The sequence below is a fragment of the Panthera onca genome, chromosome E2 (genome assembly GCF_046562875.1).
Source record: "Panthera onca isolate mPanOnc1 chromosome E2, mPanOnc1 haplotype 2, whole genome shotgun sequence".
NCBI classification, from domain to species: Eukaryota; Metazoa; Chordata; class Mammalia; order Carnivora; family Felidae; genus Panthera; species Panthera onca.
This window is the reverse complement of record NC_138353.1, coordinates 7,081,900-7,151,050: the sequence shown is the minus strand read 5'-3', so window position 1 is coordinate 7,151,050 and position 69,151 is coordinate 7,081,900. Positions and strand designations below refer to the sequence as shown.

The 69,151-nt window shown below is 50.7% G+C and overlaps 3 protein-coding genes and 3 long non-coding RNA genes across 12 annotated transcripts; 3 read left to right on the top strand and 3 right to left on the bottom strand.

Moving 5' to 3' along the window:
- Positions 1 to 8,991: 8,991 nt before the first annotated feature.
- Positions 8,992 to 23,442, top strand: SPACA6 (sperm acrosome associated 6). Of its 7 annotated transcripts, none has more exons than XM_060652600.3 (10): positions 10,932 to 12,249; positions 12,725 to 12,802; positions 19,140 to 19,208; positions 19,885 to 19,908; positions 20,255 to 20,364; positions 20,457 to 20,561; positions 20,999 to 21,155; positions 21,234 to 21,444; positions 21,773 to 21,811; positions 23,294 to 23,442. In XM_060652600.3, exons 1-9 carry the CDS (start codon positions 12,036 to 12,038, stop codon positions 21,804 to 21,806), a joined length of 1,002 nt encoding a protein of 333 aa, XP_060508583.1. In that variant the 5' UTR covers positions 10,932 to 12,035; the 3' UTR covers positions 21,807 to 21,811; positions 23,294 to 23,442. The 7 variants fall into 7 exon arrangements, with proteins under 7 accessions (XP_060508588.1, XP_060508583.1, XP_060508586.1 ...); XM_060652599.3 differs by lacking the exon at positions 23,294 to 23,442 and adding an exon at positions 22,240 to 22,590 and having other exon boundaries at positions 10,933 to 12,249; XM_060652605.3 differs by lacking the exons at positions 10,932 to 12,249; positions 23,294 to 23,442 and adding an exon at positions 8,992 to 10,464 and having other exon boundaries at positions 12,699 to 12,802; positions 21,773 to 22,590.
- LOC132691252 (uncharacterized) lies at positions 16,721 to 21,166 on the bottom strand. Its single transcript, XR_009615654.3, has 3 exons — positions 21,053 to 21,166; positions 20,185 to 20,346; positions 16,721 to 17,836 (listed from the first exon to the last, which is right to left on the bottom strand). It is a non-coding gene; the product is annotated as an uncharacterized LOC132691252 (long non-coding RNA).
- A 4,263-nt stretch (positions 23,443 to 27,705) lies between the features above and the next one.
- HAS1 (hyaluronan synthase 1) lies at positions 27,706 to 37,407 on the bottom strand. The gene is made up of 5 exons (XM_060652472.3): positions 37,008 to 37,407; positions 32,844 to 33,551; positions 30,904 to 31,129; positions 30,175 to 30,307; positions 27,706 to 28,480 (listed from the first exon to the last, which is right to left on the bottom strand). Exons 1-5 carry the CDS (start codon positions 37,014 to 37,016, stop codon positions 27,805 to 27,807), a joined length of 1,752 nt encoding a protein of 583 aa, XP_060508455.2. The 5' UTR covers positions 37,017 to 37,407; the 3' UTR covers positions 27,706 to 27,804.
- Positions 33,384 to 50,716, top strand: LOC132691275 (uncharacterized). Its single transcript, XR_009615682.3, has 4 exons — positions 33,384 to 33,489; positions 40,162 to 40,405; positions 43,992 to 44,235; positions 50,625 to 50,716. It is a non-coding gene; the product is annotated as an uncharacterized LOC132691275 (long non-coding RNA).
- A 5,068-nt stretch (positions 50,717 to 55,784) lies between these two features.
- On the bottom strand, positions 55,785 to 57,329 carry LOC132691272 (uncharacterized). The gene is made up of 2 exons (XR_009615679.3): positions 56,648 to 57,329; positions 55,785 to 56,252 (listed from the first exon to the last, which is right to left on the bottom strand). It is a non-coding gene; the product is annotated as an uncharacterized LOC132691272 (long non-coding RNA).
- Positions 57,330 to 57,440: 111 nt separating this feature from the next.
- On the top strand, positions 57,441 to 65,286 carry FPR2 (formyl peptide receptor 2). The gene is made up of 2 exons (XM_060652583.2): positions 57,441 to 57,524; positions 63,126 to 65,286. The coding sequence occupies exon 2, from the start codon at positions 63,137 to 63,139 to the stop codon at positions 64,190 to 64,192; it is 1,056 nt and encodes a 351-aa protein (XP_060508566.2). The 5' UTR covers positions 57,441 to 57,524; positions 63,126 to 63,136; the 3' UTR covers positions 64,193 to 65,286.
- The last annotated feature ends 3,865 nt before the right edge of the window (positions 65,287 to 69,151 follow it).

Sequence of the window (69,151 nt, the reverse complement as noted above, 5' to 3'; positions counted from 1 at the left end):
TAAGTCTGTGCACAGCTTAATAAGATCCAGACAATTTTTCAAACTATGTTTTCTAGAAAGAACTTGTGGGACTAATAGCTTGGGAAAATTTTGAAAATCATTCATTTTCCACTTCTGAAAACAGTTGACAGTATTTTGCAGTCAACTTGGCAGCTTTGATGTAAGCTTTTGGCCTTAATAGGCTCAAAACTTATATATGCACTTGTATCTATATAAATTATCCTTCCAAAATATTCTTTTACTTTATTAAAAAAAAATTTTAATGTTTGTTTTTGAGGCAGAGAGAGAGAGAGAGAGAGACAGAGAGAGAGACAGAGAGAGAGACAGAGAGCAAACAGGGGAGAGGCAGAAAGAGAGGGAGACACAGAATCTGAAACAGGCTCCAGGCTCTGAACTGTCAGCACAGAGCCTGACGTGGGGCTTGAACTCGGGAACAGCGAGATCATGACCTGAACCAAAGTTGGATGCTTAACCGACTGAGCCACCCATCAAAAGTATTCTTATAAAATATGTTGTTTTGAGGTTTGATTGGTGAGAATACCATGTATTCAGTGGATCTAATTTTCTAACACTTTCCTATTTTCCTCATGCTCTTTGCATTCCCTATTATGTCTGGATCAAAGGTGATTTATCATACAAGTTGTTGTACATAATTTTAGAGAGTTTTATTTCCACTTCAAGAAATTTAAGTCAGCAAAGCTGTCAAACTTTTAAAATTCATCCTCACAAATGTGAAGGAATACTTTTTACCATTTATTTATTTATTTTTAACTTTTTATTTCATTATAATTTTTTAATGTTTATTTATTTTGAGAGAGAGAGAGAGAGGGAGAATCCCAAGCAAGCTCTGTGCTGCCAGTGCAGAGTCCAACGTGGGGCTCGATCCCACAAACTGTGAGATCATGACCTGAGCTGCAATCAAGAGTTGGATGCTTACCTGTCTGAGCCACTCAGAAGCCCCTATTTTTTATTTTTTTAAGTAGGCTTCATGCCCAGTGTGGAGCCCAACACAGGGCCTGAACTCAAAACCCTGAGATCAAGACCTGAGCTGAGATCAAGAGTTGGACACTTGGGGCGCCTGGGTGGCGCAGTCGGTTAAGCGTCCGACTTCAGCCAGGTCACGATCTCGCGGTCCGTGAGTTCGAGCCCCGCGTCAGGCTCTGGGCTGATGGCTCGGAGCCTGGAGCCTGTTTCCGATTCTGTGTCTCCCTCTCTCTCTCTGCCCCTCCCCCGTTCATGCTCTGTCTCTCTCTGTCCCAAAAATAAATAAAAAACGTTGAAAAAAAAAATTTAAAAAAAAAAAAAAAAAAAAAAAAAAGAGTTGGACACTTAATCGACTGAGCCACCCGGGCACCCCTGAAGTAATACTTTTTAAAAATACAATTAAATAACTAAAAAATCAAATATAGTTATTAAAGATTATTTTTAATAGTATGAGTGGTAGAATACAAAACAATTCTACAAAGAAGGCTGCCTGCCATAGAAATGATCTCTGAATTTCCATTCGATCTGATCTTTGCTGTTTTGCCTCACGTTATTATTCACATTTTTACAGGAATTTGTCCATTGCAAGAGGAGAAAACTGTTTTCCTAATGGTATCTGAATGAAGCGCCTTTAATATTCACACCAACACTCACTCTCCTTCCTGATTTACATAATTACACGGAAGCTCTCAAAATTTGTTTGGGGCATGTAAAAGGCATGCTATAATGGACAGACTTCCCCTCCAGGACGCTGCTGAGGGTGTTGAGGTCTTGCAGCTGAGTGCCCGTCCCAGAGACTGCCCTCAGAGGAAAAGGGCTGCCTTGCCCACTCCCTTGCCCTTGGTCACAGCCCCTCCCTAGGGGCAGCCCACATCCAATGCCAGGTCAATGTGTAATACAAAGACTTGGTCCTCTTGCCTCTTGAGACACATGCCTGGGGGCATTCAGCTCGAGCTGCCTGTGGGACTGGATGAGGTATCATAGTTCAGCTTCTTCCTCTCCCTGCCCCCCTTTACGCTGCTGAACCTGACAGCGCTCCCCAGTTAATATCCTAAACCCTAATTTCTTTTTCAGAGTCCCTTTCCTGAAAACCCAACCTACAGCCTGCAATCATCATTAATTATTTCAGCGTCTTACTCCTGTAATTATGCAATTACTCACGCGCGCACATATACACACACTTCAACTGACAGATAAAATTTTGACTTTGAATGCACACACAAGGTTTTCACTCCACCTTACACCAGGATGCTTAAATTTAAAAGTGGCTATTATGATCTTAGGAGCGCCTGGGTGGCTCAGTTGGTTGAGCATCTGACCCTTGATTTCGGCTCAGGTCATGATTTCACGGTTTGTGAGTTCGAGCCCCATGTCGGGCTCTGTGCTGACAGCTCAGAGCCTGGAGCCTACTTCAGATTCTGTGTCTCCCTCACGCTCTGTCCCTTCCCTGCTCGCATTGTGTCTCTCTCTCAAAAATAAATAAACATTAAAAAAAAAAATACCAGTCATTGGATTTAAGGATCACTCTACTCTAGCATGATCTCATCTTAATTTGATTACATCTTAAAGACCCCCAAATCAGGTCACATTCACAGGTACTGGGAGTTAAGAATTCAACACAGGGGTGGACGGCACATAATTCAACCCATGACAGATACCATATGTAATTCAGGGTGAAGAGGTGCCTGGGGCGTGGACAAGAAGGAAGGAGTCGAGAAAAGACAAGCAAGGGGTGCCTGGGTGGCTCGGGTGGTTAAGCGTCTGACTTGGGCTCAGGTCATGATCTCCCGGTTCATGAATTCAAGCCCCAAATCCGGCTCTGCGCTGAGCCACAGAGCCTGCTTCGGATCCTTGGCCTCTCCCTCTCTCTGCCCCCACCCTACTTGTGCTCATTCGCTCTCTTTCTCAAAAATAAATAAACATTAAAAAAAAATAAAGACCTTAAAAAAAAAAAAAGCTAGCAAAGGAAAAAGAAAGAGGAGGGAGAGGAGGAAGAATGTAGTAAAAAATATTTCCATATGTATAAATTGTCCTGTTTCTAGAAAATGCTGTGCATGTTTATGTAGAAATTAGACTAAAGAGCTAGCTTTCTATTTTTTGTGGGAATAATAACAACAGATAATCCTATCTGTGGCTTACTAGGTGCCAGACACTGTTTTAAGCATTTTATACATATTAACTCCTGTAATCCTCATATCTCAACCCTGTGATGTAGGTACTATTAATTATCATACCCATTTCACTGATGCCAAAATTGAGGCATAAAAAGACACAGCTAAGAAAATGGTTGAGCCAGGATTCAGCCTGGCTTCAGAATCTGTGCTCTTAAACACTTTGCTATATACAATATAATTCTGTTCTTGGAAAACAAAAACACTACATGTGTGTACAAATGCTTGTATACTTGGAGTGCCTGGGTGGCTCAGTTGCAGTTCGTGGGTTCAAGCCCTGGGTCAGGCTCTGTGCTAGCAGCACAGAGCCTGGAGCCTGCCTCAGATTCTGTCTCCTTCTCTCTGTGCCCCTCCCCGAGGCGCGCTCTGTCTCTCTCTCTCCCAAAAACAAATAACGTTAAAGAAAAAAATTTTTAATGCTTGTATATTTCATAAGACCAAATAGATAAAAAATAAATAACAAAACGAGGCGTCAAAATAAAAAAGTAAAGAGGCGCTTGGCTGCCTCAGTCAGTGGAGCATGTAACTCTTTATCTCAGGGTAATGAGTCTTAAAATCCTCTAAAAAAATTTTTTTTAAGATTAAAAAGTAAAAGCTTGGATTCTAATCAGTTCTGTTTCAGGGTCGGGGAGGGGGGGGGGGGGGGGGACACAAATGAATGTTCTGATTGGCCTGTGTTGGGTCAAATGCCCAGACCACATGTTTTGCGGAATGGAAGTTGCATTAGTCCCAGAACATTCTCAGTAGAGTCACGTGGGTGGATTTCATACACCAAAGAGGCTCTATTACCAGAGGAAGCGGAAGTAGATGGCCACTGAGGGGCTTGGAAAACCACGCATCCACGCCAGTCTCCTTGAACCTCAGAACCACCCTCCCTACCTTTTGAAGAGATGCAAAAAAAAAAACAGGGTAGCTGGAGGTCCTTCACTATTTGGATGAACAGAAGGCATGGCCCTAAGGGGAAGAAACAAGCTGCGGAGAAACTCTCCCTTCAAAATCCCTCCCATGTTTCCTACCCTCCGCCCAGGAAAGGGTTAATGAAGGGACAAAGCTTTGTGTTCTCTGCACCCACCACACAGACAGACAGACACACACACACACACACACACACACACACACACACACACACAGAAAAGGTGCCCCTGTCCCCAAGTCCTACGAGGGGCAAGTACCCATCTGGGATAATTTAATGGTGCAACGGGAGCTTGTGTTGCATTTGGATCATCTGGTATTTTGGTTGCTCTGCCAGCCTGAGGATTATCGCACCTGTGGGGATTAAGTAGTGCTGTAGGATTATCTTGAGTTTGGAGTTTAACCCCCACGTGGAAGGATTTTCTGGCGGTACTGTAGGATTATCTCGGGTTTGGGTTTGATCCCTCATATGGAAGGATTCTCTGCTACTTTGATGTTCTTCATGACCTGGTGCCTTCTTTTCTACAGTGTTAATCAGTGAATTATTGACTCAGACCTACATCAAGACAGGTATCTTCATGGCTAATAGTTCCTGTTCTGGGATCGTGGAGATGTATTTGTGATGGGTGGGATGGTTCTATTTTCCATTGGCACACTGTTCCAAGGGATAATAATTATGGCAGAACTTGTATCTCAGGAGTTGGTGGGAATGGTGGGCCCTGTATCTTAGGGGTATAGGAATTATAGATGTTGGGTCTCAGGGACTGAAAAGAACAACAGTATTTGTATGCCAGTGTCTGATGAAAATGGTGGCCTTGGTGTCTCCAGGGTTGATGGGAAAGGTAGATCCAGAGTCTCAGGGGCTGATGGGAAGGTGGGTCCTGAGTCCCAGGGGCTGATGGGAAGGGTGGGTCCAGAGTCCCAGGGGCTGATGGGAAGGGTGGGTCATGACTTTCAGGGATTCGTTGGAATGGTGGGTCCTGAGTCTCAGCGATTAGTGGGAACGGGTCAGCTGAGTGTTAGGTGCCAAGGGAGTCACAAACTCTGTATCAGAGAATGATGGAAACAGTTGGTCCTGTGACTCACTAACCAATGAGAATGTAGGCCTTATGTTTTAGGAACTAACGGGAATTATGTATGTTCTTTTACCCCAGAGGCTTAAGCAAGTCCCAAGCCAACCCAACCCATAAAGCTGTTTGTTATTCATCTATCCCTCCATTTCGTTAGCAAACCCTTTCCTGGGCCCCTGCTATGAGCCACACCCTATGCTGGGTGATAGTGAGGACACAGAGATGACTCAGGCCTAGATGGTGCCCTCAGTGAATTCCCAGAGCCAGACCCAGACACCGAGAATCACAACATGACAGGATCAGAGCCAGGAAAAGGAGACAGCAGGGTGGTGCAGTTACTGTCCTGTCCTGACTATAGGGCATCTGGGGTAAATGTAGAGTGACAGTAATTCTGGATACCAAATCAAGGTGTAAGGCATGACAGGATGTCCTTTTCCTCCCATGTGAATTCGTGTGCATGACAGGAGCCAAATACTAATCCCAAGTAAGCTGCATATTTTTGCAGAGGCAGCTCACCTCCAAAGGAGAGGCATGGACCGTGGAGCCACAGAGACCAGGGTTCAAGTCCTGCCATTGCCATTCACTTTGGAGGTTGGCTAACTCCCTGTTCAGAACTTCAGTTCCCTATCCTTACACAGAGATAAAACAATTCCAATAGCAAGACTGCTCTGAGGGGCACCTGGGTGGCTCAGCTGGTTGAGCGTCCAACTCCTGGTTTCAGCTTAGGTCACGATGAGATCAATCCCCACATAGGGCTCTGTGCTGACAGCCTGGAGCCTGCTTGGGATTTTCTCTCTCCTGCTCTCTGCCCCTCCTCTCCCCGCCCCCCACGCTCTCTCTCTAAATCAAACATATTTTAAAATATTAAATAAAATATTAATTTTAAATTTAAAATATTAATAAATTTAATTTTAATTTAAATTTTTTATAATTTTTAAAATTTTATATTTATAAATTTATAAATTTTTTAAATTTATAAATTTAAAAATTTAAATAAAAATTTAAATTTAAAATATTAATATTAAATAAAATAATTTAAAAAATATTTAAAAAATAGAAAGTTTGCTGTGATGACTGGATGATCTGATTTATAACAAATACCCAGCCCAGGTCCCACCCCAAACTAGACACTCAGCAAAGGGTATGTGTTGTCATTACCATTATTCCTATCGTTAGTAATTAAAAACAAAATTTAAAAGACTCTGAGGTCAGTATCCAATATCTGAGTTCAGAGGCTTAAGAGCATTGGAAGAAATCAGTAAAAAATAAAAATAAAAAACAAATGGGGCTCCTGGGTGGCTCAGTCCGTTAGGCATCCAACTCTTGACTTCGGTTTGGGTCATGGTATCAGGGTTCCTGAGCTTCGCACGGAATCCGGCAATGTGCCAATGGTGTGGAGCCTGCTTGGGATTCTCTCTCTCTGCTCCTCCCCAGTTCCTGTGCGCGCGCGCTCTCTCTCTCTCTCTCTCTCTCTCTCTCTCAAAATAAATAAATATTTTTTTAAAGAAGTAATTTGCATATGCATAAGCATTAGTTTCTGTATGCAAGAAAACAAATCTCCCAATTGACTAAGTATGGATAATGTATGCAATGGAATACTATATAGCCCCTAAAATGGAGGAGTTGGGTCTATAAGCATGGATAGGGGAGGATCTTCAAGACGCAGTGTTAAAAAAGCAAAGTGTAGGACAATGTGATCCCAGCTGGGGACAAAAAAAGAGAAAGGGGTGGCATAATATATGTGCATAGATACATAGAATTCGGCTGAAAAGATACACAAGAAATTGGTAAGCCTAAGCTATCTCCAGCAAGTACTGGGTGTCTGGGGGGCAGGGTGGAAGGCAAACGCATTTTTCACTGTTGGAGCCCTAGAATCATATACCCACCGCTGCCTGAATGTGTTCCCTAAATGTCCCCTGACACAAACGCCCACAAAGTTCCAAGCTGCGCATAGCACCTATCCTCCCCAGTTCCCTCTTCCTCCTGGTTCCCATTTGGGAACAACTTCTGTCCCCTCAGTTCCTGGGCCAGACTCCTGGTGGCTGTATCTTCTTCACGGCTTCCCCTCCCCATCACGCCCACAGTCGGTCAGTGCCCAGTCCCTCCTGCAGGCACACATTCTCTGCCCCACCCTCTCCTTTCTGTCCACAGGGTCCCAGCCCCAGCCCGGGCATCCGCCCCCTCCACCCATCCCCCACAGGGCCCCAGAGGGGTCTCTCTGACGTCCAGATCTACCACCCTCCACGGCTCCCGGTCACCCCCAGGAGAAAGTTCCCAGCCTGGCCTTCAAAACGCTCTCGAGCCTGGCCCCGCCCACCGCCTCAGCCGCATCTCCGGAGCTCCTCGGCTCCTGTCCTCTAAGGCTCCAGGCGGACTTGACTGCTTTGCGGTCCTCCCGGAATCGCCCCCGGTTCCCTGCCTTAGAGCCTCTGCCAGGAACGTCCTTGCTGCGGCCAGCCCCCCTCTCGGCCATCCAGATCTAACTTCTCCCGGTTCTCGGAGGTCCCTTCGGCTGTCTCCAGCCCAAAGGGCTCCTTCCTCCCCTGGGCTCGCACAGCCGCTGGCCTCTGGCTCTGTCATACCCCGATCGCCCTGCATTGGAACTGTCTGCGTCTGGGGCTGTCTCCTCCATCAGACTGTGAGCTCCGTCTGCAAGGGCAGCTATGGGTCTGATTCACCTTTGGGGCCCCAGCGCGGGGGGCGGGGGGTGGCGAAGCGGAGGGAGGGGAAGGAGGCTGGGAGGGCAGGAAGGGGGGAGAGCGAGGAGGGGAGCAGACCCCGCTGGGGCGGGGGGTGGGGGGGAAGGAAGAGGAGAGACACAGAGACGGAGAGACCGGGAGGAGAATGCACCGCGCAGGAGGCGGCGACCGCGGCGACAAGGCGAGGGCGCAGAGGTGGAGGGCGCGGGAGAAAGCGGAGAGGGGAGAGCCGGGCCGGCCGCAGGAGGCGGAGGGAGGGAGAAGTGGAGCGCGGCGCCCCGCCGCCCCGGCCCCTTTTGTCCCTTCCCTCCGCCCTGCGTCACGCTCCCGGCCGGCCTCCCCGCGCGCTCCCTCCCCCGCCCGCGCCTCCTCCCCGGGGCTGGATGGAATTTTTTCCCCTGGACCGGGGCCAGCTCCGGGGCCGGGGGAGGCAGGCCGGGCCCGGCCGGCGGCGGGGAGGGGCCGGGGCGGGGGCGCCCGGGGAGGGGGCCGGCCCGCAGGGTCCCGGGCGGAGACGCGGACCGGAGGGAGTCGGGAGGAGGGAAGGAGGATGGCGGGGCCGCCGGGAGGAAGGGGAGAGGCCGTCGGGCGGCGGAGGCGGGGAGAGGATGGAGAGCGGGCGGCGGCGGCGGCGGCGGGCCCGGCGCGGCGCGGCCTGGGGGCTGGCCGGGGAGCCCCTGCCCTCCGACGCGGGAGCCGCGGAGCCGTGAGTCTGCGGAAAGCGGGCGGGGGGTGGGGCGGCGGGGGGCGGGGGTAGGGCGCTGGGGCCGGGACCCGGGGTCCCAGGGGGAGGAGGCCGCAGCGGCCTGGGTTTCTGGGTTCTTGGAGGAGGAGGGGGCTGGGGACCCAGACTCCTGAATCCTCGGAGGAGGGGGCTGGGGGCCTGGATTCCGGGGTCCGGAGGAGGAGAGGGCGGGGAACGCCTCCCGGATTCCAGAGGAGGAGGGAGCTGGGGCCGGGGTAGCTGGACGCGGAGGCTGGAGGACACTGGGGCAAGATGCCCGCCCGAGCCCTCAGGGGAGGTGGAGGGAGAGAGGTTGGCTTTGGAGGTGCCTCTGGCAGCGGAAGGGTTAACGTCTGGCTGGAGGGGAGGGGGAGGGGCAGGGAAGGGGCTGCGGGGCTTTGAGGGGTCAAGGGTGAGCCGTGCGAGGTGGGGGCGGAGGAGGGGGGGGAGGTTGTCTGGGCTGCCAGACAGGCCAGGGTCAGCGGCGGGGGCAGGGGATGTCTGGCGGAGGAGAGGCCCAGCATCCAGGCTCCCTTGGGGACCTGGGATTCCAGGCCTCAGCCCCCTCCTCCTTCAGACCTGGGAGTCTGCAACCCAGCCCCCTCCCCGAGAATCCGAACCCTTAGCCCTCTTTACCCCAGGACCCGAGAGAGACTGGGCCTCGGGCCTCTTTTTCCCTCAGACCTGGGAGTCCACAGCCCAGCCCCCACCCTTCACAAAACGGCGGAGTCCGGGCCCCTTGCCCCTTCCTCCCCCGAACCCAGGCGTCCCCACCTCCTCTTTAAGCCCCAGCTGGATCCCAGCCCTCTGGGGGTTAAGGGGGCGGGGCCAGCCGGTTGCCATGGTGCCAGACTGTTTGGGTCTGCTCTCTGACCCTTGGGGGCTCCCCAGGGTCTGCAGAGAGGGGGAGGGGGACCCAGACCTGAGGGAAGTCCAGCGCCAACCCCCTCCCCAAATCGGGCCTATGGGCCCAGGGAGTTCGTGTCTCCATCAGCGCCGTGTCCGGTGACCTTGAACAAGTCCTGACGGTTTTCTCTGCGTCTCAGTTTCCCCAAGGAGAAATTTTGGGGGGGCGTGGGGAGATGCTCGGGTCCTGCAAATCTTTAAGATTCTCAGCTCCCCTCTCACCCCCTCCTCAGGCCCCAGGCAGCCCCGGGGCATGCTGGGAACCCGGCCTGGGCTCTGGGCCAGGTTGTGGGGGGGCGGGGGCAGCCTCCTCCCTTCCCCTTCCTCCCCACCTTGGCCTGACTCTCGCCCCCGCCTGAGGGTCTGGGAGGTTGGGAAGGAGGGAAGGGGGATGAGAGCCGGACCGACTCTGGCCCCCCATCTCCTCCTTTCCTCCTCCGCCCCCTTCCCGCCTCTCCTCCCCCTCCTCAGCAGGTCGCTACCCCAGCCCTGGGCCCCTTCTCCAACCACCCCCACCCCACCCCCAGCTCCAGACCTGGCTCTGAGCTGCGAGGGGGAGGGAGAGAGGGAAGGAGAAAGACAGAGAGAGAGAGAGAGAGAGAGAGAGAGGCGAAGAGAGAGGCAGAGAGGGGGCGAAGGAGAAGGGAGGGAGAAAGAAGGGGGTGGGAAGGAAGGGAGGAAAGAGACAGAGGGAGACAGAGATGGAGAGAAAGGGAGAGGAGAAGGGAGACGGCCAGAGACAGAGACATTGAGGAAGAAAGAGACTGAGAGCATGAGAGACAAAGAGAGAGGGAGGGAGGAGGACAAGGGAGGAAGAAAGACAGAAGGGAAAGAAAAAGAATAAGGAAGGAGGAAAGAGGGAGAGGCCATCTGCGAGGGAGAGTGCCGGAACCAAGGAGGGGAGAAACAGACTGAGCGAGGCCGAGAGAGAAGGCCGAGAGCGGGGAATGAGCAATGCGGAGCCAGGAGAAACAGACGCAGAAGGAGGTAGAGACCAGGTAAGCTGGGAGCTGACGCGGACACCAGGCGCAGCAGGAACAGACGGCAGGAGGAGACAGCCAGAAAGATGGAGCTAGAGCGAGGGACAGACAGAACTGGACGGAGGGACCGACCTGCTGCCTGCAGGTGCACAGACGGGCTAAAGGTTAGCCCTCGGGTGGGGAGGCTGGGTGCCCGCCCCGGAGCCTACCAGGCCCGGCCCCTCCCACTTGCTCTGGCCCAGCCTCTCCCCCTCGTGGGGCAGTGCGGAGGCCTTCTCACCTGCCCAATGGGGGGAGCCGACAGCACCTTACTAGGCCTGGGGCAGTGTTAGCGCTCAGGGATCATAGCTGTCATCATTATAAATGATGGGAGGCCAAAAGAAGAAATGAGAGAGGGGAAAAATATCCAGAGATGTTCGAAGGTTTCATATCCCCGCCTCCGCCCTAGTCCTGGATTCCAGAATCTGACAGGTAGGTAGGGAGCTGCTTGCCAAGGGGCCCAACTCCAAAACAGGTGAGGCTCCCTCTGACTCTGCATCCGGGAAGCCAGGCCATGCCTCCCCCAGGGAGGCAGGCCTGGCTGGACTCCCGGGTCTGAGGGAGGAGGTGGCTGGGGGGGGGGCCTGGATTCCAGGGCCCTTTGAGGAGGAAGGGACTAGGGGCCTGAACTCCTGGGTCCCTGCTGAGGAAGGGGCCAAGGGACTGATTCCTGGGTTCCTTGGGGAGGAGGGGGCCGGGGGCCCGGATTCCTGGGTCCTGGCACCCACCCGTAGAACCGACCTTGCGGGGCCTTCGCCGCACACAAGCTCGAGTCTGTGGGTCCGTGTCGGGGGCTCACCATCGCGGCTGGGGTCTTCCCGGCCCTCCCCGCCCTCCCTGGTCCTCCTGGCCCCCATCTGTCCGTCCATCCGTCTGTCTGTCCACCTGCCGCGCCCCCCGGGCTGAGGTAGGAGGTTGTATAGTTGAGGAGGACACCCACGGAGATCACTATACGGCCTCCTAGCTTTCCCCAGGCTGCGCCCTGCACGGGATGCCCGGCGGGGACCCCAGCCCCGGACCGCTGCCCCATGCCGGGGGGACCCTGGGTGGAGGAGCTGGGCTGTCTCTCCGTCTCCACTGTGTCTCTGGAGTCTTCTGTGTGTCTGCACAGCGGCCTCTCAGACGCTGTCTTCATCTCTCTCTTACTGTGTTTTCTGGCATCCCTCCATGTCTCAGCTCCTGTCTCTCGGGATCTCACAGTATCTCTGTGCCATCTCCACTCTGACCCCACACCCCCACCCCACGCCAGCGCCTGTCAGGCCACCCCATACCACACTGCCGGCCTCTGGGTCCCTGAGACCCTTTAACCTGTGAGGACATCCAGGGTCACAGGTGAGGTTCTTGGGAGCCTGGCATCCGGACCAACCACAAGCCTGGGGATTGCCCACCTGACCCCTGACCGCTCACACCCTTTCTCCCGGAAAACCCAGAGCTTGACGTTTGGCCAGCCACAGAAATCCGACCTCTGACCCTAGACCACGTGCCCCTCCCCCCCACCATGGTGACCTCACAAAGGTCACCAGCTTCTCCCCGGGCCTAGACCCTCCGCTATGGCCCTGCTGGCCCAAGACAGCGCTGTCCCGTGTGCCCTGGTGGCCCTCACGGTCTTCAGGGCCCCCGCCTGGGCCTGTCTGATCTGCTTCACATCCTATAAGGAACGCACCCGCATCTGCCAGATCTTTGCTGGTATACAGGGCCCCGAGCTGGAGAAGTGTCAGGAGGCATTCAGTAGCGCCTTTGCGGACCTCGCCGACATTGAAATCAGTGAGGAGACCTGCCACTCTCCTCCGGGGTCCTGGGGGGTATGTGCAGGGAGGGCCCCGAGTGCCTTGAGAACCACTGGGATTCACACACAGAGGGGATGGTGGGGGCAGACTTAGAGCAGGATGGAGAGTGAGGGACAGACTCGGGGGAGGACAGACATTTGGGGGGACAGACTCAGAAGGGGATAGTATAGACATGGAGGACGGACTCAGGAGAGGATAGAGATGGGGGGATAGACGGGGGGCGAACAGAGATGGGGGACAGACTCAGAGAGGAAGAGAATAGAGATGTAGGGGGACAGACTCAAGGGAGGAGAGAGATGGGGGGACAGACTCAGAGAGGGCAGGATAGCGGGGAGGGGGGGTGGACAGAGACTCAGAGACAGAAGGTATCTTAGACAGAGAATCTCCACACTTCGGACGTGGTGTTGAGGGGACTGCTTTTCCCAGCCTCTGCCCTCCGCCCTTACTCCCAGACTACGATGAGAGAAGCCATCTGCATGACGCCTTCACCCAGATGACCCACTCTCTCCAGGAGATAGCTGCCGCTCAGGGTGAGTGGGGTGGGGATGGTCTGGCGGATGTGGGTTGGAAGCCCCCAAGAGGTAGATGTGTGTGTGCGGGGCAGGGCGTGGGGGGCAAATGTGGCAGATCCTGAGGCGGTGCCATAGGCTGAGTGAGCTTGATTATCTGCCGGGAAGAAGGGACGGCCGGATGCTGGCAGGGAGGTCAAAGAATAGTGCAGAAATGACCTGGAGTCTGAAGCCCAGTCGGGAGCAGGCAGACGTGAGTTCCGAGCCACCTGGCTGTGTGGCTCCCCCTCTTCCTGGCTGTGAGGTTCTGGATGTGTTGCTGCCTCCCTCAGGGTCTCAGCTCACCCACCTGTAAGATGGGACAATTGCTTTGCTTCCCTGACGGCTGTGCAGCGTGGTCAGCGGAAGAAGCCTCCTGACCAGACAGACCTCGAGGGTGGGAGGGAGGAGGGAGGCCTGAGCGCTGTTTGCAGCATGAACTGGCCAGTTGGGGGTCCAGGGCTCAGGGTTTATTTCTACATCTGCAGTTAGGCCTTTTGTTTTCTGCTCTTGCCCACCAAGCTTTCTGACAAGGACCCTGAAAGATGGGGAGGTTCCCGTCCACCCAGGGGGTGTCTGGGGAGGGGGTGAGCATAGAGAAGACTTCAGCTACAGACCCTCAAACCCCAAAGAGAGGCCTGGGCAACTCAGAGCTGGGGTGGGGGGAGGGGCTCAGGACTCCAGAAAACACCTTTTCTCCCCACGTAGACCACCTCCTCACAGAAGTTTCTGAAAAGAGCAGGAACGAGTCCCGTTCTGCACGTAAAAGATCTCCCCCTAGAGCTGTGTGTGGGACAGACTGGAGTGGGGAGACAGTGGAGGCTGGGAGGCCTGAGCCGGGGAAGGGCTGTGACGGTGCAGGAGAGGACACGGGCGCAGATGAGAGTCCAGAGCAAGAGGGACAGGGGGTGGGTCTGATGGGCTGTTCGGGGAGTTGCAGGATAATGGACAGCACCCGGGGTCCCCATGCGAGGGTGGGGGCTGGGTCATCCCTGGAGACGGAGAGTCCGGGCAAAAGAGCAGGAGTGGGAGTAGGTGGTGAGCTGGGCTAGGATGTAGTGACCGTGAGGGACACAGGAGACATCCAGGAGGCAGCTAGACACATGCGTCCAGGGTTTAGCTGCAAGGTCAGGGAGACTGGAGACTGTCCTGAAGGAGCAGGGCTATGAGTGGGGAAAGGGCAGGCTCAGCTCTGGGCGTAGCAAGGTCCTCTGGGGTTGTGTGGGGGACAGACTGGAGGCCGGGAGAAGCTGGTGCAACATAAGCGACAAGTTTCTATTGAATGTGCCGGAAACAACACTGAGGACATAGCTGTGACCAGAACTCCAAACCACTAGCCCTCAGGTTGCTTGTATTGGGGCGGTGGGAGGCACAGACAATAAACGTAATCAGTGAAATACTATAGTGTGTCAGTTGGTAATCCAGGATATGGAGGGAAACAGAGGACAGAAAGGGAACAGGGTGTCCCATGAGATGATTATTTAAAAAAAATGTTAATGTTTTAACTTATTTTGGAGGGAGAGAGAGACAGAGCACGACCAGGGGAGGGGCAGAGAGAGGGGGAGACACAGAGTCTGAAGCAGGCTCCAGGCTCCGGGCTGTCAGCACAGAGCCTGACACAGGGCTCGAACTCACGAACCGCGAGATCATGACCTGAACCAAAGTCGGATACCCAACCGACTGAGCCCCCCCAGGCGCCCCGTGGGGTGATTATGTCACGTAGGTTGGTCAGGGGAGTTGCAAATTAGAAGATGCGGCTGAGCAAAGATGTGCATGAGGTGACAGAGCCATGCAGATAATCTGGGGGAAGAGCCAGCACAGGGGCTGGAGTGGAGGGAAAAAGCGAGAGACGAAATCAGAGGCTTCGAAGAACCACATCCTGTAGGACCTCGTAGGCCAGTGGTTGTCAAGCTCTCATAGATGTCAGAATCACCCGGGAGTCGGTTAAAATGCAGACACCTGGGCCCCACCCTCCATTTCGGACCAGTAGGTCTGAGGCAGGGCCAGGAAGCGCACATTTCCAGCAAGTTCCCAGGTGATGCTCCAGGAACACACTTTGAGAACCGTTCTTGTGGGTCCTTGAACTGACTTCAGCTTTTGCTCTCGAGGCGGGAGCCACACTGGAGGATTTCAGGGAGAAAGAAAGAGACCGTATCTGACTGAGGCCATGTAGGCCAAGGGCAAAAGCAGGGCAACCGCTGAGAAGGTCAGCGGTGTTTGGACCAGCTGTAGTGGGCCAGGTGGGCCAAGCCGAGGGTTGGGCATGAGCGTGGAAGATTAGGAAGGTCAAGGATGTGACCGTGCCAAACGTGCCCCATACGTGGGAGGGGCCGTGTCTGCAGTTACACATGTTAATTATCCTCCTCAAGGACATCTCCATACCGGCCCTGTGAGGTGGGGTTTTGTGGCCCCATTTTCTAGATGGGGAAGCTGGGGCCCAGCTGGACTTTCTGTCCGGACGGACCCAGGAGATGCTGGATTGGGTGTGTGCAGGGTGAGGGGGATGGGAAGGGCAGCTCCAGGTCTCCGGGACGGAGGACCCAAGAGATGGACACGCTGACTCCGAGAGGCTCTCCGTGGTAGCAGGTGATCCTGTTTGCGTATAAAAACCAGGGAGTGGACGGCATGGTGTAGAGAAGGGAGGTTTGCCACAGGTCATGGAGCTCACCCACCTGGGTTGAAGGCTAGCCGTGTGACCTCGGGCCCCCTTCCTAACTTCTCTGTGCCTCGGTTTCCCCATCTCAAACCTGGAGGTGGTCGATACGAGCAGCTGGCCCGTCCGTAACACTCACCGTGTGCCATCCGAAGCGCTTACAGACATTCTGTCACGCGGCCATTAAACGGCACATCGTTTGGCATGGGGACGCCCTTTATATTGTATGGCATTAAATCTCGCCCCCGCCCTCCACCCCAGCCCTAAGAGGCAGGCGCTGATATTGTCCCCGTCTTGCAAACTGGGGATCAGGAAAGTTAAATATTTGGCCAAGGTCACATAAGGAAGAGGGCTGGAAATGGATGTCTCAGCTGTGACATTTCTAATTTGCAAAGCCATCTCCGCCAATCGCCAAACCACCATCCAGCCGTTACTTTGGGAAAAGCCACAAAACCTTACAGTTTGGAGGCCCTTGCAAGGGTCAGAACTCCCAACACCCATAACAGATGGATGAGCCGGGACTCAAACCCGGATGGTCTGAAACCGTTGAAGTTACACGCTTTTTTTTTACATGCACCTCTTTTGGGGAGACTTTACAACATCTACCCACGCCCCCTTGTGGCTCACTTGAGACAACCTCCACCCCTCTGCCTCTGGACATTTCACTCTATCCTTGTTTTTTTTTTTTTTTTAATTTTTTTGTAACGTTTATTTATTTTTGAGACAGAGAGAGACAGAGCATGAACGGGGGAGGGGCAGAGAGAGAGGGAGACACAGAATCTGAAGCAGGCTCCAGGCTCTGAGCCATCAGCCCAGAGCCCGACGGGGGGGCTCGAACTCACGGACCGCGAGATCGTGACCTGAGCCGAAGTCGGACGCCTAACCGACTAAGCCACCCAGGCGCCCCCACTCTATCCTTGTTTTATTCCCATGATTTACTCGATCGATACAGCATGCACACATACCCTGGGCATGGCTCACTTGGTACATCCCACACTCATCCTCCCTGTGAGTCACTTGGTTTGGCCCAAAGATATTCCTTGGATGACGACTCCAGCATCCTGGCTTCTCATTTGAGCACCCCACTCTGACCACATCCTCCTGATCATCCTGCCATCTCCAGACCACACATCTGCCCTGTGACCAAGGAGAGACACCTAAGTCCTTGACCCCTCATTCTGAACCCACTTCCTGGCTTCAGTGCCCCCTTTCTCCAATTTATACCCAAAGATCACCACATCAGCCACACTTGCCAATATCTTCCATTCCTTCCATTTTTATATGGTCTTAAATCACAGAGGAACAGGGCCCCTGGGTGGCTGGCTTGGTTAAGCGTCTGACTCTTGACTTCAGCTGAGGTCTCAATCTCAGGATTGTGAGTTCAAGCCCCGTGCTGGGCTCTGCGCTGGGCATGAAGCCTACTTAAAAAAAAGTCACAGAGGAATGTGCAACGGCTTAAGCAAGCTAGAAGTTTATTTCTCCCGTGTAAAAGAAGTCTTGAGGCAGGCACTTCAGTACGGCAGCACCATTTCACCTTCTTGGGGACCCAAACCCCTTCCGGCTGCCTGCTTTACTATCCTAGGGTGGAGCCCTCATCTTCGTGGTTTTACATGACTGCTAGAGCTCCGGCCATCCATCCAAGTTTCAGGCAGCAAAATGGAGAGAGGGGAAGGATTGATAAAATGTGCTATGTCTCTTCTAAGACTATGTCCTATGAACTTGGTTATATAGGACCACAACTGGGTCACATGACTGCAGCTACAAGCTGCAAGGGCTGTTGGGAAATCTAGTCTTTTAGCTGGGTGGTTGGCGGGGCCGGGGGTGCTTTCCCAGCTGAAATGCAGTGTGATGTTACTAAAGAGATATTTGGAGGCAACTAGCAATCCCTGTGTGTTAGCTTGCTGGGGTTGCTATAACAAAGTGCCGTAAACGGAGTTGCTTCAACAACCGAAAGGTATTTGTTCACAATTCTGGAGGCTAGAAGTCCAAGATCAAGGCATCAGGGTGAGCAGGGCTGGGTCCTTCTGAGGCCTCTCTCTTTGGCCGGTAGATGACCATCTTCTCTTTTGCTGTGTCTTCACATGCTCTTCCCTTTGTGTGTCTGTGTCTAGCTTTCCTCCTCTTACAATGCCGTCAGTCATGCTGGATCAGGGTCCACCCTGATGACATAATTTTAACTCAATGACCTCTTCAAGGCTGTACCTCCAAGCACAGTCACAGTCCGTGGTACTCGGGGCTAGGACTTCCACATACGAATTTGGGAAGACTGCATGCAATATACAATTCAGTCCATCACACCTGCCACATTTCTAATTTGCAAAGCCATCTCCACCAATCGCCAATCTACCATCCAGCCGTTCACTCTGGGAAAAGCCACAAAACCTTACAGTTGGGAGGCCCCTGCAAGGGTCAAAACTGCCAACACCCATAAGGACGGAGAAAGAAAGCATAAAAGGGGGATAGGAACGAACAGAGACTGGAGACCACAGAGGAGGGTCAGGTGCATGCCCTGTGTGGAGCAGGTAGCCGCCCCTAAGCTGTAGTTACTTACGCCCTCACAAGAACACAGCCTCTGTGTTGCACCTCTTCCAAATGTTTTAAAAGAAATGCCCAACATTTTATGTGACTTTCCCAAATTTTACATGCTGGCAACTGGTTAATTTTTAAAAATAAATTCCAGTCCAAATATAACACATGCAAGAGATGGACTGGAGCCACAGGCCACCGGTTGTGGTCGCCATTCCAGCTGGATCCTGGAATTCATTCTACACATACTTATACTTACTAAGACTCAGGGCCCTCCCCTGGGTTCTGGGGATACGGCACTGAAGAACGAAGAACAATGTGTTTACGAACTTAACAGTGTACACACTTACATGATTGCTGTATATATAAATTATGTAAGGGGGCACCTGGGTGGCTCAGTCGGTTAAGTGTCCGATTTCAGCTTAGGTCGTGGTCTCGCGGTTTGTGATTTCGAGCCCCACGTCGGGCTCTGTGCTGACAGCTCGGAGCCTGGAGCCTGCTTCAGATTCTGTGTCTCCCTCTCTGCCCCTTCCCTGCTTGTGCTCTCTATCTCAAAAATAAACATTGCAATTTTTAAAATAAATTATATAAATACATATCATTCTAAACTGAGAACTCTAAATGGAATGAATGGAACACTTCGGGAGACAAAAATAGGGAACTGGATTAGATCTGTGGTCAGGGAAAACCTCGCAGGAGACGACACGAGGTCAGAGATGAAGGATGGGTAGGAATAGGGGGAAAGATGTGTTAGAAACAGAAGCCAGCATGTGCAAAGGCCCTGAGGTGCTAGAGAATATGGTTGTTTTCACACTAGGGGAAATGATAGGTGGGCACGATGGAATAGAGAGCCAGAGGAAACTAGCCAGACCATGTAGGGGTAGTAGGACTTGGTGAGGAATTTGATCTTTATCTTCCCCTTCCCCCTTCAATAAGATCAACACAGGATGCAGAGGGGTTCCATTGGAGAGATAGTCCAGGGGCAGATGGAAGGACATCTGGGGATCCGTCAGGCTTCCAGGTAGACAGGGTGGGAGGAGGTGAGAAGAGGGGGTGCAGTATATACTAGACACGTAGGGATGGGGAGGGGCTGAGAAAGGGAAGGGTCTTTACTACAAGGCACCCCCCTCCATTCTCCAGGCTCCTTTAACATTGCTTTCCCTGATGCTGCCGAGAAAATGCGGAAGGTCATTATGAAGCTTAAAGGAGGTAAAAGAGGCTCCAGTTCCTTCCCTTAAGCGCGACACACACGATTAGAAAATTCCTGAGCCAGCCATCGTCTCCCTTCTGCCCAGTCCCTCTGAGCCGCTGCCCTCGGTGGGTCACTCCTGACACAGCCTCTCCCCCTGCCAGGACCACTCTGGATGTGGTCCCCGCTTCGGTGGAAGGTTTCCTCTCCAGCTAGGACCCCTTCTTGGGATGGTTCCGTCCCAGATTGGCCTGGGCCTCTCCCTGGATCTGTCGGCGCACTCTGACATTTCCTTTCCAAGTGGACCCTCTCAGTGGGGGAATTCTAGCCTAGCCAACACCTCTACTCTGAGCCCGCTAGTTAGGCCCTGTCCCTAAAACAATCGCCCGGGGTCTAGCCCCGCTCCCTCAGTGGAACACGCTGGGGTCCGCCCAGCGCCCTTAGAAACAGCATGCCTGGGCCTGATGTTACTGGAATGCTGCAGGCCTGGCCCCGCCCCCTAGGTGGGCGGTGGCAGATCAGGCCTCGCCCCTGGATCGCCCGCGGCAGGCCTGGCTCCGCCCCCTAGGTGGGCCGCGGCAGCCCTGGCCCCGCCCCCTAGGAGGAAAGCATCTGGCCCAGTAACATCCCCTATGGGAGCTCCAGATGGGCACTTCCAGGCCCTCCAAGGTAGTTACGTCTCCTCTCTCTCCACAGCCCAGGCCTGCGTCCCTCCCTGCGGTAAGCACTTCATTCAAAGCTCAGAATTGAGGGGGCAGGGAGGTGGTCGGGATCGAAACCTGGGTGGGCGGCGGGTCCGAAGGAGGCCAATAAGAGCCCTGGAGAAAAGTAATAAAACCAGGTATTGCTCACAGACCTCATATAAGGCGGGCCTGAAAGCAAAAACAAGCCAATAGGAGTCCTAGAGGCCGAAGAGTGTGGCGAGTCAGCCAGTGAGCGCAGGGAAGGCGGCGCCCAGGGCCTGTCTGGCCGATAGAGCCCGGAGGCTTAACAGACCTTAAGTTGGCCAAAGGGACCCTGGCTGGGGAACGCAGACGGAGCCCAGGTGTACGCTTCGGTCCCACAGGGTTCCAGGATGTCGCCCGGCGTTTCCTCTGCTACGGGTGCTACTCCAAGGCCTGCAACTTCCCGCTGGACTGCCCAGGTGAGAGGCGGGGTCTGGAAGGAGAAGAAACGGTACGAACTGGAGAAACTAGAGCTGAGCCGGGAAGGGAAGCGGCCGCACGGGGGCGGGCCCGGGTGGTGACGCGGACTTGTCTTCAGTTCAGGACTTGACGGTGACTCGGGGTCAGCAGGCTAAGTTCTCCTGCACTGTGAACTTCCAACTGCCTAAGGAGGAAATCACCTATTCCTGGAAGTTCGCAGGAGGAGGTGTGAGTCGGAGCGGGGCCAACGCGAAGGGTTTAGGAGGCGGGTTATGCTTCTCTAGAGGATGGGGGGGGGGGGGTCAGGACTCAGGGGGGTGGGACTCGAGGGAGCTCGGTCTAGATTCACGTTTCGTGCAAGGGGACGGTCCCAGGAGTTAGAAGTGGAGTCAAGGTTCAGGAGGGTGGCTTACGTGTAAGGAAGGATTTAGGGCCGGAGAGTGAGTACGGCGCCCAGGAGGCGGGGTTATGCGTGGAGGCGGGGGGTGGGGGGGGGAGGTCCGCTAATAAGGGATGAGGGGTGGGGCCAAGGCTCGAGAAGGCGTGGTCTAGTTCGGGGTCGGGACTCGAAAGTTCTGGTTTGGCGAGACGCTTGCAGGGGGAGCCTGACCCAAGTTAGGGCAGGGCTCCGCTCCTCCCGCCGCTTCAGCCCGAGCGTCCCTTAGCTCCGGACGCAGGACCAGTCCTACTTCCGAGACATCCCGCGGGCCCAAGGATACCTGGCGCGGATCCGGCCGGTGCAGCCCACGCACAGCGGGACCTTCTCTTGCTCCATCCTGCACGACCAGCGCCCGGTGGCGCGGCTCTACTTTTTTCTTAACGGTGCGCGCGGGGCTGCGCGAGGGGGCGGGGCTGCGCGGGGCGCCGGGAGCGCGCCCGATGACGTGCTCGCCCCCGCAGTGACCAGTGCGCCCCCGCGTGGGGAGATCGAGCTCCAGGTCTCTTTTCGGAAAGTGCTGCGCTGGGCGCCGAAGGAGACGGAGACGTTGGAACCGTGGAGGCCAAGCCTGGGCGAGCTGCTGGCCAGGCCCGAGGCTCTGACGCCGGGCAACCAGTGCCTGCTCGCGGCCCTCGCAGCCGTAGCATCAGCCAGTGCGACCCTTATGGTGTGGTGAGTCCCCGGGACCCTGGAGTGCCAGCATCCGCTCTCCTTCCTCAGACCTGAGTGTCCGGCACCCTCGTACCCAGGAGTCCAGGCCACCATCCACTTCCTCCCTCAGACCCGGGAGTCCAGACCTCCAGCCCCTTCTCCCTCAGACCCAGGAATCTAGGTTTCCAGCCCCTCCTCCCTCAGACCCATAAGTCCAGGCCCACGGCCCCCTCCTCCCTCAGATCCAAGAGTTCAGGCCTTATCCACCTTTGGGACTCAGGCTTCCAGGACCCCGGTATCTCATCCCCAACCCTGCCCCCCAACACAAAATGCCTCCTTGTTTCCCCAGGGTATTCTTTCGATGGTACTTCAAGGGCAACTAACAAAGGTATCTTTTTCTTACTTCCTTGTCCTGTTTTCATCCCTAAAATAAAGAAGGTCTTTCCGCTCTCTAGATTCTTTCCATCTTTGAAGCTGATCAGTACTGTCGCAGGTAGCAGGAGAGGCAGCGTACCCCAGATACGTTCAGGCGGATAGGCTCCTAATGACGGGAGTACGTAGAGTTGTCACAGTGCAAGGGCCTGTGCTGAGGGCTTTAGGTGCAAGCCCAGACCCCTCCTGGGATTTCTGGCAGCCTGCAGAAGACACCCTCAAATAGAGTCCTTGATGTCTCCTTGAAAGCCCGTGCCTCCCTGAGGCTTTCCTGCTAAAGGCGCCCCCGTCCACCCAGCTGCTCCCCCAGAAACCTGAGTTTAATTCCTCCTCCTCTCCGGTTTTCATGCCTGAGCCTTTTTAACTCCTAAACATCTTGTGCAGCTGCCCTCTCTCTGTGGTCCCAGTCACCATCATCTCTTGCCTGGATCACCGCAGCAGCATCCCCACTCGCCCCCCTGCCCCGACTCGGCCTTGCCCCACTGCAGTCCGTCTTCCACATAGCAGCCAGAGTAATATTTTAATGTATGTCAGATCAGGGGCGGCTGGGTGGCTCAGTCCGTTAAGGGTCCAGCGCTGGATTTTGGCTCAGGTCATGATCTCACAGTTCATGGGATCGAGCCCTACATCAGGCCCTGTGCTGACAGCATGGAGTCTGCTTGGGATTCTCTCTCCCTCTCTGCTCCTTTCCCCTGTTCATGCTCTCTCTCAAAATAAATAAAGTTAAAAAAATAAGTGTGTCAGATCAGGTTACTCCGGCTCAAAAGCCTTCAGTGGCTCCCTATTGCCATTGGGACAGAATCCAATTCCTTGTCAAGGCCTCCGAGATCCCCCAGGTTCTGGCCCTTGATGATCGGGCAAGCCTTGTCCCACTCTTCCCCTTGATCTTTCTACCCTGCAGTTCGTTTGGCCTTTGCTTATTCCTTGCGTTTGTCATGATTCTTGTCACTCTCTCCAGGACCTTATTACGTGGCTAGTTAACCCAGTTATGGTTTCCTCTGAAAAGCCTTTACATGTATTAACCTATTTAATCCCCATGACAGCTCTGTGTGCCTGGCACTGTATTTGCCTGACTCTCTTTTCTTGTCCCCCCTCTTTACTCTCTATCCCCATTGGCCATTTTTTGGTCCTTGAACATACAAAGCTCGGTCCCATGTTCAGGCCTTTGCACATGCTGTTTTTCATACTTGAAATGACTTTACTGTGAAGCTACCTCTATCTCAGTGCACACGTCCCAGCCCAAATGCCATCTTCTCTGACTACGCTCCCCCTCCATGGACATCCCCCTGTTTTAGCTTGTGCATAAGCACTCATTGGGACTTAATGTCAGCTTGTGTTTTTTATTTGGGTTTGTGTCCTCGCATGTGAAAGAAAAGCTCCTTTTAGGCATCTACTCGTTCTTATTCACTGATGTATTCCCCTTTACTCATTCGTTTAGAGAATACTTACTGAGTACTTCCTATGTGCCGGGCATTTTTAAGAGACTGTCGAGACAGCAATGAAGAAATCAGGACAGACAAAAGTCTGCACCCTCATGGAGTTTATGTCCTCACGTATGGTCAGACGATAAACAAAATGAAGCAAAAATGAGGCATGGATCGAGTCAGAAACAACCTGAGTGTGCCCAGCATCGGGGACATGGCCAGATGGCAGGGCATCTGGAGCAGGACTTTAGGAAATGGCCACGCAGTGAGGTCAGAGAGGATGTGAGGGGACCAGGTCATGCAGGACCTTGGCCACTGGAAGGTCTGCGTTTTCCTCTGAGATGAACGTTATGGGCAGTTTTTGAGGCAAGGAAGGTCATGATTTGATTTGATTTGATTTGATTTGCGTGGCTACTGTGTCGATACTACACCGTAGCGGGAAGGGTAGAAGCAGAAACCACTGTTTGGTGCTGTGATGACCTGGACAGCTTTAATCCAGGAAAGAGATCCGGCGTCAGGGACGAAATGGTGACAGTGAGAGCAGTCGTTCTCCATCTGCCCTAAAGGTGGAGCAGTGGGGCTTGCTTGTGGATCGGGATGTTGGGTGTGAGGGGAAGAAGAGAGAAGGGGCAGGTGTCAATGGTCAGGGCAGCACCAATGTCCAGTAGAACCCTCTGCCATGATGGGAATGTTCTAGATGTGCACTGTCCATCATGGTGGCTACCAGCCACCTGTGGCCACGAAACAGCTCAAATGTGGCCAGTGCAACTGAGGAGCTAAATTTATAATCTTTTGTAGCTTTGATAATTTAAATTGTCCCTCGTCTTTGAAAACAGTAGTCACAGAGGGACGTGTCTGGGCATCCTGGGTATAGTCTGGATCACACTCTTTGTTTACTTGACTAGGAGCGCCTGGAAGTCAGGCGCTGCCTCTTAATTCGTTTCTGTATTTGCAAACCTGGCAAAGTGTGGAATTCATTTCATACTTGGTAAGTGGGTCTGTGACTGATTGACTTTGTCAAAGAACGAGTGAATGAAAAGAAATCAAATAGTCCTATGTGGTAGGGGTTACTGTTGTGCACAACGCACACGGCATGAGCAGCTCTAAGGTAGGGGTTCTGTTTCTGGATATCGGTGCTGCTGGAGGGTCAGGTTTCCTGGGGATTAAGGGGGAGGAAGGGGAGGACAGATGAGGAGCTCGGTCTGGTTTTGAGGTATCCCAAGTGGAAATGTCCTGGAGACGGTTGGGGATACAAGTCTCGAATGTAGGGGTGAGGTCTGATCTGAACATACAAGTTCCAGAGTCCCTTCTGCAGGCAGGGAGCATGAACGAGGCATTCAGAGCTGTATCGCTGGATACACAGAGGAAACGAGTGTAGAAGGAGAAGAGAAGTGGGTAGGAGGAGGCTTCTCCAAGGTGAAGCAGTCTGAAACATTACGTGGAACCGAGAAGGAAAACGGAGAGGGAAAACAAGGCAGCTGTGGCATTCTGAAAGCCGGGCAAAGAAAGCATTTCAAGGAGAGTGACCACCTGGGTCACATGCTGCCACATCATGAAATAGGAGGCCTGAGAATTGGCCGTTGGTTTTAGCCACATGGACAACACTGATGAACTTACCCTGAGCAATTTCTATAGAGCAGTGGGGTGGGAGGTGGGGGAACCATGTGATTCGCATGGGTTTAAAAGTCAGTGGGAGGCAACATTAGTCATCAGGGAAATGCAAATCAAAACCACAGTGAGATACCATTTCACACCCCCTGGGAAGCTATAATCAAAAAGCCAGGTGATAACAAATGTTGGTGAGGATGCAGGGAAATCAGAACCCTCATACTTCGCTGGCGGGAATATAAAATGGTACAGGCACTGTGGAAACCACCTGGCAATAAATTACACGTAGGATTACCCTGTGACTCAGCAACTCCACTCCTAGAGAATTCCACCCGAGAGAATTTAACCTGTGTGTACACAACAGCTTGAATGTGAATGTTCATAGCGTTATTCACAATAGCCCAAAAATGGAAACATCCCAAATGTCCATCAACTGATAAATGCATCAGCCAAATGCGATACATCCCTACAGTGGAATATTATTTGGCCCTGAAAAGGAAAGAGCCACCGATACATGCAACAACACGGACGAACCTCAAAAGAAATCGCAAAAGATCCATATCGCATGATCCCATTTGTGTGAAATATCCAGGAGAGGCGAATCTGTAGAGACAGTAGATGATGGTTGCCTGGGGTGTGGAGGTGGATCCAGAATGAGTGCGTGAGGAGTGCAAGTGACTCCCAGTGGGTATGGGGTTCCTTTTTGGGGGTGATGAAAATGTTCAAAAATCAGATGACGGTAATGGCTGCACACGTCTATTGAATTATACACTTACACGGCTGAACTTTGTGGAAACTGGAGACAAATATAAACAGCCCTCAAGGAGTTTTGTTGTTAGAAACGAGACAGTTTGGGGTGCCTGCAAATCTTGATCTCAGGGTTGTGAGTTCAAGCCCCACTGGGGGGTAGAGATTACTTTTTAAAAAATCTTTTCTAAGTTTATTTACTGATTTTGAGAGAGAGGAAGCACGAGTGGGGGAGGGGCAGAGATCGAGGGAGAGAGAATCCCAGGCAGGCTCCGCACTGCCAGCACAGAGCCTGATGTGGGGCTCGAACCTACAAACCGCGAGATCATGACCTGATCCAAAGTCGGTCGCTTAACCGACTGAGCCACCCAGGTGCCTAGGGGTAGAAATCACTTTTTTCTTTTTATTTTAAAAAATTTTTTAAAAACATTTTATTTTTGAGAGACAGAGCGTGAGTGGGGGAGGGTCAGAGAGAGGGAGACACAGAATCCGAAGCAGGTTTCAAGTTACGAGCTGTCAGCACAGAGCCCGACGGGGGGCTCGAACCCACAAACCATGAGATCATGACCTGAGCCGAAGTCGGTCGTTCAAACGACTGAGCCACCCAGGCGCCCCTGAGATTACTTTTTTAAAAATGAGTGGCTCAGGAGGAAATAGGAATAGGAAGGGAGTGTTAAAAATTCGAGGGATGGCACATTTGGACGCTGGTGGGAAGGACCCCGTGGGAAGGGAAGAATTGATGACGGTGAGCGCGTGGGGAGATCTTTGAGTAGACAGACCAGACGGCATGAGGTCTAGTGCCTGAAGGGGTTGGCATCGGAACACAGAGGATTCACCTGCAGTAGTGGGGGAAGGTGGCCTGTGTGGGCACAGAGGCAGTGGGAAGACGTGGGTGGGGACTGGAAGTCTTCTCGTCCAACTCTGTTTTCTCAGTGAATGGGAAGCAAGCCAAGGGTGAGATGCTAGGGGTTTGAGGAGAGACGGTACAAGTTCCCCTTCTTAGGAGCGGAGCTGAGCGGATGGACCACGAAGACACCACCCACAGTGCCTGACAGTGTCCCCATGTAGTAGGTACTCCGTAAGTGTCTGTGAGTGAGGAGTTGAGAAATTTCACCCTCACACCTGACCCATGGGATTAGTATCCCCGTTTCCCGAAGAAGGAGGGTATCCTGTCTAGGTTCAAACAGTTGGGAGGCGGTGGGGGGGGCCTGGGTGGCTCATTCAGTTAAGCAGCTGACTTCTGCTCAGGTCATGATTTCACAGTTCAATTTGTGAGTCCGAGCCCCACATCAGGCTCCGCGCTGATGGTGCAGAGCCTGCTTGAGATTCGCCCTCTCCCCCTCTCTCTCTCAGCACCTACTCCCCCCCCCCCCCCCGCAAATAAATGCATAAACAAACAAACAAAAAGCAGCTGGGCCACCTGGGTGGCTCAGTCGAACAGCCAACGTTTGGTTTCAGCTTGGGTCTCAATCTCACGGTTCCTGGGTTTGAGCCCCGCATCAGACATTGTGCTGACAGTGCAGAGCCTGCCTGGGATTCTATCTCTCCCTCTTTCACCCTCCATAAATAAAACTTAAAAAACAAACAAACAAAAACATCAACCAGCTTGGGGCGCCTGGGTGGCTCAGTTGGTTAAGCATTGGACTTCAGCTCAGGTCATGATCTCACCGTTCATGAGTTGGAGCCCCACATCAGGCTCTGTGCTGACAGCTCAGAGCCCAGAGCCTGCTTCGATTCCGTGGCTCCCTCTTTCTGCCCCTCCCCCGCTCATGCTCTGTCTCTCAAAAAGAAACATTACAGACCCATGAGTCTCCAACCTTCGACCACACAGCCCCTCCACTCTCAAAAAAACAGGGGAGAGACTCAGAAGAAAATAAATAAAATTCTTTATTATGTCTTAATCACACAGTACAAATGGATATGAAATACGAACAGGGAGAAAGCAGACCCCAGGACAGCATATGGGGACCCCCGTCTCCCCCTGCCCCTAAAAAATCCACACCCTGATCAATAAATACCCCTGCCCAAAGACCCCAAGTCCCAGCCCCCAAATAGTCCAGGCTGAAGAGTCTCGGGTCGACCCCCTCGCTTCACGGAGGAGGGCAAGCGAGGCCCACAGAACCCGAGGCCGGCAAGTCCGTGGCTCCCGGGGTCCCCCGCACGCCGGGACTCACACCTGCACGCGGTAGCCGCCCGCCCGCCGCCGGCAGAGCCTCCGCACGCCCACCCAGTAGAGCGTCAGCATCACCACCCAGTACCCCACGTAGGCGCCGGCCCCTGCGGCCAGGTGCCGGGCCTCGGCGGCCCGCGAGGGGCCGCCCCAGTCGGCCCTGGCCTCCTGCACCACGCTGCGGACCAGGCCCCCCAGCAGCAGCAACGCCCAGAGCGCCAGCGGCAGCAGGGGCACGTAGTTGGCGGCCAGCTTCCGGCGGCCGGAGGTGCCCCAGCCGCTCTGGTTCATGGTGGCCAGCGCCAGGAACTTGGCGGGCAGGAGGCCGCACATGTAGAGCGGCGCGTAGAGCGACAGCAGCACCATGCGCGGGCAGCCGCGCAGCCAGGCCGCGAAGGCCGCCTTGGCCAGCGCCACGCCCTGCACGCACAGCAGCACCCAGAGCAGCGCCCACGGGCGGCCGGCGTAGAAGAGCCGCAGCACGGTGGCCGCCACGAAGAAGGGGAAGAGGCCCGACACCACCGCCTCGTACGTCATCCAGGCGTGGTGCCGGTGCCACCAGAGCGCGTTGTACAGCCACTCGCGGAAGTACGACTTGGACCAGCGCGTCTGCTGGCTCAGCCAGCGCAGGAAGGAAGAGGGTGTCTCGGAGTAGCAGCGGGACCGGGATGTATACCTGCACGGGAGGGACGAGGCGGGGCGTCAGCACGGCCCTCCCCGTGGCCAGGACAGAGCTCGGGGCCAGAAGAGGCCACGGCGGCGCGGCCACTGGGCCGTAAGCTTTCTTGCCCTCCCTGGGCCCCCGGTTCTCGTAGGCAAGATGCGATCCACGAGGATTCCCACCTAACAGGGCTGCCGTGAGCGCTGAATCAGGATTACCAGCCCGGTTACTCAATAAGTATTAGCAGCTACTACCGTTTTCACGGTGACTAATGCCACTACTGTCGTTACTAACGGCATTACAGTTACTGACCTATTACTAATGCTCTCACTAATCTATTACGAATACTCTAGCACTCACTACTATTGGCAGGCCCCACGGTGAGGCACAAGCCAGGAGATGTTCCCGCCGAAGGCAGCCGCCCAACGGGTTAGAGCTCAAGGGACCCATCAAGCCCCCTTCCCGTGGCCGCAGCAGACATCCTGATCGGTCCCCACCCAGTTTCCAGCTAAGCCCACGCAAGGCCAGAATCCCTCTTAGGGAACGTCAGCAGGTGGCCGCTAGCAGTCGGTTGGTTAGGAGGCGTCCATCTAATTCTATCCTCACGGGTATTACTGGACAGTGTCCGGTCTCCTTCCCCTGTGTAGCCTCCCTGCCCTGCCCTTGCCTCCTGCAGTCTGTACTCGAAACAGCAGCCAGAGGGATCCTGTTACCACAGCAGCACCTCACCCCTCTGCCCGGAACCCTCCCGTACTTCAAAGTTCTCGCGTGGCCCACAAGCCGTTCGCAGTACGCCCGCCCCGGTGACCATTCCGTGCTGCCCTGATGCGCTCCCCCTTGCTAGGGCTCCAGCAGCACCGCTTCCAGCCTCTGCCTCTGCCCTTCCTGGGGCATCCTAGTTAACATTTCATTCCCTGCTCCCAAACACCCTATCCCCCCTTTTCCCGGACTATCCAACCACACGGCACGTGCCATCATCCACGTATTTACTGTGTCCCCCGGTGTCTGTGAGCATGAATTTGTGTCTCTGCTGCATTCTTAGAGCTTCGAACATTGTAATGAGGGGCGCCTGGCTGGCTCAGCGGGAGAGTGTGGCTCTTGATCACTGGGCCGAGCCCCACAATGGACGTAGAGATTACTTTAATAAACTTAAAAAAAAAAATTGTAATAAATACTTGACGGGTGAATGAATGCATGGGTTCGCTTGATATACCCCAGGTGCTCTCTGGCCCTTTCACGGGGTCTAGCTTTGTGGAATTCTTCCCCCCAACCCCACCCGAACTTGACCTGCTGGAAGATGTACTCCCGTAGTTTCACTGAATTACAACTCTTCCTGAAGCATGTGATTCTTCTCACTCACTCGCTCACTAGATCCCACTGTTTATCTCTTTCCCCTCCCAAGTCACTGGGAGGAATGTGTGCCGCCCATGGTAGAGCCACCTTGCCCTGATCTCGTGTTGTGTCTCCTAGGTGGAGTCCCCCACCCTCACCTTGCCTCACTTGGTAGAGTCCACTGGGTCACGTGGTCAATGGGATTGCCACCCCTGTCCCTTCTGGTGTCTTCCACTCTCCCCTAGTGTCTCACTTGGTAGAGCCCACTGTGCAGCAAGGTATTTTGGGTTTGGGTAATTCCCAGCACACGCACGCACACACACACACACACACACACACACACACACACACACACACCACCCAAGCCCTCAGCTTACTTGGTGGCATAACCCATGCTGAGCATGCGGTTGGTGAGGTGCCGGTCATCCCCAAAGGTGCAGTGGGTGCCCAGGAACTTCTGGTTGTACCAGGCCTCAAGGAACTGCTGCAGGAGGTGGTTCCTGTACAGGCCTGGGTGGGGAGTACAGGAAGAGCATCAGCCTCTACTGTTGCCAATACTGTCCCCAATCCTATCTCCGACCCAACTCGCCTCCGATTCCAGCCCATCCTCAACCACCTCAGTCCTGTCCTCGGCCCTACCTCCAGCCCTGACCCCGTTCTCAACACCGATCCTTCCTTAACCCTCTACCCTCAACCCCATACTGCAATCCTATGCCCAAACTTGCCCCAGTCCTGCCCCTGGCCCACACCTACATCCATTTTTGATGGCGAAGCCACCTCAACTCCATCCCCAACCCCGTATCCATTCTCAGTCCTCTCCCCTACCCATCCCAAAACCCATCACCGACCCCAGACTTGGCCCCAACCCTGTCCTTGACTCCAACCGCATCCCATCCCCTTCCCCAAGCCACCCAGCACCTATCCCCATCCACACCCTTTCTCCAACCCCACCAGACACCATCCCACCTTCCAGTCTTATCCCTAATCCCAATTCCTGCTGCAGCCCCATCTCTGTCCCCAGTCCCAATCACATCCTCAACCCGTTCTGGCTCCCCTTCTCCCCCGCCACCCCACCCATGGCCCTCCCAAGCCCTACCTCTGCTCACCTAGGGGACCACTGATGCAGGACACACAGTGGAAGTAGCTCTGACAAGCCCGCTCCACATTGAAGGCCACCCAGTACCGCAGGCTGCTTAAGAAGCTGACCCAGGAGTCCAGGGGGTTAAGGATCCGCACGTCCCCCCCAACAGCCCCCACCCGGGGGTCCTCGTCCAGCACCCGCACCAGCTCCAGGAGTGCCATGGGGTCCAGCCTCGTGTCCGAGTCACAAACCTGTGAAGCGGAAGGGGCTGGGATCAGGCCAGATCCTGAGGGGAGGGCACCCAGGGGTGGGGAGCTGCTGGGACGTTCTACAGCCAATCTGAACATACGTTTGAATTTTGTCGTTATTTCCAACGCCTAATCACATTTTAAGATGACCTCCTCCCCGAGACCCATTCCCCTGTATAACACCCTCCTCTGGTGTGTGGGTGAGACCTGTAATTTGCTTCTAACCCACAGAACATGGCAAAAGTGATGGGACACAACTCCCATGATTATACTACCTTGTATACAAATGGTAAAGGAGTTTTGCAGTGTAATTTATCCTTAATCTGTTGACATTAGGTCTGACCTAATCAGGTGAGCCCTTTGAAAGGGGGTCTAGAAGTCTGAGAGTTTCTCTTGCTGGTCTGGAAGAGGCAAGTTTTAGGACGGCAAGAACATGAATTCTGCCAACAAACACATGAGCTTGTTAGAGGCCCCGGGCCTTAGATAGGACCCAGCTGACACCGTGATTGTAGCCTGATGATACCCTGAATAGAGGATCCAGTAAGACTTTGCCCAGACTTTCCTGATTCATGGAAACTATGAGATAATAAGTGTTTTGTTTCCAGCGGCCAAATTTGTGGTAATTTGTTATGCAGTCATAGAAAACGAATGCAGTACATTAATGAATGAATTTCTACACTGAATGGATGAATGACTAATTGAGCAAATGAATATATTGAATAGATAAGTGGATGAATAAATGAACAAAGTGATCTCCACACTGAATGTCTCTACGTTCAATGGGTAAGTGAATGAATGAATAAATGAATGCACGGTCTCCCTATTAGATGGATAATGGATGCATGAACCGATGAGCAAAGGAAAGAATTTCTACACTGGATGAAGAAAGCAAGAAATCTCTACATGGAATGGATGAAAATACAGACATAAGAGCTACCTGACTGGCTCAATCAGTAGAGCGTGCAAGAGCGTGGGGTTGTGAGTTCGAGCCCCATGTTGGGTGCACAGATTACTTAAAAATAAAATCTTAAACAAGCAAACAAATAAATCTATATTAGATGCATAAATGAAAAAATCTTTAGACTGGATGACTGCATGGACGGATGAGTGAATGCATGAAGGAGAGTCTGCATCCAACAGATATATGAATGAGTAAAATGAATGATCTCCATATTGGAGATGGGTGTAAGAACGTGTGATGTCGACTACACTTCACTTAAAAAAAAAAGAGTAGTGGGGCGCCTGGGTGGCTCAGTCGGTTGAGCGTCCGACTTCAGCTCAGGTCATGTTCTTGCGGTTCATGAGTCTGAGCCCCGCGTCGGGCTCTATGCCGACAGCTCAGAGCCTGGGGCCTGTTCAGATTGTGTCTCCCTCTCTCTCTGACCCTCCCCCGTTCATGCTCTGTCTCTCTCTGTCTCAAAAAACTAAATAAACATTAAAAATTTTTTTTAAAAAAAGTAGAAATGAAAGAGTATGCACTCGAGAATGAATGAGTGAAGAAAGGAAGGAATTAATGAATCGCCGCACGAACGAAAACAACAAACGAGTCTGTCTCCCTGTAAGAATGAACGAGTGAAGGAAAGAATCGCTACTTTGAACGGATGAATAAATAAAGGGAGTTGGAGGTTCATCCCGATGTCTGCACCGAAAAAGGATCCCAGAGAAGGGGCCTCCCGAGTGGCAGGGGCACGGTGGGGAGGGGACGCCTTCCACTCACCTGCACGTAGTCCACCGAGTCGCCGAGCGCCTTGAAGGCGGTGTACATGACCTCGCGCTTGCCGCCCCAGCGCTGCGCCACGCACACGCAGCGGTGCGTCCTCACCAGCGCCTCCACCGCCAGCCGCCCGGGGTCCTCGGCCTCCACCTCCCGGTAGGCGCCCGCGCCCGCCGCGCCCGCCGCGGCCGCCGGCTCCCAAGGCCGGTGGTAGTTGCCGTCCCACACGTAGGTGGCGGGGTCCTCGTCGGCGAAGACCTCGCGGAACATGTCCACCATGTAGAGGTCCTCGGCGCGGTTGCCGTCCACCACCATGAGGACGCGCAGGCGCGCGCGCGGGTACTGCAGGGCGCGGGCGGACGCCAGGCACTGGCGCAGGTACGCGGGGTCCTCCTGGTACGCCGAGATGGTCAGCGCCACGCTGCGCGCCGCCGCCGCGTCCAGGGGCCCCCGCGCCGCCGCCCGCCGCGCCGCCGCCGCCACCCGCCGGTGCTCCAGGTACGCGAAGAGGCTCTGCGCCACCAGGTGCGCCGAGAGGAAGGCCCCGTACAGACCGAAGGCGAGGAGGCCGTAGCGATCGGAGGCCAGCGGCACCCCGGCGGCGTAGGCCCAGGTCATGAGGCCCAGGATGAGCAGCGCGAACGTGACGGTCAGCACCCGCCGGGCCAGGCCGGAGCAGTGGCGGGCGGCCGGGGTGGGCTTGGGCACGTCCTGCTGGGAGCGGGGAGAGGGGACGGCAAGGGAAGAGAGTTCTGAAATCCTCCTCCGGGAAGAGAAGACCTAGATCCACCCACGCCCCCCGCCCCAAGCCAACATAGCATCCCCTTGTCGTTAAAAAAAAAAAAAAAAAAAAAAATTCCCTGGGTACTGCAAAGTTATTTGAAAATAATTGAGGCAAACAGCAAGGCTTAATGCCTGATTATATGCATTCTGGTACTTTTGTTTTCACATTTTAAACAGCTCTTCAATCCGTGGATTACACTCAATGGAATGTCACAGGGGAACAGGGGTTCTCTCCCCGCCCCCCCTTTCTTATCTTAGTGGCACATATAACATAATCACTCATCTCACAATCAAAGGTTTCCTAGTGTTGATACAACCATCATCATTATCTAAAATATAATGCAGTTTGACATATATCAGGTACTGCTGTAAGCCTTTTACAGAAACTGTTTTGAGAGAAAGAGCCCAGGGTGGGGGGAGGTGAAGAAGGGAGAGGGACAGCAGCAAGCCCCATGCTGGACTCAAACTCACAAACGGCAAGATCAGGACCTAAACTGAGGTCCCAGTCTTAACAGACTGAACCACCCAGGCGCCCCCGGGGAAACTAACTTATTTTAATCCTCCCAACAGCGGTAGGAGTAGGTACTATTACTATTATCCCCATTTTACAGATCAGGTAACTGAGTCACAGAGGGGGGCAGCAACCTGCCCAAGGTCACACCTGGATAGCAGAGAAGCCAAGATTTGAACCTCAGGAATCTGGTCACTGAATCACCAGCTCATAAACTGCTTTTACTCTTCAGGAGAGCGGGGGGGGGGGGGGGGGACAAATAATGTTTACTGCCACCATACATATGGCAAAACAGGACTGATAAGCCAAGAAGAAGGGCTCGCTCAAGGTCATGAAGCTCACAGGAGGAGGAATCTTTTCTCTGACTTCCCAAAGCCATGGCCACATTCTCCAACTCCACTGCTCAGGTCTCCCCAACAGGGCCAAGTGCCCGGTTCATGTTGCTGGAAGAACTCAGAATCAGACAGGGGTGGGGGGGAGGTGCCTCCATTTTCTCATCTTGTAAAATGGGGATTTAGCGCCTTCTGCATGCCAAGGACTGCTCCATGGTGTAGATACTGTTATCACTCCTATTCCATATGAGGAAACTGAGGCACGGAGAGGTGATTCTCTGGCCCAGGGCCACTCAGACAGTTTGGCTGCATCGTCCTCTATGCTCAACTGCCTCGTGCGTCACCAGCTCCTGCCTCATGGGCTTATTTATGAGTTAAGTGAGTTAAGATACAGATTCGTGTTGTCCAGTACAGGAGTCACCAGCCACGTGTGGCTCCTGAGCGCTTGGGAAGCAGCCAAAATGACAGAGGAACTGAAATTCTCATTTTATTTCAATATTTACGTTTAGGAACTGATACTTAATTCAGTTATTGGAAAGCTTTTAAGTATGTCTGAAACAAGTAGGGCGTGGGAAGCCCTACTTTTTCAAGTGTAAATTTTATGAAATCTAAATACAGATCAAGTTATCTCCAATGAAAATATAGCATCTGTATGTGATGAGCTACGCTTCTGGATTTTGAGGCTTTCCTTTGAAAAACAGAAAGGAAAATATCTCATTAATATTTTTGTATTGGTTACATATGGAAATGATAGTTTTAAAAATCTTGTTATGAAGTTTGTTATGTTGTAGCAAATACAGTCTACTGCATCTATTCATGAAATTATAATATTTTTTTAATGTTTATTTATTTTTGAAAGAGAACAAGTAGGGGAGGGACACAGAGAGAGAAGGAGACATAGAATCCAAAGCAGGCTCCAGGCTCTGAGGTGTCAGCACAGAGCCCAATGGGGGGCTCGAACTCATGAACCGGGAGATCATGACCTGAGCCGAAGTTGGACGCCTAAATGACTGAGCCACCCAGGCGTCCCATGAAATTATGTTTCTGATAGCAAGGGTTGGCTTGGGATTCTCTCAATGCCTCTCTCTCTCTGTCTCTCTCTCTCTCTCTCTAAATAAAGTTAAAAAATAAATGGGTGAAGAAAGTAAAAAACAAAAAAAACCAATTTTGTTGCATAGGAAAATGACATGAAATTCAAACTTCAGCATCCTTAAATCAAGTCTTACTGCCACACAACCACACTCCTCTGTTTACATATTGTCTGTGGCTAATTTCACACCACACCAAAGTTGAGTAGTTGCCGTAGAGACCATATGGCACACAAAACCCTCAAATGTTGACTGTCTAGCTTTGTACCGAAAAAGTTTGATGACCCTTCATACACTGAGTTGAATAAAATATATTATTGAAATTCATTTTATGCTTCTATAGGATAGTACTTTTAGTTTCTATATAGAGCTTTTGGCCTGGTGCTAATAAATGCTCAATATTAATAATTACATTATTATTTCTTCTGGAATTCTCCTTCTCTGTCCTTTGCCCTAAACCTGGCCCTGACTGAGATGCTGGGGGTGGCCCAATTCATGCTGGGACAGGTGGGTGAACAGAGGGTTCTAATGCCAACACTCACAAACACACCTGTATCAGCTGTGGACACACAGCCCCACACATATACTCACACGTGACAAGAGACCCAGAGAGTGTGCCAACATAGGAGAGCATTCATGTTCTAGAAGATCTCCCCAGGCACTTGCTCTTAGAACTTAGTGACCCTGGGGCACTTGGGTGGCTCAGCCGGTTAAGTGGCCTACTCTTGGTTTGCGCTCAGGTCATGTTCTCACCCTTCGTGGGTTCGGCCCCAAGTCCGGCCCTGTGCTGGCAACGCAGAGCCTGCTTGGGATTCTGTCTCTCCCTCTCTCTCTGTCCCTCCCCAATTCACGCTCTGTCTCTCTCAAAAATAAATAAAGAAAGAAATAAACTTAAAGAAACAACTTAGTGATCCTGAGACCCCCACCAACAGCCATGCAGGGGAACTTGGGAACACGTGCCCCTGAGCAGAAAGGAGCTAAGCCTAGAAGGGAAGCCCACAGGACAAGAAACACACGGGCAAGAAGAAACAGTAACGGTTAAGGTTGGGTCCGGAGCAAGAAGAATGTAAGGGTTAAGGTTGAACTGCATGAAATTGCCGTTTTCAAAGGGCAAAAGTGACCAGACAGCGGCGATTTCGTTTGGTTCAACTTAATAGTTATTGGACACCAAAAAGTAGAAATCCAGGCCATGTGTCGAGCAAATACCGCCCTGCCTCCCCACCCGCACCGCGCACACAGACGCGGACTTAAAGCAGGATAAGCATGGACTTGTCCCATCTATACTACCGGCGGGATGGCCACCCACACAGGGGTATGGAACCCGAACTCGGCCTCACGGGGTCCCCGTCCTACACTGACGGTGGCCGTCACGCACAGGAGCGCGCGCAGTGCGCCCACCCACGTGGTCACACAGGTGCCAGCGGGCCCCGCACGACCGCACTCTCGCACGCACCTGTGTCATCGCTATGGCTCCGGCCGGCGCTCCTCTTCGGCGGGCTCCCGGGTCTCGCTGGGGCTGGGAAGCCCGGGGGTCATTTGAAGCCCGACGCGGGCGGGGGCGGAGGAGGGCTGACGTCAGGGCGGAGCTGGGCCAGGGGCTCTGAGGTCACGGACGAGCCGGGCAGCTCCACCCGCTTCCCGCCATTGCCCGCACCCCCGCGCCCGACGGCCTCCCTTCCCAGGGCCGCCGTCGCGCCCTTCCCTGCCCTCCGAGGCCTCCCCTCCGTCGCACCCGTCCTTCTCCGGCTCTCCGCTCTCTTCCCCCTCTGGTCTCTCTCCATTTCTGCGCTCCTCTCCCTCGCGTTCCTTCTGCCTTCGGGCGCCCCCAACGCCCGTCTTTCCCCCCGTCTGTCCTATCTCTCCCCCCGCCGCCCAGCCCCTCCCCTCGAAGCCCCGGGGATGGAGAAAATGCGCACACGTGCGCCGCTGTGGGCGTGGCCGCGTGCGCTGGCCGTGGGCGCGCCGTCTGCCAGGAGCTGTGAGTGGTTGTGGGTCTGCGTGTGTGCGTGTGCGTGCGTGCCCGCGTGTGCCAGGGCTGGGGAGGGGGCTGGGCGCTGGGCTTCGTCTCCCAGGGGCTCCCTGGCGAACTCACAGAGTTGTAGGTCAGCTGCCCCCAGGGACCCCCCTGCGACCTGAGAGCGAAGGCGGCAGTGACCTGGCTTAGAAGTCAAAGAGACTGGGTCCCGGGCATCTAAGCCCCCAGCCCCTCAGGACAAGGAGACTGTGATGAATGCCATTGCTCCCATGCCCTTCTTTCCATGATTAAAAACAAAAAACTGTATCTTTAAAAAATTTTTTGTTTGTTTTTAATGTTTTATTTATTTTGAGTGACAGAGAGAGGGACACAGAGAGAGAATTTCAAGCAGGCTCGGAGCTGTCAGTGCAGAGCCCGACGCAGGGCTGGATCCCAGGAACCTTGAGATCCTCACCTGAGCCGGTATCGAGAGTCCAAAGCTCAACCGACTGAGCCCCACCCGGGCGCACCCCCCCCCCCCCAATTCTCTATATCTGATTGTTTCTGTTTCTCTTCCTGTGGACTGACAACGCCCATCTCTCTCCCTCTGTAGCTGCCTCTCTCCCTGCTTCTCCCTCTGCCCCTGGCTGTACATTCCCATCTCCTTTTTTTCTTGAGTCTCTGTCACTTTGTCACTCTGGCTCTACCTCCCAGTCCACCTGTCTGCTTCTCTCCATGTGTTCCTGTCTGTTTTGTCTCCATGCCTATCTCTCTCTCCCTCCCTCCCTCTCTCTCTCTCTCTCTCTCTCTCTCCCCCCGCCCCCCTTTTTCTGTCTCTGTGTCCTTTTCTACCTCCTTCCCTCTGGGTTTGTGTCTGTCTGTCTCTTCATTTCTGTTGGTCTCCCTGACTTTCTTAGTCTCTGTCTCTCTTCCTTTCTCAGCGTATTGTGTGTCTCTGCCTTTGTTTCCTTTGCATTTGTCTATCTTCTCTGTTTCTCTTTGAATATCTGTATTCGTATCTCCCCCCTCCCTCCGCCCCATCTCCCAGTTTTTCTGTGTTTCTCCCTGTTGCTCTCAGTGGCTGTTTCTCTGTCTCTCTCTCCCTCTCTCGGTCGGTCTCCCTCGGTCTCCCCGCATCTCTGTGCATCTCCTTCTGAGGCTCCATCGCTGTATGTGTTTTTCGGTCTCTCTCTCTCTCACGCTCTCTCATTCACTGTTTCTCTCTGTGTTTTCTGTCTCTTAAGTGCTCCTTTCTTTCTCCCTGCGGCTCCATCCGGCCCAGACTGTCCCGGAGCTTTCCCCTGCAGGACACCAAGTCCTCACTCCCTGGTTTTCCCCGGGGACGCAGGGTGTGGGGGGCCATCGCTAGGTTGGGCCCTGCCTGAGCCTGGCTGTCGGGGAGGCCAGTTCAGGGCCCAAGTGAGAGGCACCCCGCCTACCTCACCAGGGCGGGGCCGCGTCTGTGACGCTGTTGCCTGGAGCCTGGGCTGCCTGGTGTCCGGCTGTGTCAGGATGATGGATCCTCCGGCGGGAGCTGAGCCCAGAGCAGGAGGGGAGGGAGATTCCTCTACCCCAGGGTGGGGGTGGGGACAGCCCAGGCTCCACTCAGAAGCTGGGCATTTGGCTGCCCAGCCCCCACCCCACCCTGCCCGGGTGGAGCAGCTGTATAAAACCAGATGTTTCTAAAACCAGAGTGTGGATGAGGGAGGAGGGACTGGGACTTTAAACCCCTATGGTTTCCTCTTCCAGGATCCAGGCCCCCAGTCCCTTCCTCCCTCAGACCCAGCAGTCCGGGGGGGCCCCCAACCTTTCCTCCCTCAGACCCAGGAGTCCTGGCCCCTAGCTCCTCCTACCTTAGACCCAGCAGTCCTGGTCCCCAGCCCCTCCTCCCTCAGACCCAGGAGCCCAGGCCCCCAGTCCCTCCTCCCTCAGACCCAGGAGCCCAGGCCCCCAGCCCCCTCCTCCCTCAGACTTGGAGGAGCCCAGGCCCCCAGCCCCTCCTCCCTCAGACCCAGGAGCCCAGGCCCCCAGCCCCCTCCTCCCTCAGACCCAGGAGTCCTGCCCCCCAGCCCCTCCTCCCTCAGACCCAGGAGTCCAGGCCTCCAGCCCCCTCCTCCCTCAGACCCAGAAGTTCTGCCCCCAGCCCCTCCTCCCTCAGACCCAGCAGTCCTGGCCCCCAGCCCCTCCTCCCTCAGAGCCAGGAGTCCTGGCCCCCAGCTTCCTCCTTCAGACTCAGGAGTCCAGACCCCCATCCCCTTCCTCCCTCAATCCCAAAAGTCCAAGCCCCCAGCCCCCTCCTCCCTCAGATTTACATATCTAGTCTCCCAGAATTCCTTGCAGGGAGAGATGACCAAGGCTTGGTGGTAGCCAAACAAGGACAGATGGAACCAGACACTCCCACAGGAGGCAAGAGGTAGTGGTGGGATGATGTCCTGCTGCCCTAACAGCCTTCTTTCCCAGAACCCTCCACTCCAGTGGAGGCCGATCTCTGTCCCTGCCCTGGGTGCACAGTGGCCCTCCCAAGATTTCAATCATCATCAGAAAACCTCAGGGTCTGGTTTACAGAACACCAGGACAGAAGGAGTGAAGAGTGGGGAGATAATAAGGCAGAAATGGAGAAAAGGCAGGAGAAAAGAACATTTGTTCACTGTAGGGACATCTCCTGCACCGCTGGTGCTCCAGGCTCTTGGCTGGGTGATGCCAGGCCCACAGAGATGACTCAGACCTGGGCCCTGCCCTTGAGGAGATGCCAATCTTGGGGAGGAGACAGCTGTGTAAACAGAGGATCAAAGACCAGTGCATGGATGCACCAACCCCGCTGGAGAGTCAGGGAGGGCTTCGTGGTGGAGGTGATGTCCTGGAGGAGCAGAGTCTTGACTGATGGGAAATTAGCCAAGGTAAGGGCAGGGGTGGGGGTGGGGGGGGGGGAGCGGTGGCTGGTGGTTAGAAAGTGGAATTGGAAGGGCAGGAAATGTCCTGGGCCAGTCAGCAAAGTATAGATTGGTTGATGTAGAGGCATATAGGTGGAGCCCTGGGGTGGGGGTGCAGTACCTGGCTGAGTTCACCTGGAGCAGGGTTTGGATTGACAGGTTCAGGGGCTGGGATTCATCCTGGGGGTGCTGGAGAGCTATGCTGTGGGAGGGCTGGGCCAGCTGTGGGTGCCCGTGAGGGAGAGACTGGATGGAGGGCCCAGGGACCCTTGGCCAGGGTGTTTCTATCAGGGTCTTCTCTGAGCAAGTCTGAGCCGGGATGCGGGCAGAAGCTGTGGGGCTGGAGAAGAGACGAAGCGCACAGAGAGAGGCCGAGCAGAGGTCCCTGAGAAAACCCTGAGGAGCGAGGAGACTGGGAGGCGGCTCACGGAGCCTTTCGTCTGCGCTCCTTCCGACGGCATTTGCCTCATTTCGGGCAGGTACCCTTTGCGACGATTACTTGCCTGCCTCCAGGGGGACTAGGAAGCGCTTTGGGAGAGTAGATGCGGAGAGACAGAGGATGGAAGGAGGCGGGAGGGGGAGAGGGAGGAAGGAGGGAGGAGGGTGGGAGGGAGGAAGGGGGGAGAGAAGGGACGGAGGAAGGAAGGGAGGGAGAGAGAAGGGAAGAGGGAGGCAGGCTTACCTGGCCACCCAGTCTAATACGGAAACGTGCCCCACCCCGGGAGCCCCCTTCCCCTTTCCCTCCCTCTGCCCTTTCTTGTTTTTCACAGCATTTTCCACCTTCCTACCTAAAGTGTCACTTGCCCACTGACTGCCCTTCTTGGATAATGGGCATCTCCCTCGTTAGAATGCAAGCTCCCCACCAGCCACCAGCAGGCGCGGTCTCTGCCTGTCTTGTTTGCGACTGTTCAGGAGCCAGACCGTGGCCCGTACGCAGTAGGTGCCCGGCAAATACGTGTCGAGGGCATGAGTGAGATCCTGATGGTGAGACAGAATGGTAGTTGTCGAGACAGACGGAGAGGAAAGAGAAAGAAGAGAAGGGAAAGGAGAGAACAGGAAGGAGGGAGGGAGGAGGAGGAGGGGCAGAGAGAGGAGAAAGTGGGAGGGAGAGAGCCCCCGCGCTGGGACCCCCTACCCCCACCCCTACCCAGTTGCTGGGGAGTGGCCCAGAGTGGCCAGTCCTCACAGGGGTGGGGCTAGGGGCTCCCAGGGAGGTGGGACCCTAGGCAAGGCGCCCCAGGATGGACAAGATTCAAATCTGGAAGCAGACTGCCTCTGGACTTCCAGGAACTCAGAGGGCTTGGGTCCAGTGCTCTCAGGGGAGCCCTGGACAGTGGCAGCCAACACCGGAATTCTGGGAAACACCTAGGCCTCCAAGATTCTGCGGAAATCTGGGAGGGAGGGAGAGAGGGAGGCAGGGGTGACTGCAGGTCTGTCTTCTGCCTCTGGGAAGCATCTGCGGGGCCTGCGGGGCCCTGTCTTCCCATGACCACATCCCTGCAGCCACATCCCAGATTCCTTCATTGCTGTCCACATCCCTGTAGGAAACAGAAACAGAGACAGCCACAGACTGGGAGAGGGGAGAAGGAGACTTCTTTTTCTGGGAGTTCTATCCTCTCCAGGGAAGAAAGAGAGGAGGGGTCTCCTTTTTCAGAGAAGGAGCCTGACGCCTGAGAACAGTTCCTTAGCCAGAGTGAGGCAGCAAGAAGGAGGGGGCTGGGGGTAGGACTCCAGGGTCTGAGGGAGGAAGGGGCTGGGGCAGGAATCCTGGGTCTGAGGGAGGAGGGGCTGGGGCTTGGACTCTTGGTCTGAGGGAAGAGAGACTGGGGGTCGGGACTGCTGGGTCTGAGGGAGGAGGGACTGGGGGTCTGGACTCCTGAGTCTGAGGGAGGAGGGGCTGGGGTCTGGACTCCAGGGTCTGAGGGAGGAGGGGCTGGGGGTCAGGACTCCTGGGTCTGAGGGAGGAGGGGGCTGGGACAGGACCCCTGGGTCTGAGGGAAGAGGGGGCTGGGGCAGGACCCCTGGGTCTGAGGGAGGAGGGGCTGGGGGTCAGGACTCCTGGGTCTGAGGGAGGAGGGGGCTGGGACAGGATCCCTGGGTCTGAGGGAAGAGGGGGCTGGGGCAGGACCCCTGGGTCTGAGGGAGGAGGGGCTGGGGGCAGGACTCCTAGGTCTGAGGGAGGAGGGGCTGTGGGCTTGGACCCCTGGGTCTGAGGGAGGAGGGGGCTGGGGGCCCAGACTCCTAAGACTGAGGGAGGAGGGCGCTGGGGGCAGGACTCCTGGTCTGAGGGAGGAGGGGGTCGCGACAGGACCCCTGGTCTGAGGCAGGAGGGGGCTGGGGCAGGACCCTTGGGTCTGAGGGAGGAGGGGGCTGGGGGCCTGAACTGGGTCTGAGGGAGAAGGGGGCTGGGGCAGGACCCCTGGGTCTGAGGGATGAGGGGGCTGGGGCAGGACCCCTGGGTCTGAGGGAGGAGGGGGCTGGGGGCAGGACTCCTGGGTCTGAGGGAGGAGGGGGCTGGGGGCAGGACTCCAGGATCTGAGGGAGGAGGGACTGGGATAGGACCCCTGGGTCTGAGGGAGGAGGGGGCTGGGGCAGGACCCCTGGGTCTGAGGGAGGAGGGGGCTGGGACAGGACCCCTGGGTCTGAGAGAGGGGGGGGCTGGGACAGGACCCCTGGGTCTGAGGGAGGAGGGGGCTGGGGGCCTGAACTGGGTCTGAGGGAGGAGGGGCTGGGACAGGGTCCCTGGGTCTGAGGGAGGAAGGGACTGGGACAAGACCCCTGGGTCTGAGGGAGGAGGGGGCTGGGGGCCTGAACTGGGTCTGAGGGAGGAAGGGGCTGGGACAGGACCCCTGGGTCTGAGGGAGGAGGGGGCTGGGGCCTGAACTGGGTCTGAGGGAGGAGGGGGCTAGGGCAGGACCCCTGGGTCTGAGCGAGGGGTCTGCACTTCTGCAGAGGACTGGCCCTGGCCTCTCTTCCGAGCTCGGACAGGAGATCTTGTGAGAACCAGGTTACCCTTACACGCATGGTTTGGCCATGTGCCTCCGCCACTCCCTTCCGGAAGCAGTCCACTGTGAATCCCAAGTCTGCTTCCAGCACAGGCCAGGGCCTGATGAGCTTCCATGGAAGGAACACGGCCATCTGAGTCAGAAGACAGATGCGAGGATGTGGAGCTGGAGGCACAGTCTGGGGCCCCAAGGAGGGCCTGGTGACTTGTGTGCTCTTGGCAAGGAGCCGTTTCATTCCCCTGAGCCTCTCTTTCCTCATCTGTGAAATGGGAATATCTCAAGTTGTCAGCGTAGGAGTCAGAGAGAGGGCTTCGACCTGGCACGCTGCCACGTGAGATACGTGCTAGCTCTTCCTGAAGCGGCCGCACGGAGGGTCTCCGTGAATGATTCAGGTGGCAACAGGGGGACGCTCCACCTGTCCTGGCCACCTCACTGGTGCTCTGGGGAGTCAGCCCGGTAAGGGCCTGGAGGGGCCCACGGTCTGGAGTCAGCTGCTCCAGGGTTCCGAGGCTGGTGGCCTTAGGCAAGCTATGTCCTACCCTGGCCAGGTGTCCCACCTGCAGACCAGCAGAGCCCACGACCCCACTATGTGCGTGGACGGGACTGGGCTGGCCATGGAGCACATCTCTGGGCCCCGGCCTCCTCGTGTCTGGAGGAGAGTGAAGATCCTGCCTACTCCAGGCTATTTCGAGGAGCTCGGACAAGTTTAGGGAGCAGACGGCGTGCAGCAGAGATGGTGTGTCGAGGAGAGTTGCCCCTGTGGGCTCCAGACGGAGGAGGTCAGAGGAGCAGGTGAGATGCCTGGAGCCCCTTTCGGTGGTCGGTGCTGCAGGCACGCGCCCTCCGGGGGCTCCAGTCACAAAGCTGGGAGACGAGAAAAGGAAACAGTGCAGACTCCGCTTTCCATCTGGTGCCAGCACCCCGGCTGCGTGTTTCCAACCCAGTTCTTATCCTCCCCGTGGCAACTCGGATTCCTGTACTGAGTTCCCTTTCCCAAATGCCAAAATTGGGACTCAGGGAGGTGATGAAGGAAAGTGCCCAGGAGCATGTGACCGGAAACTGGTTCCACCATCTACTCTTGGTCTGAATATCCAAATGTCCCACCCATGGGTCTGCGGGCCTGAGGTGCTTTTCAAAAGCCACCTCATTAACACGTAACCAAAGACACCCTCATCACTCCCAACGCAGGAAATTCCAACAGATTTGGTAGCTTTATGCCAGAAACAGGGATAAAGGTCAAATAGATATTTCTTATTATACATCACAGTATCACAGATGTTAACATACAAGCCACCTAGCAGGGAGACCACTTAGCTAAAGAAGATAAGGTCCAGGGGTGCCTGGGGGGGCTCAGACGGTTAAATATCGGACTCTTGACTTCCGCTCAGGCCACGATCTCATGGTTCGTGGGATGGAGCTCCACGTCTGGCTCTGCGCTGACAAGAGTGGAGCCTGCTTCGGATTCTCTCTCTCCCTCTCTCTCTCTCTCTCTCTCTGCCCCTCCCCTGCTCTCTCTCCCTCAATAAATAAATAAATATCAAAAAAGAAGAAGAAGAAGAAGAAGGAGGAGGAGGAGGAGGAGGAGGAGATGATAAAGTCCTTGCCCTCCAAGAGAACAGATTGGGCAAAAGGTATATGTAGAAAACAAAAACTCTAACAAAAATGTGCACAAATGGTCATAGCAGCACTCTCCAGGGCAGCCAGAGGTGGAAACATCCCAAATGTCCATCGACAGATGGATGGAGAGACAAAAGTGTGGTCCATCCATACAGCAGAATATTTTTCAGCTGTAGAAAAAGGAACAAAGCCCTGATGCTGGCTATAACCTGGATAAGCCTCACAAAGAGAAAGAAGCCATACGTAAAAGGTCACGTATCATCTGATTCCGCATAGTTGACATGTCCAGGACAGGCAAATTCACAGAGTCAGAAAGCAGATTCAGGTTGCCATGGGCTGGGGAATGGGGAGTTACTGTTGGCTGGCTACATAGTTTCTGTGTAGGGTGATGAGAAAGTTCTGGAACTAGGCAGTGGTGATGGCTGTGCAACAATGCAAATATGCTTACTGCCACTGATTTATGTACTTAAAATGGTAAATATTACGTGTATTTTACCACAATTTTTAAATTATTTTTTTATTTTTTTAAATTTTTTAAAAGTTTATGTATTTTAGAGAGAGAGAGTGTGTGTGCATGAGTGAGGGAGAGCTGGGGGGCGGGAGGGGGTGTGGAGAATCCCAAGCAGGTTCCTTGCTCCCAGCATAGAGCCCAGCTTGCGGCTCGATCCCACAAACTGCAAGATCATGACCTGAGCTTAGATGCTTAACCAACTGAGCCACCCAAGTGACCCCACAATTTTTTTAAAAATTCACACCCAGCATGAAACCCAGTGTGGGGCTTGAACTCATGACCCTGAGATCAAGACCTGAGCTGAGATCAAGAGTTGGAGACTTAACCGACTGAGCCACCCAGGCTCCCATACCACAATTTTTAAAAAGAAAAAAAAAAAAAAAAGGTGTGTGGATATCTGGTTGATGATTGATTGATGAGATTGAGGATGAGTCCAGTGACTCCCAGACAGACATGAGCTCAGACTTTCTTCCTCCCATGAGTCTCTTCCTGAGAGCTGTAAGATATGCAACTTCTCTGTCTCAGATTCTGCCCCCCCCCCCTCTTAAGGGGCACAAAAGCCCCCATTTCCTCCACCATTGTGAAAGGTCAGGCACAATATTTGGTTGGTTTTCTTTTCTTTTTTTATAGTTTATTTATTTGTTTTAAGGGACAGAGCGTGTGTGTGTGTGTGTGTGTGTGTGTGTGTGTGTGTGTTTGCAAGAGCACAAGCAGGGGAGGGACAGAGAGAGAGAGAGAGAGAGAGAGAGAGAGAGAGAATCCCAAGCAGGCTCCATGCTGTCATTGCAGAGCCTGATGCAGGGCTCAGTCTCATGAACTGTGAGATCATGACCTGAGCCAAAATCAAGAATTGGATGTTCAACTGACTGAGCCACCGAGGCTCCCCAATTTTTAAAGATTTTATTTCAAAGTAATCCCTACAACCAACACGGGGCTTGGACTCATGACCCTGAGATCAAGAGTCACATGCTCTACTGACTGAGCCAGCCGGGTGCCCCAAGATGCCCGGTGTCACAGACATGGCTCACCTTGCGATGGAATTCAATGCTCTACAGCCTAGAAATAGCTTGTAGATGTTTTCTCGCCCCCAACCAACCACAGAGATGCCCTGAGGACAGTTTGTCCTCAAGAATCTTTAAGGCAATCATTAGAAAAGCAATGCATAGGGAAGATTCTGTAATACCAGGAAGGGACACACCACAGAGGAAAGGCTGTGTGGTTGTTACTCCATCAAGGCTTGAGGGTGGGGAGGAAACCTGTTATCTGTAACCAGTACAAATCATGGTGGCTGCCCTCGTTGAGCCGCTTCTATTGGGGCAGTCACTGTACCACATCCCGACTCTTCCTGCCTCTGAGCTCAACAAGCTCCAAACTGGCTAACCATCGTCATCACCAAATGACAGAAAAAACTCTGGCTTCGAGAGGGGAAATGACTGCCCTAAAGTTTAAGGTCACAATGTCTTTCTTTTTTTTTTTTAAGTTTATTTATTTATTTTGAGGTGGGGGGGGGGGCAGGGGCAAAGAGAGAGAAAGAGAATCCCAAGCAGGCTCCACACTGTCAGCACATACCCCAATGTAGGGTTTGAACTCACGAGTCATGAGATCATAACCTGAGCCGAAGTCAGATCCTTAAGGGACTGAGCCACCGAGGTGCCCCAAAGATCGCAATTTCGAGGAGGCAGAGCTGAGTCCTGTTGATTGGTCCCATGGGACCTCCAGGACCAGTCTCTTCATGTGGGGACGCATGATCACTGCTCTGGAAGGCTACTGCTTCCCTATTGCCTTCATTTCCCCAAGTTCTATAATAATAATTTTTTAATGTGTATTTATTTTTGAGAAAGAGAGAGACAGAGCTTGAGCAGGGGAGGGGCAGAGAGAGAGGCAGCCACAGAATCTGAAGCAGGCTCCAGGCTCTGAGGCATCAGCACAGAGCCCGATGCAGGGCTCAAACTCATGAACAGTGAGATCATGACCTGAGCTGAAGTCAGACACTTAACCAATTGAGCCACCCAGGCGCCCCTATTATTTTTTTAAAGTTTATTTATTTATTTGAGAGAGAGAGAGAGAGGGAGGGGCAGAAAGAGAAGGAGAGAGAAATCTGCACTGTCAGTGCAGAGCCTGATGCAGGGCTCAAACCCACAAACCGAACCGTGAGATCATGATCTGAGCTGAAATTGAGTCAGTCACTTAACCGACTGAGCCACCTAGGCACCCCTATAATAATTATTTTGGCCCTTCTGCTTTCTCCATAAAGCTCCAGACCTCCTCTATCATGCCCACTCACAGCCGATGTACTTGCTTTATGTTCTACCAAATCTACCCTCCTGTCTGTGTACCCCTGCCCAAGACCTATCCTTCTACTTCTCTTGTGAATCCCACCCCCGCCTTCTCCAGAACTTTCCTTCTTTGTTTTCCCCTCTTTCTCTTGTCGCAACAGTATTTTCTCTCTGAGACTCCATCATTCCCATCAGCACCCTGATATGGTATTGAACCTCTTTTATTTTTTATTAAAAAATTTTTAAACATTTATTTTTGAGAGAGAGAGAGAGCATGTGCACAAGTCGGGGAGGGGCAGAGAGAGAGGGAGACAGAGGATCTGAAGCAGGCTCTGCGGATGAGGGGCTCGATCCCACAAACCGTGAGATCATGACCTGAGCTGAAATCAAGAGCTGGACGCTTAACCCACTGAACCACCCAAGTGCCCCAGGAACTCTTATCTTTTAAGAAATTAATTTTTAGATGCCACATCCTTCTTTAGTTTCCAACAAATTCCTTGGCTGTCTTTCACAGAAAAACATCCTGAAGGAATACTGTATGTTCAATATATTGATTTCTTCACCGTGCATTTTTCTATAACTCACTCCAAAGAGTCTGTCGTCCTCTCCATTTCGAGTGTGCCCTTGTCAAGCTCCCCAGACTCTAAGGATACATTTCCCACCTGGCCTTTTCCTGTTCTTCCAGATAGTTCTAAGTTCTGGTGTCCTGAGAAGAGTAAAGGCAGTCCTCCTAAAAACATTATTCCCAAGGCCCTGAATCAATTAGGTCTTTTCAATTTTAAGTCACTTACAATTTACAATTACACCTAACAATCTCTTAAACCAGACACTTACTCTTTACAAAAAAAAAAATTTAAGATTTTATTTTATATTTTAAAATTTTTTTAATGTTTATTTTTGAAAGAGAGCAAGGGGGGGGGGGGAAGGGGTAGTGAGAGAGGGAGACACAGAATCGGAAGCAGGCTCCAGGCTCTGAGCTATCAGCACAGAGCCTGAGGCGGGGCTCAAACTCACGAACTGCGAGGTCATGGCCTGAGCGGAAGTCGGACGCTCAGCCGACTGAGCCACCCAGGCGCCCCTAAGATTTTATTTTTAAGTAATCTCTACATCCAATGTGGGGCGCGAACTTACAACCCTGAGATCAAGAATCACACGCCCCGTGCATAGAACAGCGCTTCTACAAAAATTTTGGAAATGGAAGGGTGTCTTGGTGGCTCAGTCTTGGGTAAGCATCCAACTTCGGTTAAACATCTGACTTCTGCTCAGGTCATGATCTCACAGTTTGTGAGTTTGAGCCCCTCATGGGGCTCTCTGTTGAAGAGAGCCCCTTCAGATCCTCTGCCTCCCTTTCTTTCTGCCCCTGCCCCACTCACACTCTCTCTCAAAGATAAACATTAAAAAAAAAAGAATTTTGGAAATGGATACTACTAGGTTAGGTTCTGTTTCAGTGATATCATTAAGGACAACATTTATTTTATTTTGTATTTATTTATTTATTTATTTATTTTCTTGGATGTCACATATATATTTTTTAAATTTTTTTAAACATTTATTTATTTTTGAGAGAGAGATAGAGCATGAACGGGGAAGGGTCAGAGAGAGAGGGAGACACAGAATCCGAAGAAGGCTCTAGGCTCCGAGCTGTCAGCACAGAGCCCGATGCGGGGCTCGAACCCACGGACCATGAGATCATGACCTGAGCCGAAGTCGGACGCTTAACCGACTGAGCCACCCAGGCACCCCATCACATATATTTTTTAATTAATTAATTATTTAATTTACATCCAGTTAGCATGTAGTGCAACGATGATTTCAGGAGCAGATTCCAGTGATTCATCCCCTACATATAGCACCCAGTGCTCATCCCAACAAGGGTCTTCCTTAATGCCCCTTTGCCCATTTAGCCCATCCCCCATCCCACAACCCCTCCAGCAACCCTCTGTTTGGCCTCTATATTTAAAAAGTCTCTTATGTTTTGTCTCCCTCCTTGCTTTTATATTACTTTTGCTTCCCTTCCCTTATGTTCATCTGTTTTGTATCTTAAATTCCTCATATGAGTGAAATCATATGATATTTGTCTTTCTCTGACTAATTTTGCTTAGCATAATACCCTCTAGTTCCATCCACACTACTGCAGATGGCAAGATTTCATTCTTTTTGCTTGCCGAGTAATACTCCATTGTATATATACCACATCTTTTTTAAAAAAATTTTTATACATTTATTTATTTTTGAGAGACAGAGTGTGAGCAGGGGAGGGGCAGGGAGAGAGGAAGACACAGAATCCGAAGCAGGCTCCAGGCTCTGAGCTGTCAGCACAGAGCCCGACGCGGGGCTCAAACCCACGAACCATTAGGTCATGACCTGAGCTGAAGTCGGACGCTTAACCAACTGAGCCACCCAGGCGCCCCTCGCATCTTTATCCAGTCATCCACTGATGGATGTTTAGGCTCTTTCTATACTTTGGCTATTGCTGATAGCGCTGCTATAAACATTGGGGTGCACATGCCCCTTCAAAACAGCACACCTGTGTCCCTTGAATAAATACCCAGTAGCGCAATGGCTGGGTGGTAGGATGGTTCTATTTTTCATTTTTTGAGGAACCTCCATACTTTTTCCAGAGTGGCTGCACCAGTTTGCATTTCCACCAGCAGTGCCAAAGAGATCCTCTTTCTCCACATCCTTGCCAACATCTGTTGTTGCCTGAGTTGTTAATGTTAGCCATTCTTACTGGTGTGAGGTGGTATCTCATTGTGGTTTTAATTTGTATTTTCCAGATGATGAGTGACGTTGAGCATTTTTTCACATGTCTGTTCACCATCTGGACGTCTTCTTTGGAGAAGTGTCTATTCAGAGAACATTTACTTTTTTTTTTTAATTTTTTTTAATGTTTATTTATTTTTGAGAGAGAGAGAGACAGGATGCAAGTGGGTTAGGGGCAGAGAGAGAGGGAGACACAGAATCCGAAGCAGGCTCCAGGCTCCGAGCTGCCAGCACAGAGCCCGATGCGGGGCTTGAACTCACGAGCTGTGAGATCACGACCTGAGCCGAAGTCAGACGCTCAACCAACTGAGCCACCCAGGCGCCCCGAGAACATTTACTTTTAATTCTTCCATTTTATCATCCCCAATATGGTGGCTTTCTTCCTGGAGACTGCCACCTAATGGCTGCAAGACAGCTGCCACAGCTCCTAACTTCACACCACAGCACTTCAAGTCAGGAGGATGAGGATGAAACGGGAATCACTGAAGATTTTTAAAAGAATTCGGGTATGTTCAGATGTGTATTTTATAAAAATTTCTCTGGAGGCACACATAGAAGACACAGTTTAGAATGTTCCCAAGGGAGGAAGGGTAACAAGTGTGGATGTGACCAGGAGTCAAAAGGAAGTCACAGTCTTGCTGGGAATTAAAGTGAAAAGAATGGCAGAGGGCACTACTATTCATAGAGGAGAAGGGCTCAGGTGCTGAGAGAAAACAAGAGACATGGGACTCCATGGAGTGTAACTCTCAAATTTCCAGGCCTTTGGGAGTCTGACTTCCCCAAACCAGACTTCTTGGATGCCCCTGCCTGTTTCCCATAAGCCGTGAAGTATATGCAGGTTTTATTCTTTGCTACCAAGTGGCCCATGATTGACACACCAGGACTTGCAGAACTGACAGAGGCAAAGTGACTAAGGTAAAAAAAAAAAAAAAGGGCAAGTCCCAAGTGGACTCTGATTCCTGAGTGTCCACATTGTCTAATGTGTGTAAGGCCAAAGGGGAAATGATTTTGGGGTTGGCCCTGGTGGGGCAAATTCCTGCCTGTATTGCAAAATCCCTGACCCCTGTGGTGGCTGATATCCTAAGCGGCCTCTGTGAACCTCAGAGTCTTTCAGTAAACTGCAGTGCCTGAGATGGTGAAGCCAGATTGCCTGGGCTGGAAACCCAAATGTACCCTTGACTCCTTCCGCAATCAATCAGGCCATCTAACCCAGGGGTTGGCTAACATTTTCTCTAAAGGGCCAGAATAGTAAATCTTCCGTGTTTTGCAGGCCGTAGTGTCTCTGTCACAACTATGCAACCCTGCCATTATAGCGTGAGTATAGCCATCGGCTATATGTAGACGATGAGCACGGCGGTGTGCCAATAAAACTTTATTGAAGATGCTGAAAATGGAATTTTATGTCATTTCATTTAACACAGATTATTATCCTTTTGGTTTTATTCAGTAATTAAAAAATATAAAAACCAGGGGCATCTGGGTGGCTCAGTCGGTTAAGTGTCAAACTCTCGATTTCGGTTGAGGTCATGAAATTGCGGTTGTGAGATCGAGCCCCGCATCCGGCTCCGTGCTGAGTGTGGAGCCTGCTTGGGATTCTCTCTCTCTCCCTTTCTCTCTCTGCCTCTCCCTCACTTGCTCTCTCTCCGTGTCAAAATACATAAACTTAAAAAAAAAAAAAAAAAAAAAGACCTGAGCTGAGATCAAGAGTCAGACGCTTAACCAACTGAGTCACCCAGGTGCCCCAGAAGATAAATCATGTGAAGACACAGTGAGAAGACATCCATGTACAAGCCAAAGAGGGAGCCCTCAGAAAAAAACAGTCCTGCTGACACCTTGATCTTGGACTTTCAGCCTTCAGAACCATGAGGAGATATGTTTCTGTTGTCTAAGGTGCCCAGTCTGTGGTGGTTTTGTTGAGGCATCCCTAGGAAACTAAATATTTTCTGTTTCTCTTCATGGAATTCTATCAGTGATGGCCCCCAAACCCACCAAATTACCCTGGTATGGTTATTTTATTTTATTTTATTTTATTTTATTTTATTTTATTTTTAATGTTTATGTATTTTTGAGACAGAGAGAGACAGAGCATGAGCAGGGAGGGGCAGAGAGGGAGACACAGAATCTGAAACAGGTTCCAGGCTCTGAGCTGGCAGCACACAACCCTGCTCGAACTCGGGAATGGCGAGATCATGATCTAAGCCAAAGTCGGATGCTTAACCGACTGAGCCATCCAGGCACCCCTCTACTGGTTCTCTTGGGACTCTCGTTCTGGAGGAAGGCAGTCATTATGGAAGAAATCTGATTATCCCGGGGCGCCATGCTGGAAAGGCCTTGTGTAGGTTCTTGGCATTCGGGTCATCCCAACCCAGGTACCAGACACGTAGATGAAGGAAACTCCAGATGACTCCAGTCTCCAACCTTCAAGTCACTTCCAAACTTTCAAGTCTTAGGGGGGCAGAAAGAAACATCTCCTCTGTGCCTTGTTCTAATTCCTAACCCATATAATCCATGAGCATAATAAAATGGTTGTTTGACATCGCTATGTTTTTTTTTAATATGATATAATATAATCAATAATATAATTTATTGTCAAATTGGTTTTCAAACATCGCTATGTTTTAAGGTGGCTTATTATGTAGCAATAGTAACAGGAACTCAAAAACCAAGGGATTCATTAAAGGCCCTTCTTCCTTCTCATTCCCCATGGCTGCCCAGTCTCCAGAGCCCATCTCCTGAGCCTGAACAATCTTTCCTCAGACCACACTTCCTCTCTATGACACTGTTCCTGCCCTGGACAGCTCTTCAACAACTTTCCTTTAATCTTTTGCAAGACCCTCCACTCTACGGTCTCTGGCTTCAATTGGGAGCATTCTCAAGTCTACTCCTTTGCAGAACTCTAGGGCTTTTTTTTTTTTTTTTTTTCCTGAAGCATGCATCTGACAAGTCCCTTTCTTGTTTGAATGGCTTTTCATTTTTCCTATTTTTTAAAAATTGAAGTATAGTTGACAATGTTACATTACTTCTAGGTGTACAACATAGTGATTCAACAACTCTACACATTATGCTATGCTCACCACAAATGTAACTCCCATCTGTCACCATACAACATGATCACAATACCATTGACTATATTCCCTATGCTGTACCCTTCATCCCCATGACTTACTCATTGCATAACTGTAAACCTGTATCTCCCATTCCCCTTCACCCATTTTGCCAATTCCCACTCCCCACGCGCCTCTGGCAACCAACGGTTCGTTCTTTGTATTTATGGTTTTGTTTCTGCATGTTTGTTCACTTGTCTTATTTTTTTAGATTCTACATATAAATGAAATGATACAGTATTTATCATTTTCTGACCGATATTTCACTTAGCATAATACCCTCTGGGTCCATCCATGTTGTTGCAAATAGCAAGATCTCATTCTTTTTTATGGCTAATATTCCATTGTATACGTATACCACATATTTTTTATCCACTCATCTATTGATGGACACTTTGGTTGCTTCCATATGTTGGGTATTTTGTTTTTAAAGTACACATCACACCCAGCATGGAGCCCAACGCAGGGCTTTGAACTCATGACCCTGAGACCAAGTCCTGAGCTGAGATCAAGAGTCAGACACTTAGCCAACTAAGCCATCTGGGCACCCCACTGGCTATTGTAAATAATGCTGCAAATAAACATAAGGGTGCTTCTATTTTTTTAATTCAAAAAGAATTAAACAGTAATGAAACACTAAGTTAGTGTTTTTGCTTTCTCTGGATAAATACCTGGTAGTTGAATTTCTACTTTTGTTTCTATTTTTAATTTTTTGAGGAACCTTTATACTGTCTCCAACAGTGGCTGTGCCAATTTACATTCCAACCAACATGAGGGTTCCTTTTTCTCCACATCCTCACCATACTTGTTATTTCTGTCTTTTTGATTCTAGCCATTTTAATAGGTGTGAGGTGGTATCTCATTGCAGTTTTGATTTCCATCTTCCTGATGATTAGAGATGCTGAACATCTGTTCATGTGTCTGTTGGCCATCTGGATGGCTTCTTTGGAGAAACGTTTATTCAGGTCCTCTGCCCACTTTAAAATCAGATTATTTGTTTTTGTTTTTGTTTTCTCGGTATTGAGTTGTATAAGTTCTTTATAGATCTTGAACATTAACCCCTTATTGGATATATCATTTGCAAGTATCTTCTCGCATTCATTAGGTTGTCTTTTTGTTTGGTTAACGGGTTTCTTTGCTGTGCAGAAGCTTTCTATTTTGGTATGGTCCCAATGGCTTTTCATTTCCTTAAGAAGAAAGTCCAAGTCCTTGTAGCAGTGAAGAGCCTCTAAGAGACGACCCTTGCTATCACTTACTGCTCTCTGCCTCACTACCTACGCTCCAATAACCAACTTAACTTATTTCTTGGCCTCTCCCCTGTGCATTTTCACTCCCCTCTGCCTGGAATGCAATTTTCTTTCTCTTCTTTACCTGAACCTCTAAGACCCAGCCTAGATGTTCCCTCTAGGCAACATCTCTATACTACTAGGTCTTGTCAGTCTGAGTTTAGCTGTTTCTTTTGGAGGTTCGCATAAAAACCCAGGCATCTCTCTATCACTATGTATACTCTCACTCTACTGTGACCAAGTGAGACAGAGCAGGGACTGGACTTGAGTCCCCTCAATCCTGATTAAGCAACCCAGTGTCCCTTGATAGGTGAAGCCCTAGGCCCCTTAAGTAGCATATTTTGCAGGAATGTGGAAGCAGGATGCTTACCAAAGGAGGGTCTCAACTGGCAAAGACAAATCAAAACCAGCCTGCGCCAAGAGTGGACCCCAGCACTGACCTTTCACTGACTTCTTCCCCGATTATAATACTAAAAACACTCCCAGGGGTGGAGATTTAACATACTAATGAAGACATGCAATGCATGATGAAGCATGTTCTGTTCACTATACCTGTGCACCCAATTTCCTGTATCTCTCCCCAACTACATGACTCAGAGTCACTCCTGCCCCATCTCAGTCTCTTTTCCAGAACGTTCTCTGGCCTTTGCCAGAGAACCAGCACAACGGACCCTTGTGCTTGAGCATAAGCTCCAACGAAAGCCTGAAACTCCTCTAGTCAATGCCTCTAGTAAATTTCTATTGCTCGGAGAACCCAAAGGACCTAAGTCAGTGACACAAGCCCTTCACTGTCTCATCTCTTTATTCAGTCGGTCAGAGCCCATGTCTGATTACTTTCTACGTCCCCAGGAACCGGCAAGGGAGAACTCCTTTGGAGATCTATACCTATACACTTATCTACCACCTTTCTTCCTTGATAAGTGGACTCCATTTTATCCAGGTGGCAATTTCCTTCATCGTAAGCCAATCAGGGCAACTTCATTAAAACTTTGTGTGTGTGTGTGTGTGTGTGTGTGTGTGTGTCAGGCATTGGTCTAGAAATGGGTATATTACTTGGTTCTGCCAGTGGAAAGTAAGAAGAGGTTTTGCAAAGACAGCAGAACAGATTTTCCTTCCTTATAAAATGAGAGAGGCATATTAATGAAGTCTGTTTTTCTGCCCATCCCCATTCTCCTGGCTTGGGAGGTTATGTGGCCATGATGGTGATGTCTGGAACAATGGCAGCCATTTCGTGGTCATGTTCAGGAAGCCCCTGGAAGAAAACCAATGGGATGGATGGTGGACTGGAAGAATTATAATAAACTCAATTCTTGTTCAGACTCAGAATCTACTTCCTTCCAATTAAAAAAAATTTTTTTAATGTTTATTTTTATTTTTGAGAGAGAGAGATAGAGTGTGAGTCATGGAGGGGCAGAGAAAGAAGGAGACACAGAATCCAAAGCAGGCTTCAGGCTCCGAGCTGTCAGCACAGAGCCTGATGCGGTCTCGAACTCATGAACTGTGAGATCATGACCTGAGCAGAAGTCGGACGCTTAACTGACTGAGCCACCCAGGTGCCCTGAAAAATATCTTTATTTTTTATGTTAGAGGTTTCACTAGGTACCCCTTGTGATTATATCTTTAGGGTAGTGCTGATTAACTACTTACAAGCTAGTAGGGTTCCCACAGATTCCTTGGCTGTCCAGCTGTGCCTGGGGGTTGATACAAACCCTATTGTTCTTTATTTCATCTGAAATGACAAGATGGACACAGGCTTTGGTTGTTTTTGAGTCATAACCTTTACATAATAAACTGGTAAACACAAGCAAATTGCCTTCCTGAGTTTGTTGGGCCACTCTAGCAAATTATTGAACCTAAGGGGGTCACAGGAGCCCCTGATTTAGCTGGTCAGTCAGAAGTACAGGTGGCAAGCTGAGAAGTAGCATCTGAAATGGGGGAGGCTTGTGGGATTGAGCCCTTTACTACACATTTGGTATCATGAGTGCTACATGGGCAGGGGTGCCTGGGTGGTTCAGTCAGTTAAGTATCTGACTCTCGATCTCAGGGTCGTGAGTTCAAGCCCCATTTTGGGCTCCATGCCAGGCATGGAGCCTACTTAAAAAATAAACTAAAAAAAAAAAACTGTTGTGTGAGTAAAGAAACAAGATTTTGACTATCTTCTATGCTTTTTATTGCTTGCCTTGAGTTCCTCTCATCTCACTAATTGTTTCTTTCATTTTCTTGAATCCCTGAAGGAGAAAGGGAGGGCTTTGACATCCAGATTCCTTGATTCTTGACATTTAGAGGGCTGAATTCCTGTCTCCCACAGTAGGTTGGAGGTGAGGGGAATATTCAGACTTCTAAGAAGGGGATACTGACAACACATCCAGATTGCTTTCTGGAAACTGCAAGAAGCCTGGGTTTCTGTCACCTGATTGGTCCCAGCTCCACTGTCCCTCCCCCTTATCCAATAAAGCATCTGCCCGAGTTGAGTCACTCTGCAGAAAGCCAGGAACTAGAGACAGAAAAAGGATCTCAGCTGGTGGTAAGTTGGGGGCTTGACAATTTCAAAACTTATTATTTGAACCTCTACCTCCTTAGGTGGCAGATACCTCCTAAGCCCTTAGGCCGGGCTGTCCAATACAGAATCCACTTGCCACATATGGCTGTTGAGCTCTTGCTAGGCCAAACCGCGATGTGCTGGGAAGTGTGAAACCAATGTTATATTCAAAGACTTAGCATGAAAAAAGAATGTAAAATATCTGATTGGTAACTTTTTTTTTTTAATATTTATTTTTGAGAGAGAGAAAGCACAGGCAGGGGAGGGGCAAGGAGAGACTGGGACAGAGGATCCAAAGCGGGCTCTGTGCTGACAGCACAGTGGGGCTCGAACCCACTCACTGTGAGATTATGACGCTCAACCAACTGAGCCACCCAGGAGCCCCCTGACTCATGACTCTTATATTGGTTACATTTTCAAATAATATTCTTTTGATATGTTGGCTTACATAGAATATATTATCAAAGTTAATATGTTATTATAATCAATTTATTTTACTTTGTAAAGAGAATGGTAACCCTCATATATGGCTCATATTTATGGCTTACATTTATGTTTCCATTGGAGAGCGTTACTCTAGAAGTATAACATTGAAAGAATTTGGTAGTCTTCTAGCATATATGCTAATGTGGAGGATATTTAGAGTAGAAAATAAACAAATGGATACACAGGAAAAATATCTGGTATAGCTGCTTTGCATTATGGGCCAGGTGGGGCCTCTGAACATGTTAGTATCTAAGCTTGGACTGAATATTCAGTAAGAGCCAAATGTGGGAAGCCTGAAAGAGCATCGTAGGCAGAAGGAACAGAGGATCCAGAAGCCCCGAGATGGCAGTGAGCTCAGCATGTTGGAGGAATTGAAGGAATTCAATTTGGATGGAGCCCATTATGTAAGAAGATCACAGTGAATGTATGAAGTACGATCCAGTGTGATGTTGTGATACATAATAAGAAATATATGTCGGGTCTTCATCCTGTTTCTGGCACCAAGTTCCTAAAACCCTGGGAATTTCCTAAGTGATGAGAGCAATAGAGGTGTCTTTTGTTATGTTAATGAGTGATTTGGGGGAGGCACCTAAGGCTGGGGGCTGGTTGCCAGAACTTTCAGGTTCAGCCCCCTGACCTCCAGGGAGAGAAGAAGTGGTAGAAACTGAGTTCAATCCCCAGTTCAATCCCCAATCCTCATTAACCCCAATGAGTTAATCAGTCATGCCTATGTAATGAACACTCCATAAAACCCCAAAAGGACGCAGGGTTCAGAGAGCTTCCGGGTTGGTGAAAACATATGGAGATGCCTGGAGAGCGGCACACTTGGAGGGCCCATAGAAGTCTCGCGCCTTTGCCTCATACCTGGCCCTATGCATCTCTTCCAACTGGCTGTTCCTAAGTTACAACCTTTTCTAATCAACTGGTGATCTAGTACGTAAAATATTTCTCTGGGTTCTGGAAATCATTAAGTTTTGTGAGGAAGAGGTTATGGGAACCTCTGATTTACAGCCAGTCAGTCAGTCACACAGGTACCCTGGGCTTGCAGCTGGTGTCTGATTTGACCCAGGGGCAGGAGGGGCATCTTTTAGGACTGAACCTTTAACCGGTGTGATCTGACGGTGTCAGAACTGAGCTGAATTCTTAGAAATTGTTTGTTGGTGTGGGGACTCCCCACACTTCGGAAATTGGGTCACAAAAGAAGGGTAGACAGGGCAGATCCAACAGTGCTTGGTAAGCTTGAGTGAGGAGTTTGGAAACCACTGGAGGGTGTTGAACAGAATAATGTCATGATCTGTGTTTTTAAAAGGTCATACGGCCACTGTCTGGAGAATGGATGTTTTGGGGTGAGTGGGGGGAGGCATTCGGAACAGGAACAAGCTATTTGTAAGGTCAGTGGAAACATGCAGACCAGAAGAGGGGGCATGGGCAAGGGCAGTGGAGATGGAAGTGATTCTGGGTGTGGATTCAGTTGCTTTGCAGACAGAATCTATAAACTTGGATTGCTTTGGGTGATAAGGCAAAGACAGCAAGGACACGATTTAGATCTGGAGCTTTAACAGCTGGGTGTTTACATTCCAAATAGATACAGGATACTGTGAGAGAGGCAGATTTGGGAGGATGGAATAGTTCAGTTTGGTTTGGGTAATGTCAGGTTTGGAGTGCCTATGGCATTCCCACAGGGAGCTGTCAAGAAGTCAGGTGGTTATGTCAGGCTAGAGCTCTAAGGAGAAGCCAAGGCTGATGCCTTAGATGAGAAGTTTTCAGTATAGGTGCCCTGGGTTGGCTCAGCTGGTGGAGTGTGGGACTCTTGACCTCGGGGTTGTTGGGTGTGGAGATTACTTAAATAAACAAAACCTAAAAAGGAAGTTATCAGTGTAGTACTATAAGCCATGAGACCAGATGATACTACCTATGGAAAGACTACATAGAGAGGACGGAGGGGAGCAGGTACAAACCCTGGGCTGCCCTAACATTGAAAGTGAAATTTAGAGGGGGCTCTTGGCTGGCTCAGTCAGTGGAGTGTGTGACTCTTGATCTCAGGGCTGTGACTTTAAACCCCATGTTGGGTATAGAGATTTCTTAAAAATGAAATCTTTAAAAAACGGAACAGGATGGTTTCTTTTTATTTTTTTTAATTTTTTTTTTAATGTTTATTTATTTTTGACAGAGAGAGAGACAGAGCATGAGTCGGGGAGGGGCAGAGAGAGAGGGAGACACAGTGTCTGAAACAGGCTCCAGGCTCCGAGCTGTCAGCACAGAGCCTGATGCGGGGCTTGAACTCATGTACGGCAAGATCATGACCTGAGCTGAAGTCGGATGCTCAACCGACTGAGCCACCCAGGCGCCCCTCTTTTTATTTTTAAATATTCATTTATTTGTTTATTTACTTATTAGGTTTATTTTTGAGAGAGAGTGTGGGGGAGGAGCAAAAGGAGAGGGGGACAGAGGATCTAAAGTAGGCTCTGTGCTGACAGCAGAGACCCCAACTCAGGGCTTGAATCCACAAACTGTGAGATCATGAGCTGAAGTTGGATGCTTAACCCATTGAGCCACCCAGATGCCCCACTTATTTTTTAAAGTAAGCTTCACACCCAGTGTGGAGCCCAACGTGGGGCTTGAACTCACGACCCTGAGATCAAGACCTGAGCTCAAAACCTGAGCTGAGATCAAGAGTCAGATGTTTGACCAACTGGGCCCCTTGGGTCCCCAGGATGGTTTCTTTTTATTTAAAAAAATTTTTTTTGAAGTTTATTTATTTCAAGAGAGAGAGAGAGAGAGTGAGAGCTGGGTAGGGGCAGAGAGAGAGAGGGGAGAGAGAATCCCAAGCACCCTTTGCACTGTCAGCACAGAGCCTGATGCGGGGCTTGAATTCACGACCATGAATCCATGACCTGAGCCCAGATCAAGTCTGTTGCTTAACTGACTCAGCCACCCAGGAGCCCCTAGGATGGTTTCTTTGTAAGGGGAAGAGATAAGATAACATAATCTAGTATTAAGAAAATCTTGGGTTTTTGTTCTTGGTAAAAAAAAAAAAAAAAAAAAAAAAAAAAGGGATAATGCAGGAGGAAAGTTCTTGGGAAGGTGAGGTAGAGAGGGATCCAGAGCAAACATGGGAAGGTAGCCACTGGGATGAACGAGAACTCTACACTGACTGTAGCAGTGCAGGCAGATTGGAAGGTTTGGGGCAGGGAAGGCTAAAAAGTTCCAATGGTTACCATTTTCCCGTTAAAATAGGAGGCAAAGGCATCAGATGAGCGCACAGATGAGGAGGGGAGAGGCCAGGGAAAAGCAGACGGGAGGAAGTGGAACTACAACAGTTATTTCAAAACTTGGAAATGCAAATATGCTGGAGAAGTAGAGTCAGCAGACACACAAATGCTGAGCTGCCATATGAAATTCGGTCAGAAATCCAACTGTGCCCCTTAGTAATTGCGACACTGGACAAGTCACTTCCCCTGCCAGAGTCATGGCTTCCTTTTACGTTATGTGGTAATGATACTTCAGTTTTTTATTTTTTTTAAGTCTATTTATTTATTTTGAGAGAGAGCAAGGTAGGGGCAGAGAGACAGGGAGAGAGAGCGAATCCCAAGCAGGCTCCGCAATCACAGAGCCCGATGTTGGGCTCGAGCTCACAAACAGCGAGATCATGACCTGAGCAGAAGTCAAGAGTGGGACGCTTAATTGACTGAGCCACCCAGGCGCCCCAATTATGTGGTAATCATACTTATCCAAAAGCAAGACTGTTGTAATTGGAGATCATAAAAGGTACAGTGACTGGCACATTTGAGGGGCTTACCAAATAGTAGTCATCATAATCCACTGGGGTATCGTCTGTGGTTTGCAGGTTCTGTGTCCCACACTGCAACCAGGGTGCGGCCCTAATTTTACAACTTTGTCTCACTGGACTTTCCTCTCCTGTCATTGCACAATTGGCTTTCCCTGTTGCAGCAAAATCAGCCCTTCTGAGTGCCTTGTAGGGTGCTTAGTGAGTGGGTAGAGAGAACTTGACTCTGTTATGGAAGTATAGCAGGTGAAAGAAGGTTGAGAGGATAATTCTGGTGGAATCTGTCTGGTTGAGCTCAAATTCTGGCACACGTCAATCCTCAAATGCCATACACAAGGGTTGTGGTGAGGGCTACAGGAACTCTTGGCATATGGAAAATGCTCGTAAGTACTAGCTGCTACTGTTGTGAGCACTGTACTTGACCTGAACTTGAGATTCCATGATGCGTGGATGGCCCAGGACTAAGCCCCAGGACACAGCATAGAGCCTGGGGAAAACTGAAAGTCCCCATCTGTTAGACTCACTTGGTCCTGCCTGAAAGATTTCCATGTCCGCTCTCAACTAACCCTCACCTGAAAATCAGTCTCCTTCATAAAATGGCCTCTATTCTGTGGAGGAGCAAACCGAAGCTCAAAGAGATGTCACCAAGAACCCACTGGGCAGGTGTCAGATGAGAATACAGACTGACCTCCCCCCAGAGCCCAACACTCTTCATACTGTTAACAGTGGCTCTCAACTGGGAGTGATTCTCCCCCACCCACCCACCCAGGGGACATTTGATAATGTCTGTAGATACTTTTGCGTGTCACAACTGGGGGTGGGGCTGCTAGATGGGGGCCAGGGATGTTGCTAAAACATTGTACAATGTACAGGAAAGTCTTCCACAGCTAAGCATTATCCAGTTCCAAATGTTCAATGGTGCCAAGGCTGAGAAACTCTGCATGACATTAAGCAATGTGCCTCCTCTGCTGACTCTGAGTCTAGGGCTTCCCTCACTAAGCTGTAACTGGCTCCTAATCAATTTCTCTTATCTATTCACCCTCGGTGTAGTTTTCTGGTAGTAAACAGGAGCCTTGTAATCCTCTTGGCTAAGCAATCAGCCTGATGGGTGGAATGCATATGAATTATTATGGGAATATGGAGAACTAGCCTTTCCGAAAGTAATAGCCAAAAGAGTGTCAATTTTACAGTATAACCGGCCAAGTTTCAGTAGAGTGGGGGTCCTAGTTGGAGTTGTAGTTGATGTTGTCCATGAATAGGGAGGCTGTAAGATGGTTCATGGATTGGAAATGGCCATTGTTGAAATGTTTCAGGTGTGTGCAAGATGGAAACCAACCACTCCATCACTCCAAATGAATATGAAGAGATACTCCACGAGTCTGCTGGCTACACTGTTCTGTGGATCCTATCACTGGTGGTGCTTGGGATCACCTTTGTCTTTGGCATCCTGGGCAATGGGCTTGTGATCTGGGTGGCTGGATTCCGGATGGCACGCAGCGTCACCACCATCTGTTACCTGAACTTGGCCTTGGCCGACTTCTCTTTCACTGCCACTCTGCCATTTCTCATTGTCTCAATGGCCATGAAAGAACGGTGGCCTTTTGGCTGGTTCCTGTGTAAGGTAATTCACATTGTGGTGGACATCAACCTGTTTGGAAGTGTCTTCCTCATTGCTTTCATTGCCCTGGACCGCTGTATTTGTGTCTTGCATCCAGTCTGGGCCCAGAACCACCGCACTGTAAGTCTGGCTACAAAACTCATCATTGGACCCTGGATTTTTGCCCTAGTCCTTACCTTGCCAGTTTTCATCTTCTTGACTACAGTAAATGATGGAACAGGGAATATATACTGTACTTTCACCTTTGCACACTGGGGCAACAGTACTGAACAGAGGTTGAAGGTGGCTATCACCATGTTGACAATCAGAGGGATCATCCGGTTTATCATTGGCTTCAGTATGCCAATGTCCATTGTTGCTATCTGCTATGGGCTCATTGCTGCCAAGATACGTAAAAAAGGCATGATTAAATCCAGCCGTCCCTTAAGGGTCCTTACTGCTGTTGTGGCTTCCTTCTTTCTCTGTTGGTTCCCCTTTCAAATGGTTGCCCTTTTAAGCACAGTCTGGCTCAAACAGATACTGTTTGAGGGCAAGTACAAAATCCTTGATGTCCTGACTAATCCAACAAGCTCCCTGGCTTTCTTCAACAGCTGCCTCAATCCAATCCTTTACGTCTTCATGGGCCAAGACTTCCGAGAGAGACTGATCCACTCCCTGCCTGCCAGTCTGGAGAGGGCCCTTACTGAGGACTTATCCCAGACCAGTGACACAACAAACAGATCCACTTTACCTCATGAAGAAGCAGAGTTACAGGCAATGTGAGGGCAGCTGGGGGACATTTTTGAGCTCTGTATGCTCCTACCCTTCTCCCATTTCCAGTTCCATCTTACCTTGGGTCATACTGAGACACGCATCATGAAAGGAAAAAGTGACATAAGATGTCATTTTTGGATTTTGGGCCTCAGCTTCTTCCCCTGGGATAAGTGGAGACTGTAAAGGGGTACAAGGGAGGAGAAGAGAAAGTGATGGGGAACTGGTAACGCTTAGATAAGAGGGTATGGTAAGGGGAAAACTTTAGTTATTTTACCATTAAGATGTTTGCTGTAGGTTTTACTTTAAGCTATTTTTAATAAGATTACAGGAATTTCTTTGTATTAATAGTTTACTAAGTGTTTTCTTCCTTTAAAATCATGAATGGCTTATAGAACTGTATCAAATGAATTTTATGCATATATGAAGATATTATTTTTATCCTTTTATTTACGCCATCATACATTACCTTGATTGATTTTTGCATGTGAAACTACCCTTGCGTTCCTAGAATAAACCAGGATTGGTCATGATGTATTTTGTCTAATTATAATTTATGTCACTAGATTTGTTTATAACTTATGCATTTATGTTTATGTAAAGATGGGTCTGTTATTTTCCTTTCCACTAATATCCTGGTCAGCTTTTGCACCAAACTTCTAATGGCCTCCTACACAGACTTGGGAAGTGATTTCTCTGATTATATTCTTTCATAAATGTTCAGAAATTCACCAGCGAAGACAGTTGGCCCTGGGTTTTCTTTCTGGGAAGGCTTTTAGTAACGAGTTCAATTTCTTTCATAGTTATGGGACTATTCAGATTTTCTATTTCCTCTTCCATCAATTTTGACAAACTGTGACGTTTAATAAATTTAGCCATTTCATCCAAACTGTCAAATCTATTGGCATGAAATGGTATAATAACTGTGTGTAGTACCTGGTATGCTTTCCTTTACATAATGAGAATGTAAGCTATCTGAAGGCAGGGATTTTGGTCCATACTGTTCACCAATGGATCCCCATACCATATGTGTAATATAGTGCCTAACATGTGATAGACAGACACTCAATAAATATTGAATTGATGAATAAATAAACAATGGTATCATCCAGATATCAAGTGAGAGCCTTTATTTTATTAAAAAAAATTTTAATGTTTTATTTATTTTTGAGAGAGAGAGACAGAGCATGATTAGGGGAGGGGCAGAGAGAGGGAGACACAAAATCTGAAGCAGGCTCCAGGCTCTGAACCATCAGCCCAGAGCCCGACGCGGGGCTCGAACTCATGGACCGCGAGATCGTGACCTGAGCTGAAGTTGGACGCTTAACCGACTGAGCCACCCAGGCGCCCCAAGTGAGAACCTTTAAAGCTAGCTAAAATGATCTCTGACCCTCATATCATTGCAGTTTACAAGATTTATAAATTCCCATGTAGCTTACATTTTTATGAATCTGGTTTTGAATTTCTACTTCAAGTAAAGCACTCTGACTGTTGCTTGGTGCTTCTGTTTTGACATAAATCAGTCTACAATAATACTCGGCTTTTTTTTTTTTTTTCTTTTTTTTTTTTTTTTTTTTTTTTGGCTTTCTGCAAATAATCACTTGCAAATAATCCATTACTGTGTAACATACTTTCCTGATGCATTGGCAAAAGAAAGAACTCAAAATAAATATTAGGTAGTCTTGTTATCAAAAGTCCTTCACCCAGGGGCTCCTGGGTGGCTCAGTCGGTTAAGCGTCCAACTTAGGCTCAGGTCATGATCTCACGGTTTGTGGGTTCAAGTCCCACATCGGGTTCTGGGCTGACAGCTCAGAGCCTGAAGCCTGCTTCGGATTCTGTGTCTCCCTCTCTCTCTGCCCCTCCCCTGCTCATGCTCTGTCTCTCTCTCTGTCAAAAATAAACATTAAAAAAAAATAAAAATAAATTAAAAATCTTAAAAAAAAGATTCCTATACCCAGCAATTCCACATACCCTCAATTTTATATATTCATGTCAACAGCACATGTTTTCACAAATGGTCACTGTAGAATTGTTTACAACAGCCCCAAACTATAAACAACCCAAAAGTTCATTAACAGAATAAAGTGTAGTAATAGTAAATTACTCTTCAGCAATAAAATATTTAAAAACTACAACATGAATCTATCACATAGACAAAATAAAAAGACAACAGTATGTACAGCATTCCATTTATGTTTTCAAAATTTTTAGTTAATAAAGTTGAACTGTATTTTTATTTATTTATTTATTTATTTATTTTGAGAGAGAGGGGGCGAGCACAAGCGGAGGAGGGGCAGAGAGAGGGAGAGAGAGAATCCCAAGCAGACTCTGTACCATCAGTGCAGAGCTGGACACGGGGCTCAAATCCACAAACCATGAGCTCATGACCTGAGCCCAAATCAAGAGTCAGACACTTAAATGACTGAGCCACCCAGATGCCCCTAAACTATACAGTTTAGAGATACAGGCCCTTAGGTTTGTTATATTCCTTTTTTTTTTTTTTTTTTTTTTTAACAGTTCAGGGAAATTCAGATCCCTTTTCCTTCATACCAGGAAAACTTCATAGCTTCTGGATTTAGGCTGATTCAAGTAGGGCAACCCATTCGTACAGACACTGCAGTTCTCTAAATTTGGATTTATTAGGACAAGGAGAGCTGAGGGGTCAAAGGGAAGCAAGCAGCAGTGAACAATCCCAGCTTTGGTGTCCTTTAAGCGCTAAAGAAAACAGACTTAGAAATAGAGCTCCACCTTGTGGCTTCCAGAAAACTAAGCAAGGAAACAGGCGTCTGGCCGCCTCCTCAGCTCTACAACCTAACCTCACTGGGAGAGTCCTCTAGAAGAACCAGATTCTCTTCCAGGTGAGTTCCCCCAAAGCGAATTTCCAAGTGCATCTAAACAAGGAAATCTGTTTTGTAATCCAGGAAGTCCCCCTCATTCATTCCAGAATGTTCATTCCAGAGATAGGAGAGTGGGCATGTCTCCTGTAACTCATCCCACCCTAAGATAAACTCGCTACTAGATAAAAAGGGACTTTGTGTGAATGTCTCATAATCTTGGGACACTGAAGATTGAGCAACTGTGTTTTTTCCTTGTGTTTCCATCTCCTGGCTCTCCCAGCTCCAAATACCATCTAGGTAACTGTTTCCCAAATAAGGTTCTACAACTGATGCTGTTCCATCAGAATCACCTGGGGAGGTGTGTTTTTAAATATGGGTTAGGTCACTGCAGCACCAAGCCATCTGATCGACAGAGTCTGATACAGAATGCAGGAATCTGTATTCATTCACAAAGCTCCCTGGTAGCTGTGTGTACAATCAGATTCCTGTGCTGATTAGCAGTTGAATAAGTGTTCTCTTTACAAGAGAACTGACCAAGAACCAGTAACAGATCTTGGAAACACAGATATATCTTTAAAGTCCACACCCAAGAACAAATGGTCTTCTTATGGGGTGGTGAGGCAGCTCTTAGGAGGGCAATGTGGGCAGTTAAGTTAGCAAAATAAAAAAAAAAAATAATAATGTTTATTTACTTTTGAGAGAGAGAGAGCACACAAGCGAGAGAACACATGAGCAGGGGAGGGGCAGAGAGAGGGGGAGAGACAGAATCCCAAGCAGGCTCTGGGCTGAGAGCCCAGAGCCTGATGCGGGGCTTGAACTCACGAACCATGAGATCATGACCTGAGCCAAAGTTGGTCACCCAACCGACTGAGCCACTCAGGCGCCCCAGCAAAATAAATCTTAACAGAAAGGTTGCTGTACAGTATCTTGTTTGAGATCCTCTGGAGCTGCTTTGGTCTTGAAATGGCAGATGGGGGTGAGGTAATTCTATTCTAAAAGGAGAGGTTCTCAGGAACAGCTAACAAGTTACTAATCAGGAAGACATCTTCCTCACCCTTTCCAACTCCAAATTCTCAGCCTCCATAATCATGCGAGTGGACACCTCACAATAAATCACACACCCACACCCATGCAACCTATTGGTTCTGTTTCTTTGGAGAACCCTAATATATTTTTAAAAATTATTGTTAATTGTTGGGTGTAATGGTGGCTATAGTCTTTTTAAACCCTTATCTGTTACAGATACATACTAAAGTATTTACAGGGAAAATGACATGACACATGATATCTGATTAGAGATAATCCCCAGAAGAAAAAAAGGCAATCAGTGAGAGATCAGCAGAATGTTTCAACTTTTGAAGCTTACTACTCTTGTATATGTTTCCATTTTCCACTTCAAAGTCTTTTAAAAGTCACTCTATGACCCAACAAATCCACTCCTAGATAAATGCATAAATGCCCTACCAACAAATGTGTGCCTATGAACACTAGGGCACATACATCGTAGGTAAGGGAAAAACACAGCTGAACAAGTGTGTGTCCAAGATTATAAAATACGTACATATTTCATAATACACCAAACTGTAAACAAATCTAATGTCCATCAACAGTAGGATAAACAATTGCAGGGGTGGCTGGGTGGCTCAGTCGGTTAAGCGTCTGACTTCGGCTCAGGTCACGATCTCACAGTTTGTGGGTTCAAGCCCTGCATCGGGCTCTGTGCTGGCAGCTCAGAGCCTGGAGCCTGCTTCAGATTCTGTATCTCCCTTTCTCTCTGCCCGTCCCCTGCTTGCACTCTGAATGTCTCTCTCTCTCTCTCTCTCTCTCAAAAATAAATAAGTAAACATTAAAAAAATTGCAGTATATTCCTAAAATGAATTACTATACAATAAGATAACTGAAGTAGTCTGTACAACATGGATCAATCTTAAGATCATCACGCTAAATGAAAAAGCCACAGATATCAGAATAGATCTGTTATATTCTTTTTTACGTGCAGTTTTCCAAAAGGCAAAATTAAACTCTACTACTTAGGTACACATAATTAGGTTTATTTTATTTTCTTTTTAGATTTTTAAACTATGTATTTAATAGCAAAACCTTCAGTAATGGGGATACAAACATGCCTTGGAAA

Bases quoted from the DNA above. Each gene is read 5' to 3' on its own strand.
- SPACA6 (XM_060652600.3), top strand. From the start codon at position 12,036: ATGGCCCTGCTGGCCCAAGACAGCGCTGTCCCGTGTGCCCTGGTGGCC. The intron at 19,209-19,884 runs GTAAAAGAGGCT...CTCTCTCCACAG, and splicing joins CATTATGAAGCTTAAAGGAG to CCCAGGCCTGCGTCCCTCCC. The intron at 21,156-21,233 runs GTGCGCGCGGGG...TCGCCCCCGCAG, and splicing joins GCTCTACTTTTTTCTTAACG to TGACCAGTGCGCCCCCGCGT.
- FPR2 (XM_060652583.2), top strand. From the start codon at position 63,137: ATGGAAACCAACCACTCCATCACTCCAAATGAATATGAAGAGATACTC.
- HAS1 (XM_060652472.3), bottom strand. The intron at 31,130-32,843 runs GTGAGTGGAAGG...TCCGCTTCACAG, and splicing joins ACTCGGTGGACTACGTGCAG to GTTTGTGACTCGGACACGAG. The intron at 28,481-30,174 runs GTAAGCTGAGGG...CCTCCCGTGCAG, and splicing joins AGCATGGGTTATGCCACCAA to GTATACATCCCGGTCCCGCT.